At 36.6% G+C, this 69,585-nt stretch overlaps 9 protein-coding genes and 1 long non-coding RNA gene across 20 annotated transcripts in view; 7 read left to right on the top strand and 3 right to left on the bottom strand.

Annotated features, from left to right (window-relative positions):
- Positions 1-1,569, top strand: part of LOC135598396 (ATP synthase subunit beta, mitochondrial-like) — a 6,715-nt gene extending 5,146 nt beyond the window's left edge. For both annotated transcript variants that reach the window (XM_065092118.1, XM_065092119.1), the window contains exon 9: positions 1,087-1,569. In XM_065092118.1, the coding sequence (XP_064948190.1) occupies positions 1,087-1,200 (114 nt within the window). In that variant the 3' untranslated portion in view covers positions 1,201-1,569. The remainder of the gene's footprint in view (positions 1-1,086) is intronic.
- A 1,293-nt stretch (positions 1,570-2,862) lies between these two features.
- On the top strand, positions 2,863-12,831 carry LOC103987307 (uncharacterized). Its single transcript, XM_009405574.3, has 7 exons — positions 2,863-3,234; positions 3,913-4,041; positions 5,634-5,828; positions 9,995-10,091; positions 11,772-11,875; positions 12,199-12,250; positions 12,386-12,831. Exons 1-7 carry the CDS (start codon positions 2,990-2,992, stop codon positions 12,596-12,598), a joined length of 1,035 nt encoding a protein of 344 aa, XP_009403849.1. The 5' UTR covers positions 2,863-2,989; the 3' UTR covers positions 12,599-12,831.
- A 1,243-nt stretch (positions 12,832-14,074) lies between these two features.
- Positions 14,075-22,730, bottom strand: LOC103987316 (protein FAR1-RELATED SEQUENCE 5). Of its 3 annotated transcripts, XM_018829237.2 has the most exons (6): positions 22,588-22,730; positions 15,259-17,562; positions 15,037-15,191; positions 14,719-14,931; positions 14,563-14,626; positions 14,075-14,478 (listed from the first exon to the last, which is right to left on the bottom strand). In XM_018829237.2, the coding sequence occupies exons 2-6, from the start codon at positions 17,558-17,560 to the stop codon at positions 14,471-14,473; spliced, it is 2,742 nt and encodes a 913-aa protein (XP_018684782.1). In that variant the 5' UTR covers positions 17,561-17,562; positions 22,588-22,730; the 3' UTR covers positions 14,075-14,470. The 3 variants fall into 3 exon arrangements, with proteins under 3 accessions (XP_018684782.1, XP_009403859.1, XP_009403868.1); XM_009405584.3 differs by having other exon boundaries at positions 14,075-14,626; XM_009405593.3 differs by having other exon boundaries at positions 14,075-14,626; positions 15,037-15,170.
- Positions 22,731-23,014: 284 nt separating this feature from the next.
- Positions 23,015-30,825, top strand: LOC135598394 (heavy metal-associated isoprenylated plant protein 22-like). Of its 6 annotated transcripts, XM_065092114.1 has the most exons (5): positions 23,019-23,209; positions 27,779-27,925; positions 29,840-29,891; positions 30,064-30,139; positions 30,240-30,825. In XM_065092114.1, the coding sequence occupies exons 4-5, from the start codon at positions 30,085-30,087 to the stop codon at positions 30,626-30,628; spliced, it is 444 nt and encodes a 147-aa protein (XP_064948186.1). In that variant the 5' UTR covers positions 23,019-23,209; positions 27,779-27,925; positions 29,840-29,891; positions 30,064-30,084; the 3' UTR covers positions 30,629-30,825. The 6 variants fall into 6 exon arrangements, with proteins under 6 accessions (XP_064948188.1, XP_064948187.1, XP_064948186.1 ...); XM_065092116.1 differs by having other exon boundaries at positions 23,015-23,103; positions 29,840-30,139; XM_065092115.1 differs by having other exon boundaries at positions 23,018-23,126; positions 29,840-30,139.
- A 3,692-nt stretch (positions 30,826-34,517) lies between these two features.
- Positions 34,518-36,946, top strand: LOC135598000 (uncharacterized). The gene is made up of 2 exons (XR_010481467.1): positions 34,518-35,181; positions 36,736-36,946. It is a non-coding gene; the product is annotated as an uncharacterized LOC135598000 (long non-coding RNA).
- A 2,247-nt stretch (positions 36,947-39,193) lies between these two features.
- Positions 39,194-40,697, bottom strand: LOC135598393 (adenylate isopentenyltransferase-like). The gene has a single exon (XM_065092111.1). The coding sequence runs from the start codon at positions 40,484-40,486 to the stop codon at positions 39,323-39,325; it is 1,164 nt and encodes a 387-aa protein (XP_064948183.1). The 5' UTR covers positions 40,487-40,697; the 3' UTR covers positions 39,194-39,322.
- Positions 40,698-40,981: 284 nt separating this feature from the next.
- Positions 40,982-50,908, top strand: LOC103989547 (uncharacterized). Its single transcript, XM_018824642.2, has 8 exons — positions 40,982-45,406; positions 45,511-45,593; positions 46,355-46,519; positions 46,629-46,802; positions 46,873-46,943; positions 47,018-48,781; positions 49,955-50,084; positions 50,347-50,908. The coding sequence occupies exons 4-8, from the start codon at positions 46,658-46,660 to the stop codon at positions 50,781-50,783; spliced, it is 2,547 nt and encodes an 848-aa protein (XP_018680187.2). The 5' UTR covers positions 40,982-45,406; positions 45,511-45,593; positions 46,355-46,519; positions 46,629-46,657; the 3' UTR covers positions 50,784-50,908.
- A 619-nt stretch (positions 50,909-51,527) lies between these two features.
- LOC135597905 (uncharacterized) lies at positions 51,528-52,293 on the top strand. The gene is made up of 2 exons (XM_065091408.1): positions 51,528-51,766; positions 51,909-52,293. Exons 1-2 carry the CDS (start codon positions 51,528-51,530, stop codon positions 52,291-52,293), a joined length of 624 nt encoding a protein of 207 aa, XP_064947480.1.
- A 992-nt stretch (positions 52,294-53,285) lies between these two features.
- On the bottom strand, positions 53,286-60,934 carry LOC103987357 (uncharacterized). The gene is made up of 5 exons (XM_065092109.1): positions 60,750-60,934; positions 59,836-60,626; positions 57,622-57,730; positions 55,733-55,868; positions 53,286-53,780 (listed from the first exon to the last, which is right to left on the bottom strand). The coding sequence occupies exons 1-5, from the start codon at positions 60,894-60,896 to the stop codon at positions 53,662-53,664; spliced, it is 1,302 nt and encodes a 433-aa protein (XP_064948181.1). The 5' UTR covers positions 60,897-60,934; the 3' UTR covers positions 53,286-53,661.
- Positions 60,935-61,726: 792 nt separating this feature from the next.
- On the top strand, positions 61,727-68,609 carry LOC135583292 (uncharacterized). 3 transcript variants are annotated; one of them, XR_010481554.1, is made up of 8 exons: positions 61,727-61,985; positions 62,770-62,885; positions 62,968-63,063; positions 64,687-64,774; positions 66,168-66,231; positions 66,503-66,569; positions 66,659-66,755; positions 68,327-68,609. XR_010481554.1 is itself a non-coding variant. In XM_065092107.1 (8 exons), exons 2-8 carry the CDS (start codon positions 62,775-62,777, stop codon positions 68,375-68,377), a joined length of 567 nt encoding a protein of 188 aa, XP_064948179.1. In that variant the 5' UTR covers positions 61,727-61,985; positions 62,770-62,774; the 3' UTR covers positions 68,378-68,609. The 3 variants fall into 3 exon arrangements, 2 of the variants coding, with proteins under 2 accessions (XP_064948179.1, XP_064948180.1); XM_065092107.1 differs by having other exon boundaries at positions 66,666-66,755; XM_065092108.1 differs by having other exon boundaries at positions 61,735-61,867; positions 66,666-66,755.
- The last annotated feature ends 976 nt before the right edge of the window (positions 68,610-69,585 follow it).

The raw sequence follows: 69,585 nt of genomic DNA, 5'->3' as shown, positions 1-69,585 counted from the left end.
GTCAATGCGCACTTGGACAAGATGATAGACAATCATCAGGGTTTTGAAGGCATTCTTGAGGATAGTAACAGCCTATTGAGTTACACCTCAAAAAAAAAAAAAAAAAATCCAGTTTACAACAATCTTTGCAATCTACCAAAACGCAGCAGCTATTCCTTTCTGTTTAGCAATCTTTTTCACTCTAACAACCCAGTTTGATGACCTCTTATGAGATGTGGATAGCAGGTCAGCCTTTGAATGGTTAGTCATGCTATTTCAAGGGAAGGACAAACAATCACATCAACAGATGAGAATATATATATAGTAGATTACTTAATATATTTTTAGAATATTGATCATGTAATTCATAGAGCTCTATGGACAAGAAAATAACTGTGATCAAATCAGGAGATTTGATCAAACCCTATATGTATGAGATTCTGCAAGGCATGTAGTCTTATAAATAGGCTATTTTCCCAGAAAAAAGGTTAGAATATTATCACCTTTCTTCTATCTTATTCTTCCGCGGAAGGCCAGTTCTTCTCCTTGAATTTGAGAGTATCTTGATAGTAGGGTCATATTATTCCCCTTTTTGAGAATTGTATGTGCCTACTATCAATTAAAAATGCAAGTACGGGCAATTCACAGCAGGCTTCACCTCCTTGTTGTGAATTGTTGTATCACTGAATTTAATTGATTAGTTCTATACTTGATTGTTACTTCATGAAAGGTGGTTTTTAGTCCAACGTAAGGTTACTTCTTTAGGACATGCATGATCAGAGTTCGAGCTATGAAAAGTCTCTTCATATATAGATGTAAGCTGCATACATTGATTCTCCCTAACTACATTGGTGGAAGTCTTGTGTTTTAAAGTCACCCTATATTCAATTGTCACTTCATCTACAAATAAGAAGCATTTTCAATTTTACTGTAATGAAGCCCTTTGGCTTTTGTGATTTGTGTCACAAAATATGACATTCTTGTACCTTCAGCATCAGAATGTGTTGAACTGCCTGATTTACTGGATTCTATTGGATTTGATTTTTTCTGAAACTTCTTACCCTGTGCATATGTTGGTGACTTGTGCTCCTATATTATGATTGGCAGGGTGTTTTGGATGGCAAATATGATGATCTGCCTGAGCAGTCATTTTACATGGTTGGAGGTATTGAGGAAGTCATCGCAAAGGCCGAGAAGATTGCTAAGGAGTCTGCAGCATGATCTGAGTTTCTTCAGCATACTCAGATTTTTTTTTTTCTATATATTCAATAATATCAATGATGTAGCAGCAGCGACTGCTGCTTGCACTCAACAAATTTGCAATTTTTAGGTTTCGACTCATTCTTTATGCTTTATAGAGCTGGGGATTTATAGTTATTTTGAGAAGAGCACACATGATCCTTCCGGGATACATTTGGCCCAATAAAAAAGATGCAGAATTTGATCATGCATCTAAAACATGAACACCAAGCATGTTGGTGTTCGACCTATCTCTCATCAATTCTTGTAATGTGTCCAGTGGCTGTATCCTACCAACTTTGGTTGAAACATTTTTTTTCGTTTGATTTGTTATCTCATACTTGACCTCAATCCTTTTGGCGATGGAATGCTAGTATCTGCTTTGTGCTTCATTCAGTACATTTAGTGCAAGAATTTAAGTGATCTTATAGCTAATAATAATACTTTGGTATCTGTTACCACTTTGTGTGATGCCTCAAGAAACTGCTTATGCTTTAGTGAGTCTTTTCATGCTGCATATTCTTCTCCATTCATAACAGTTTCCTATGTTATATCCTTTTATTTCCTATTAGAATAATTGTGTTGTATATTCCTAGTAGAACAATTGACTTAAATTCTCTTGTTATCTCTGTTGTTGAGACACCTCCACCCTATCAGGACAACTTAGATACTGACACCATGGATATTTATGCTATTCTACATGATTTCTGATATTTCTGTTATTGCTATAATATTTGTTAATTTCAAGAGACTTGGTGTAGATATATTACATTCTTAGTTCATGGAGGTAAATATGCAACCAGCTTTAATATGAGCATATAACAACATTTATAGAGGCTCATAATTTCTTGATATCATCAACAATGTGCATTATTTCTGCCCATGCAGGTTGAAATATTTTATCCTAAGATATCTCGGATTTATCTTACATTAGAGTGGCTTATTTTTTAGTAAAGGATAAGTTTTGAAAATGGATTTTCATCTTCGTATCGATAGAACATTGTTACGATTAAAAAAACAAAATCTTTATTAGGTCAATTAAAACATCTTTTTCAGATTTATTGGATGAGATCTCCAATTCTTAGCATATAATAAGGTCGCTCACTCTTAATTACTATGTTGAGGAGGTTGATAAAAGATGCGATTATAGATTCCTTCATTTATAGTATTTTCTAAAGTTTCATATACAAAGCTAACCAAATTTTATGGACATCCTTTAAAACATCATTGAGTCCTACAAGTTTTTGAGAATAACAATTGTGGACAAATGTGAAAGTACACACCAACATTTACATCTCAAAAAATTAAGATGGATAAATTTAATATTTATCGATCCCATTGTTCAACCAAAATTAAGACATCATCACTCTTGAAGCCCTCAAAGTATATATAGTAAAGGGGATTAATCACCTAAAGAAAGATGGATCAATAGATGTCTCAATGAAGGATGATTACTTAAAATTATATTAAAGTGGATGTAAAACTAAATTAATCTTTTAAAAAATAAAAAAAATCATATGCACATAATTTGGGATTTAAGAGATCATTTGCAGTGAGAATGACTCCATTTTACTATTCTTACTATTTGTGTCGGCCTTTAAGCCCATCAAAGACATTTTAAATAAGCTGTCTTCCATATGTATTCCGCAAGCAGTCTTTTCGAGGGTGTGTAAGTTTTGGACGCAAACTCTTCCTCTCCTCTTCCTTAGGGTTTTCTTTTGTCTTCTTCTCTCCTCCATCGATCCGACGAGCGACAGCGATCCGCCGCTGGATGGCAGGAGTACGGTGGCCTCCGGAGGACTCCGACCTTCAGCCTCCGCGGGTACCCGCGGCCACCGCTGCTGCTGCGGCCGCTGCCGCGGCCGAGATGATATCGGACGATGACCGGTCGGTGGCGGCCGACTCGTGGTCCATCAAGAGCGAGTACGGTAGCACGCTTGACGACGAGCAGCGCCACGTCGACGCCGCCGAAGTGCTCCTTGGCTGCAACTTCCCTGCCGCCGCCTCCGATTACAGGTTCACCCGTTTCCCCTTTCTTGGTTTCTGTTTCGTGTTTTCTTGTAGTGCGATGGTAGTGGGATTGGCTTCAGTCGCGTCTTTGCGCTGCCGTGGTTCGTGAAAGCACTCATATTTGTTCCACTGTCGTGGTTCATCATAAATATTTGATCTTGGTTTTTATTGGGTGACCGACTGCTGTTTCGAAGCTTATGCCAATGAATTGTTCCATCGCCGTGCTGGTGCAAGACTGTGTAGTTCTTTCTACATTCTTCGAATATTAAGACTTCCCTTTCTTCATACCATCCTTTGACCGTTGACCTTCCGCCCTTCGTCCGAATAAAAAGAAAAACCTTGTTTTTTCTCTGGTATTCTGGAGCATGCTATTTGTATACATGCTTTTGATTGTTTTTAATTGTGTGCGCAGCATGGTGCTGTCACGTTCTATTTTAATATCTAAAAATTGATGTCTTGGGTTTTTGGAGGACATACAAAATTGTTACCTTCTGAGGTTTGTGTAGTCTGTACGCTATATAATTATTTTTCAGTGTTCAATATTCTATCTGGATTTGCTGTCAGATTCAAGAAGACATTTATTTAATTTCAAACTATACTTTGCAATTACATACATTATTTATGTGACTGATAATGTTAACTTACAGTTGCCAAATATGTTTGAAATGCCGTTTTTCTGTGCAGTTCTGATAAGGATGGTACAGATTCAAATGAGGTTGAGGCATCAGTATTAGGGTTACTGAGCTATTGGGATGCTTCTTATGCTGAGGATCTTGCTAATTTTCATGAACATGGCCATGCTGGTGAAATTTGGTAAGTGCACTGTGATTCAAATAATAGAATCAGTGTGATAATTAGTCCTCTGGTTTGCAGATTTTTTTGTATGTTTTTGTTAGTCACCTTTTATTGGGCACCACATTAAAATTGCTCCTTTGCTAAATGGGTGTCGGAGGATGATGGAAATAACCTCTTGGCTTGTAAGGACGAGGCTACAAGTATTGATACTGTTCTGTGCTGCTGTATTTACCTTTTTGTTTGGTTTATCATATATGAATGATAACCATCGGTTATATGAACTGTCCATGTACAATCTAACAAGATTTATTTTACTGGAATTTTCTGTTCTTTCTTTTTCGGGACCATAATATTTATATGCTATAACATGCATGCCAAAGTTCTAAACGAATTTTGATGTTGTTTCACTACTTATGTCATGACTTGGCTTTTGGGTGACTGATCCTTTAACTTGATAAGTTTTAACTAATGATTCAAAATGCTTAAGCCTAAGTCGATAATAATATGTTTACATAGTCTTATAAATTGATTCAAGTTTTCTACGTTCTACATGAGACTAAATTGGTTGTCACAATCTCCAACACTTATGGTTTGAAATATGCATAATATCCTCATCAAGGCCTAAACATAACTTATAATCATTGCGAGCATGTGAGACTCAGTTCAATGGTGGCTCTACATCGTGATATGTCTATAGCTCTATCCACATATTGCTTCTTCCTACGTAGGACACTCAATATGTGTCTTACTGGGTCCACTTTGATACCAATTATCACGATTTAATCGGATGGGATAATTAACTCATTTATTTAATAGGTTTAAAACATTGATCCAAAATTCATAATCTTAAGTCAAGGGTAGTATATTCATCTTGTCTTATAAGCCAATTGAATATCCTGCCATATTTGACCCAAAATACACTTGCCTTTTTTGCTATCTGGATAAGAGAAATTATTATTATTATTCTGGACATTGATGGTGATGATTAAATGGGGTTATGTGATCTATCAGTTACTACAGGTTCTTGTTAGAGACACAACAGATTGCACCCTTCTTTAGAATCTGTATACCATATGGTCTTCTATTATGTTATATCACCACAATTAATGGTGCTTGTTGGTTGAATCTAGTGTCAAGATTTGTTAGTAGTGGCTGTAGACTAGTGCAGTAGTGCTAACTATGATTCTGCATCGAGTATGACCTGTGTTATTAGTATGGTTGCCACATGGTCTACTGCTTGCCTGAAACTACAAACTGGACCTTGAAGTGCCTTATTCTGTATTATCTTTTTCACTTTTTTTGCACTATATATGCTGATAAATTCATGATTGTTTGATCAATTAAATAGTGAAGGAAGTTAATATGTAGACTTGAAGACCTCAGTTCTCAAAACCACAGGACAACCATATTTTGACACAGCTAAAGCTTGAAATTTTTGTAATCACTACTTGTTTTGTTCTCCTCAGTATAGTTGTAAAATTGCTTTAATCCTTAACTTCAATATTTATTACATAACCTTTGAGCTCAGTGCTCATCGCACAATTGTTTTTATTCTATATTGCCGTTGGTAATTGTATTGGAACTTGTTATGAATGTCATTATGCTGACAGGTTTGGGAATGAAGTTATGGAAACTGTTGCAGCTTGGACTAAGAATTTATGTGCAAATGTTTATCAGTCGCAGAAAGAAGATGATAACAACAACTGTACATCTGACTCTGGTAGGACCTCTGACCTGTCTGGTTGGAGTGTCCTTGATATTGGAACTGGGAACGGTCTGTTGCTGCAAGAGCTTGCAAAGCAAGGGTACTGTTCCATATTCTTGTCTCAACTAGCTTAATTCACACTGCATCACTTCATTCCAAAGTTAATGGATTGTTAGATTACAATTTAGTGGTTTATTATCAGTTAACATTTTTTCCATGTAGACCCCACTTTTCTGAGTTTTCTTTATACAACACAATAATAGTCTTTTTTGTTTTGAAATTATTCACTTTATGTTGTCTTATAGAAAGGTCATAAGATTTGTCAAGCTTCATATTTTCATATTTTCTAGGGAATATTGCCATATGATTAGCTTAATTTGTTTCCATCAATTAGGACAACTTTGATGCTATCCTACTTACCCATTTTGTACTTATTGCCTTTCTTTTCCATCCCAATGCTATGTTATAAGAAAAGGCTGAGGTACTGACTTGTGACCTGGGTTCCAGGATTTTGATCATGGATCATTTATGATCCAGAACATAAAATATCATTGTTTCAGCAGTCCTAACAAGGAATAGAAAGGGGAAAAAACAACATACACAAAGCCATTGTGTCATAAATTGTGCCATAAATCTATTTTCAATTTGAGGCCTGACAATTTGGCGGCCCACTATATAATGCGAAGCCATTATTAAACTCTAGTTACATTAGTACATTAAGAGAACATTTTTTTATTACTTTCTTGTACTGTAATAGGCAGTACGTATCGGTCCAGGCATGGGTTGGTATGTCGACCACCCTCGTTTCAAACGATTTGGTCCAATTCTATACAAATAATAGACAAAACAAAAATCACGATGGGGCTATCCAACTTGACATAAAATAGAAAAAAACCTAAAATAGAAATTAGGGTTCACGAATGTGAGCCCTCTCCTCGTGTTCAACACTAGTGGCGTCGTCGTTGCTTTGCTATCACATTGTCATTGCTTCGCCACTATCGCTGTTGCTGTTTTGTGATGCTGTTGCCAATGTCGTTGCCGTCGTGTTCTATACTCCTTGAGACACTCCCACCTCTTCTCCATTCTCACTTCTTCCTTCTCTATCACTTCTTCCTCCTCCACCACTTCCTCTTCTTCCTTCGTCCTTCCCCATATGTTCTTCGATTGCCTCCTCTTCACTCTCTTTTTCTCTCTCCGAAACATTGGTACATAACAGTGTACCGACACATGGTACATCGATATTGACTGGTTTGCACTGGTCTAATAGATCATCGAAATGGTGATCCTTGGTTCTATGTTTCTCCTAGACCTATACGTACCAGTCTGATGGCTTATTGGGTGGGCAACACAGACCATGACATATGCTTTCTGACACTACATATAGTCAAATCTTAGAAAAAGTTCGATGCTATGTGTTGGTGTACCATGCAGTGATTTCAATAGGCGCTCGCCTAGGTGCTCGGGCGAGGCGAGGCAAGGCCCGAGCGCCTCACTTCATTTCCAGGCGACTCGCTTCAAAGAGGCGTTGCCTGGGCGCTCGCCCGAGCCCAAGCACTGGGCGCTTCGAGCGAGCGCCCGGGTTAAACCAGGCGATCGAACTAGCATTTTAGGTCTGGTTCGGTGTCCGGTACTTTAGTTGGTTCGATCGAACAAACTAAAGCACCGATATCAACCTTCCTCTCGCGACTTCCCAACCCTAACCCTGCTTCCCAATCCCGCTCCTGCTGCTTGCTGTTGTCGCTGCCACTATCGTCGCTCCTGTTGCTGCTGCCACTGTTGCCACTCGTCGCTCCTGCTGTTGCTACCGTTGCTTGCTTCCACCGCTGCCACTGTCTTCGCTCGCCGCTCCCGCTCTCGCTGCCGCTGCTCGCTGCTACTGTTGTTGCTACCACTATTGTTGCTCGCCATTGCCGCTGCTCGCTGCTACTGCTGCCACTGCCATTGTCGTCGCTCCCCCTGCCGCTGCCACTACTCTCAGTCAATAGCCTCGATCTTCCTTTTATTCACACTCTTCTCACTTCGATAGTATACTGTTAACAGTATATTAACAGCATACTGCTAACCGTATACTAGTAATAGTATTTTTATTTATTATATTAATAATATATTATTTTGATTTTAATACTGTTAATTTTTATTTATTTGAAATTATTGTTATTGTTTTGAATTTTGAGATTTTTTGTTAATGTGATATTATGATTTTACAAGATTTTCTTAATTTAATATCATATTTTTATTTAAATAATTATATTATTATATTTTAGCGTCTCGCTTCGCTCAAGCGAGCGCCTAACGCCTCGGGCGTTTTTGGACCTTGGCGCCTTTTGACGCCTAGCGCTTTTTAAATCACTGGTACCATGTATCGCCACATCGGTAGGTATCAAGCCTATATTGGTCCAATGGGGGGATTGGCATAGGTCCGGTACTTGAAAGTTGAAACATCATACGATATATGCGTTATTTACAAATATCTTCATGGGCACAAGGAATGCTTAATTCAACTTTCTTCCTTAATTGTAATGCCTTATTCTTTCTTGAATACTTATTTGAATGGTAGAGTTGGATTCTTTCAGATTTGGTATCTCCTTTCTTGTTGGAGAAAAACTTTTCTTCTTAGGTCGCCATAGATGTTCTCTTTTACTTTTATTATCTTCAGAATCCATGAACTTATTTACCAAAGTTAAAGAATTTTCCTTCTAAGGGCGTCATAGACGTTCTTTTATACCTTTTATTTTCTTCAGAATCTATGAAATTTATCGAAGATAGCTTATATAGCTCTTTAGGGGGGAATGTTGCTAATATGATTACAGGATAGAGGGATAAGGCATATTTCTGGTTTTCAGAACACAAGGGCATTTGGTGGGGGGCATGAAATTATGCATGTTGGATTTTTGCATCTTTGGAATTCCAACTGGGAATGCAAGCATATAATGTAGTGACTGCAAGCTATATATTAAAGAGATGACTTTTTCATCATTACTAATTTAACATGTATGTCTTTGAATTGGTAACACATTGTTTCCTAAAACTTAGATATAAAGCCAACAAGCAAGAACTTTATGATAATAAGAAAACTCTTTACCAGGTGAGATGTTGATTTTTCATTGAACTTGGTGGGGAAAAAAAACTAATTGGGATGATATAGGAATTTAAGGAGCAAATGTATGTCCAGGATAGAAAAAGGGAAATTGGAAGAACAACAATATGAGATTGACTTTGAGGCTTGATGGCTTATAAGATAGAGAGGTCTCAGAAGTCTTTCATCAGTCTAAAGATACTCTAATTCTAATGATGGCTGAATTGTGATTTTAGTTAAAGAACATATTTCTTAAATGACAACGAAAGAACATACATCCATGACCCAGAAACATTATAAGGCTAAAAATGAAGAACCAATATTTAAGAGGTTTGTCACATTCTCTTGTCAAAATTCATGCAAGCCTTACGTTTGCTGTCTATTTCTTGTCATTCAGGCACCCCTAGTGGAATTTGTAATGCTCCATCCTCAAACCAGAACAACTCTAAACCTTAGGAAACAAAAGGGAAGCCCACCTATTTCTTTCTTCCTCCTGAGCTGCTGCCTGTTTTGGTACACCTAAATTTCAGTTCATACTGACTGGTCTACCACGTGACTTCATTGGATTGCTGGAACTCAGCATAGGCTGGAACTGGTAATCCTCTGTTACTATAACCATTAGCTGAATCATTTGAGGATTGAAAATTTAGATGAAATAATTGAATATCTTATGCCATAAGGTTAGATGAAAAACAGAACTGAGGATTGAAATTCTTTAGCATACTTCTTGTGACATGGTGTATATGTTTATTTGATAACTTAAAAACTAAAACGGCACTTGTTGGATGGAGAACAATTTGATGAAGCACACATCTCTTATAGTTACTAGGCATTGATTTATTTCAAGAGGATGATGCACATGTTGTTAATGTGACTGTTTGGCCTGCATGGGAGATTCTATTCGTGTTTTTCAACCTGAGATTGGGTTTCTTTGTTAGCAACCTGTATATCATACTTATCAGTAGTTATTGATAATAGTTAACAAGTAATGGATATCAATCATTTGTTCAGTTATGATGTATATAAATTGCCTGCCTTTTTCTGCCTGGGGAATGGTTTACTTGATTAGTATATTTTGTTAATAGGCTTTGGAAATTTGTGCCATCCATCTGTTCATGTTAGCAACAAATCAGATCTTGTGACTATTATTTGAGCCCATCTATTGTTAATATTATCTGTTGCATTTCCAGGTTCTCTAATTTAACCGGAACAGATTACAGTGAAGGAGCAATTGTCCTTGCACAGAACCTTGCTACCCGAAATGGTTATCCAAATATAAACTTCTTGGTATGCGATATAGTGAAAATATCCTTTGCATACTTTGGTATGATCATAACTAATGGTACTTGATATAATAGTTTGCTTCTTTGTTGTTTAAATTTACGTAAGTTCATGGTGGAGACATGTTGCAGCATTTTGTCTCTATTTTGTAATTTACCAGCTTTGATAAGTCAAAAGGTGTACATTTTTTGTTTCTAGAGCTTTCTATCTCAGTTTTATAATCTCTAACTAAGATTGTATGTTTAAACTTTTAGTTTTTTGATGTTTATATGTTCTTTCTGTTTAATCTGATGACCTTCTTTCTATTATATATATTCACAGGGAATTTTTTTATTTTATTTATTTGAGGTTATTTTGCCTGAAAACCAACCTTATACCTGTTCTACTGCATAGCTGAATATATGTATACATCGAAACAAAATAACCATCCTAGTTGTAGTGTTTTCTATAATTCTTGCATAACAGGTAAACATAATTCATTCATTTAAAGTATGCTCGTTTCCATCTAGGTTATTTTTGAGACCTACTGGAAACTTGGATACCGGTTAATTGTGGCAGGTACATAACCTGTGGCCAATAAAGGTTTTACATTTTCCGGACCTTGGCCTTCCAGATTTCTTGGAAGCCTCCGTTTCTTCCCAGAAGTTGATTTGAGTTTATTTCGGAGGTCTATGTTTGAAGGGAGCTACATCTATCTGCTTCGAACTTTGATCAGAAGCTCATGGGTTCATAAATGAAGTCCCAGCTGCTTATAGTTTTGAAGCTTGGATTAATTCTACATTTTGAACATACCAATAGCAACATCTCCAACAAATATGGTTTTAGGATCTGTGGTAGGTGCTATTTGTGAAACATCGTAACCAATATTGTAATATGTCAACTGAGACCAATCTGTACATACAATTGACTATTATTTTTTTCCTCTCTGGTATAAAGCTGAATGGGTCTCCATATGCAAATGCACCTGAACATAGAGGGGCATCAACAGGCCGCCCTATGTGGTAAACCAAGTCTGATTTAATTTAGATCCTTGATGTGTGGTGACAAGGATAATTTTGAATTATCTTAAGCATTAGTCAAATTTTGTATTTAGGGTTTGTGGTAAACCACCAGATGCATGTATAAAATTGTCATTAAGTTTGCTCTTCATGTTATTATTTATTATGGAGTTATGCCAAATGTATACTTTTCTTAAAGCAGCATGGCTTCATATGGGTTCCATACCAATTTAAGATGTATTACATCAGGCACTCCAAAAAGGGTAGCTTTGTTTGAACCAGTCATGTACAGTCGCATTGGAGATGTACAACATCTCAGTTTTGTATTAAAAATTTTAATTGAGTAAATTTCTCTTAATTAAAGCCACAACTATCTTTTTTCAACTTGAATAATGGACGTCGCATTGGCCATTTTTTAGCATGTACAATTACAAGTGACCTGGTTTTCTATTTTGTTTTATTGCTTAAAGTAACCTTATTTCAAATTGTTGAAAAACTCTAATATGCCAGCTCAATCAGATTCATATGGTTATGGCTTGCATCTCTGGTAATCTATGCTTATAGCAATCTTTTTGTCTAAATATCTGTTGAGGCAATGATAAGCTTGTTGATGATCATAGTCTTCTTTATTAACATCAGGTAGCAATTCTCTAAGGCACGTTTTGGAATTGTGGTGGTGTGCTTGTAGGTCGATGATGTTCTGGAGACGAAATTGGACAGAAAGTTTCAACTTGTAATGGACAAAGGGACTTTGGATGCCATAGGCTTGCATCCAGATGGCCCACTTAAAAGGTAAGATCATTGAATTTTAGCTTTGTTTTCTTTTCATCGACTGATTCAGTTTAATCCATACGATCTCATTTTTATGCTTTCAATCAGTCTCGATAAAGAACTAGATGGATGGATTCTTAGTGTTTGATGACTATTCCAACAGTATTGATTGTTTTAATGAATTTTGAACATTTCTAACTCTGACATTAGTTAGTGCTGTTTTAATGACTATTCCAACAGCATCTTTATTGTCTGTTCGTTATCATTCAAGTTAGAAATGATTAGACTGGTGAACGTGAAGCTACTAGTGCCGACATAACTTTGATTTATTTTTTTACTGTCAGGATAATGTATTGGGAGTCAGTATCAAACTTGGTTGCACCTGGCGGGTTACTGGTTAGTGCTAAACCCTTTTTTAGTCACTTGTTTCTCTCTTTCTTATCTTGAAGTAGCTTAGATAGTGAGCCTGAACAAAGATCGGGCTATGGTTGGCTTCACTAAGTTCACGGTGAAATTGACTAATGTATCCAGGTCATCACCTCATGTAATAACACAAAGGATGAGTTGTTGCAAGAGGTGGAAAACTTAAACCAGAAAAAGGCTAGCATACAAGAGTTGGACTCAGAATCAGGCAGCACGCCAGCAGTTTTACAATACATCGATCATGTCAGGACGTACCCGACCATCATGTTTGGTGGTGTGGAAGGATCTCGTGTTTGCTCCGTTGCATTTCGCAGAAGCTGAATCAGGACCTTTTTTAGTTTCCAAAACTATACTGTCAACGACTAATGTGATGAATTATGATAAACGAAGTGGTTCCCTGTACTTTGTTATGAATTTTTGTTTCCTGTTTCTTCTGTAATGTCTCTTTCTGTTTAGGGATTGGACGGTGGGTTATCTTTTGTTCCTAGATAAAGACCTCACGATATTACTTCTAGCATAAAAGAAATATTAATATCGTGCAAGAGTTCATGATCTTTAATCTTGTACAATAAATTGGTAAATAGCATAAAGCATAGATGTGGTGGTGATTGTTGATCGTTGCATTAATTCCTCATAAATTTGAGATCCATCTCAATGTATTGCTCCATAGATGCTACTGCATTGTATTTTTATTTGCTAGTAGTGATTTATTTGACGCACGTATGTATGCATGCATGCATGATTCATTGAATCTGGAACCCTGTGAAACATGTTGGTGCTGGAGTAATATAATTTATATATTATTTTAATGAATTTATTTTATTAATTTAAATATATATTTGTATATGTTGTCACATGATAATATTTAAATTAATAAATAAATATAACAAAATAAATACAGAAAAAAAGAGGAAGAAATCAGATTTATTCTTGAAGATGAAAAATCTTAGTTAAAGATTATGAAAGTTTATTAATCAAGAACATGATTTTTTTTGAATTAAAGTCAAATCAAGAATATGATATATTTTTTCAATCAAGTGAGAATATTACGTTCTTAATGGGAACATATTGTAGATTTGATATGATTATAATTTTTTTTTTATATTAAGTCTATAAAAATAGTTAAAATATTATAATATATCAATTAGGAACGAATCAACAAAGTGAATTTTTTTTCATCTTGTGTGTGAGTAGTGTGAGATCAAATTATTTTTTTGGATGAAATAATATCATCATCCACGTGGGATACGCATGGGTTATTTTCACCTGATGAAATAAATGATCATATCATGTAGACAGAGGTATGAACACTTATTAAGCCAAGCCAAAACAAGTTTGATAATTATCCAAAAAAATTTCTCTTATATTTAATTACCATCTATTTATTTTTCTATCATTAATTTAATCTTTTTATCATTAAAAAGAAATCTGTTAGCTACTCCTCCAACACCATCATGGTTAGCTTCTTCTTCGATTAGCATTTGGTGCAAATGGTTATGTCAAAGTTATTGACCTGTGCATATGAATTATGAATTATGCTGGGGCACATGCGATGTGACTTGGATGGTGTAGTTCATATCATATAGGGGAGGATGGAATATGAACACCTTCACAATAAGAATATCTACTACTACATACCATCGCCACCTTCACCACCTCTTCTCAAGTCTCTTTCTACATCTCCTTGGGCCACTAATACTAATCTCTCATCTCTTTTGACTTCAACATCTATATATCTCTTTAACACACACACACACACACATGAGCTTGTACAAATAAAATAACCTACATCATCTGTTGCTTGTGAGCTTGTACAAATAAAATAACCAGAACTGATTTACAAACTACCGATACAGTAAACCCTAAATACCAATCACCAGTACATCATCTGTAAGGTATTTATACTAATATATAACAGATGACTTCGATCAGCTTCAGATTAAAAAAACTAAAACAACATTCGATCCGGTAACCGACATGATCGAGGCATTGATGTTACAAACCAGGATCTTGGTGGTGGTAAAAACGGCCACAAAAAAAGGGGAAAAAGATAATGAGACTTGAAGATGCTATACAACAAAGTTACAAAGATTAGGGCTGCAGCATTCCCACATATCGTGGTCGTCATGCGCTGTCATGAGCCACATGAGGTGTCGATCAATCAGTTGAAATGTGCAGTACGCTCGCTCTGAATCAATTACCTGATGGTGGCCTTTTGTTAGTCAGTTCAAGATTCAACGTCAAGGGACACTATCAGTGTTGCATGTGCCCTGTTGTATCTGTACCTTTGTTAATGTCGAATGTGAGCTTGCGAGACAATGACTGATGCTGGCCAGGAACAGTAGAATGCTGTGATGAGCGTAGATGATCAGTAACTGTCAGCTCTTACCCAAGCAATTAAATAACAGAAGCATATATCTGAATTAACATCATTCTTATACCATTGGATGGTCGAGATGAAGTTGTGGCATAGCCATACTGGGAACGTTGCAAGGTTGAACCACCCAACTTACATAGTTGTTGGCTTGCCCTTGCAAAACTGGCATGGGGACACCAATTGAGCCTCTCGGGGTGCACCATGTTATATTACCGCTGTTTGCTCCTTGAGATGCAATTGCATGATCAAATAAACCTTGAGAAGGTGTAAATGGTTCCTATATTGCATCAGGGACAACAGACACAGTACAGGGTCACTAGAAAGCTCAAAACATGACTCAGGAAGATCACCAACTCAATCAAGAAAGAAAATTAGGACAAACCTGAGTAGGCATGATAGTGTCCTGAGGAAAAGGTGAGCAACCAGAAGGCTGCAGTGACATTGAATTGCCATAGGATGTGGTGCTCTCCCGATGAAATGATGCAACATGCGAGGGCTCATTAATCATCAACCGATCTGATGCATCATTAGTTTGCCCTATTCAACAAAATGAAGTGTAAATAGGATATGTCAAGTGACACAAGTTAAAATACTGATTACATACTTGCTTTTTCTTTAGTCTGTATTTTCTGGTAGATGGTTCCTGTGTTAACTGCATCATTACGGGATTGAAGCTTCTTCTTCTGTTTCGAATCTTGTCCGTCCCTTGCACGAGCTTTCTTGCTCCTTTTTCTCTTACTTCCTAGTTCGTCCTGTTGAATATTGTCAATGAGTATCACATCATCCTCGGTTTGTCTACTCAATGGAGCCATGTGCAGAACATGTTCAACTTCAGCTATCAACTTATCAAGTTCTTGGTCAAAAATCTGTAGAGCATCTTCAGAAAATGCACTTTTTACAGCAATAGTAATTGCCTTATGGCAAACCCGGGAATACTGCTGCGTCAGAAGATCTTGGCCATCACTTTTAGCTATCAAATGATGTTTCCCAGATACAATCTCGACATTTGCATATTTGCTCCACCTTTTCAGTATATACTGGGAAGGCAAGTGAAGGATGTTGTTATTGTTAAGGACCTTTAGTGCATGCATGCATAAGATGCCCATACTCTCAAACTTTCTACAGCTGCATGACACTGTTAAATTTGATGGTTTAAGTTCAACGATCCCAAAAGAGTGCTTTCCAGGAAGGGCAACTTTGAAGGTGTACACTGTGCCATCTATTCCTATTGGTTCGCAAAGACAAGAAAGTTGGCTCTTAAACTCATCTTCAAATTCATTGTACATGAGCCTCGTATACGATTCTGCTGCTTCATTTAGCATAGGCATGTCAACCAGCAAAACTGGTTTGGTTTGTCTTGATTTATAATCCTCATATAGTTCCTTCTCACGAAATCGGTTCAATGACTTGTGATACTGCTCTAAAAATTTTGAAAGAGGCAACTTCCTATTGAAGTGCTTCTTGAAGTGATTCTTCATGCTCTCACTCCACTGCATTGTTGTCATGAAAGCAGAAAATGAGTTCTTATTATAAACCAATGCCCATCTTTCTCGAGCTGCATACACATCTTCTAACCAGGAGTTACCAGCTAGATCATATTTGTGAATCAACCTAATCCATTTGGAGCAGAACTCCTCTTCAGAACCCTCTTCATGTATGCAGTCTTTAAAATCCTTCTGAAAGTTGGTGTCATTACTATAAACATGAGAAATATGTACAGTGGAGGTCTGAATTATATGCCATAAGCAAAAACGATGACATGTCTCAGGTAACGTCATACTAATTGCCCTTGATAATGCTGGACAATTGTCTGTCAAAATAGTTTGTGGTTGTAGTCCTGACATTGCAACCATGAAGGTTCTAAATAACCAAACAAATGATTCTGTGGTCTCATCTAACAAAATTGCAGCACCAAATAAAACAATTTGCCTATGATGATTGATACCAATGAATGGTGCAAATGGTACCTCACTCTTGTTTGGACGATAAGTTGTATCAAATAAGACCACATCACCAAAATAGGTGTAATCAATTATCGATCGAGAATCTGCCCAAAAGAAGTTGGTCACTTGCTCCCTATCATCAAGCTGTATAGCGTAGAAAAATGAGGGATCCTCTAGCTGCTTAGCTTTCAAGAATTCTAAAAGAACTTGAGCATCTCCCTTCTCAAGTTCTCTCATCCTGTTAGTGTGAAGATAGCTACTTTGATCCTTCAAGAGAAACCCAATGGATTCAGCATCATGAGCGTCTTCTGCAGGAAATTCAAGAGGTTGTGCTGGCTTTTCCACAGCATCACTTACTCCATCATGTTGTGATTGCACTATCCTCCTATGAGACCTTAACAAGTGTGCTTTGTGTGGTCGTACAAGTGGATGATTGTGCTCATAAATGATTTTACTTACAACCCATATACCATCACGACTCACCTTATATTCAATGCGGGCCATACAATTGGTTCTCACAACATCACGTGGTTTTTTCGTCACATGTGTAGAATGCCTCTGACGAGCACCTTCATTGCTACACAAGAAGACTCTGTTCCGTACAGTCCCATCTTTTCTTCGACCAAGGTGACCCTTTCGGACACTAAAACCTTTTCTTTGAGCATAATTGTTGTAAAACATATAAGCTTGGTCTTCGGAATGAAACACCATACCAACCTCTGGCTCCATTTGTGAATTTATAGTTGTCTTCTGAACAAGTGCTTTGTCCCCAATACCGGTATATCTTGTGCTAGGACCGACCTGGCCATCTTTTGAAGGTTGAGATTCCTTTCCCACATCCTCGATAGAAGCAGGCCCCTCTGTGATTGAATCTACCCCTGCATTGTCTTTGTCTTTCTCACTAAAAGAAGCTTCAATTGTTTCAACAGATTCACTATTCGAAGAAGAATTAGATAATTCCATTTCTGGAAGGAAAACAGCGAATTGGTGTAAAAGAAATGTCATAGTTAAACCACTAAAAGGATAAGAGATAATCAATGTTTTGATGAGTAAGCTAGTACCATATATCATTCAGAACTTGAGATTACATAATGTGCCTGACACTTGATGGTAAATATTTGAAGCACTTCAAGAATGTCTCATAATGTGTAACATCAATGTTAACCCGTAAGCTCAGCATGATACAAGAATCATATATGTAACTACTTGTCACTAAACAAATAAATATTCATGAATGTGATCACTACTTATGCTACTATCATTGGCAACAACATAGATCTATCTATGAGAAAGAAAAAGGAAAATATATATCCATCTAAATATCAAGATCACTTCTATATTAAATTTTTAGATTCCTTGTAATAATCAGATACTCAACCTACATAGCTCAAAAAGCCTTATAAGTTTCTCACAATTTTTGTCCTTCTAGTGTAGATAGTACTCCACGTTCACATAATGCTTCAAAAACCTCTTTGGTTAAATCATCCAAATTTAGGCCTGTTACTATTATCTTTCTCAAGGGTTTATAATTATTGAACTTTTGTGACCGTTACTTCAGCTATACCTTTATCCTTTTCTTTTCAATTTGCACTTTGTATGTTCTATTTAGTTATACTCGCAACACCCCTAGCTTCCAATGCTATCTCTCCATAACTCCAATTTAGAGTTTATCCAACTGATACAATTGAAGCAATATTAGCAAACGATATGTTCCCTGTGATGTCGACTTGAATATGCCAGTGCAAACAGGTCAAGATTCAAGATTGACCCTATGTGTAATCTGGGAGTGATAGGGAACTTATTGTTCTTGTACTAGTAATTGCTCCATTATATGCATTTTTTTATCACATCACTGTCTCAGTATTAAGTTCCTTACCAGGAATAATATGCAAGTATTTTGCCTTTTCTTCATGCTTTTCATCTTAGTTAGTAGAGAAATCACCCTACCAAACCTTCTTGGTTCAGAGCTAATTAACTTTCTAAGTATATATTTTATAGCGTTTTCTTTGCATAAGCACTCATCCCAAAGTCACACCATTGCAGTTCATTATCAAAATAGTTTTCATCCACTCATCATGCATCTTTTTTCTTGTTTCTGAACTTGTCAAATAAACTTAATCTCCTAAGCTGTTCGACATTTCAAAAAGAGGACATCATCTTCTACACCTTTACCTATTCAAGTCTATATTGAGGTACTTTTTCATTGTTTACCATATTTTTCATAAACCTACAATTTTCTTTCATGACATTATAACTCCAAATCCTGATTAGTCACAAGATTTTCAAGAATTTTTCTAAACATGGCAACTCCATGTTTCCCGACTCCAAGTCCTTTTTTTTTAAACCTTTTTAGTAACTTTATGCATCTCTTTCTCCCCATCTTAGGATACTACTGAAAGTCTGAAACTTCTCGCCATTCTTGTATTTCTATGAAACACAGCAAATTTAACTCTACTTCCTTGAAGATACACCGCAATCACTAGATTCCAAGAGATTTATTTCCTTTTACTGTAATACTTCCATTGCAATTGGTAACTTTCACCCAAATTCCACATTCCTTCCATTGCCATTCTATTTCTAAATTAAATTAAATATTTAATTTATTGAATTCCCTATTCATTTATATGATTAAAATTTATTTTTTAATTTCACTTTCTTATATAACAAAACAATTAATATATGCAGTGAAGCATTTTCTGGCTGAAATGACAAACTTTTGCATTAAACTCTATATACTCTCCAAATGAGAAAATATTTTTGTGTTGACAACTTGTTTTGCTCCTGTATGTATTTGGACCATGGAATCAAATAAATATCATTCCCAGCCCGAGGACTGGTACTGGACCATACATTCCGGTACTGGTTAATATCATCATCTTATTATTCCTTTTTGTGACACCAGACACTACAAGTTGGTGTACAACAATATACCGGTAATGTACCAGTACGATGAAGTACCAAAACTAGTACCCGACCAAAATTTAAATCCTTGATTTAGACATTTATTTCATTTCATGCATTGAATATGACAAAAATCTAAAATTACATCTGTATTTTGTTCTCTGTATATGTACCATGTACCCTCTCATATTCTCTAGAATCCATATTGCCACTTAAATCTGCTTCTGTTGAAAGACTTTCATTGGTTGGTTTGATTATCTCATCCAAACCTCTACAGAATTTCCAGTTGATAAAAGATAATCCTATTTGAGAAGTATAAGCACTTACAACAATAAATATATTTTTCCAAGAACAAATATCAGAAGCTATTCCAGTACAGATTCTCTTAACCTCTACATATTTTCTTAGCCCTTATTACAACAATGGTGGCTCATTCTGATATCTTTTTATAAAAGAGATCACATCTGTCAATTTCCATAGATATAGAAACATGCACCTGCCGATATTATATCTTTTAGGCAAAGTACATAAAATATCCTTCCATACATCTAGAATATGCATCTACCAGCATTATTTTCTTTAAGCAAAGGACGAAAAGGTATCCTTCCATTATAATGCTATTAACTACAATACTTCGAGGGGAACTCCTACATTTAAATTCCTTAGTCTAAACTTATGTTGTTGGACAAAATTCTTTAATCTCATTTCTCCAAAATAAGGCTAGAACCCTTGCTCATTTATGACTGTGTCAATGCCAATACAAATTGTCACTTTCAGGGGCATCTAAGCCCACTCCATTATTCTCTTTGAAGAATTCAGGTGCTGTACATGTGATGATGTACTGCATCCCAGAAATGACTCAATCACAATGTTTATTTCACAGAGATCTCTTTTATCATTGTTGTAGCAAAGCTTTATGCCAGCTGTTAGCTATTTGTCACAATCTTTCTCCTTCCTCTGATTTTAGGACAGATGTAACTTTATGTATGCATGGCCAAAGTTGCTTAAAATATTAACAAATTTGTTTGTTCACTCCTTTTCTAGAATAATCCAAAACATGGATTGCAGTTTCATTTGTAAAATGAAAGTTGAAGCAACTAAAATCCGTTTTCAGTGCAGGTTGACATGAATACAATATCAAGAGTTTCTATGCAATTTGTAGGAATTTTGATCAATAACACAGTTTTGGTCATTTCTTCTAAAACCAACAGATTTTGTCTAGTTCATAGAGAAACCAATCTATAAAGAATTAAGTGCACCATTGAGCTAGCCAAAAAGCTGCCTCACTCCCCATAGTGTCTCACGTATCTTGGAAGTTATTTCCTTCCTGATTAAATTTTCTCCCCAAGATCAAAGAAATTCATAAATTTTACTCAGCTCACTTTACGTTCTTGATGTTCTGTTTTAGTGAAGAGAGAGAGAGAGAGAGAGGTTTGAAGTATCAAATTTTGATTTTCCTCCTAAAACATTCTTTCCTGTGTTTGCTTTGTCGAATCTTTTGTGTTCATGAAAGTGAGATGAGCTCTTGGAGATACATACATTTCATTACTTTTCTAAATGATAAAGCTATAAGTGTCTGGATATAGTGTTACCTCAGTCATGGGGTAAGTTAAAGGAGTTCACGTGTGACAGATCCTTTAATATATGCTACACATGATAGCATCAATTTTGCACATATTAAAGGAAATGTTCCATGCAACTTATGTCAATATTGCAAGCAAACATGCTGCACAATGATCATGTTGGCAGGTCGCTATAAAATCCTTTCAGAAGACCCTTGTAATACTAATTCTTGAGATCCTAACTAGTTGTGATATGTTAGTTTTCAGTGTACACTTTCTAGTTTTCTTGCTTTTGCCATTTGTGATCTGCTTTTTTTTTTTTTTTTTTTTTTTTTCTAATTTATAGTTTTTGTTAGTTGTTTACCAAGCCCAAAACCAAAATCCTAGAAAATTAACCATTAGTGTTGAACCTGTCAAAGTGTTTCACACAAAACTATTAGTCACCTAACCAAATTCACTGAACATGTCCCGATAAAATCCCAGCTGTGTAATTACTACCAATATATGCAACATACATGTATAAGCAACTCTCTTGATTACAAAACCAGATATTGTAGCAAGTGATCACTCGATATAGGCAACCCATGAGTAGAACAATCAACTAACCAAAATATGCATGACTGTCGCTTACAAAATAAAGAGCTTGATAAATATTCATTGCTGAGAATACCCGACAAATGCCAAGATAAATTAAAACCACTTATAGACCTGTCATGACCATTGTCACCTTAAAAAGGTTCAGAGACTTAGGGGATTCACTAGGGTATTAACAAAAAGCAAGATCAAATCTTCCAGCAGAAAATCTAATAACTAATTTTATTCTTTGTCGAGATCAAAATGTGATACATACATAAATAAGAAGCCAAGAAATTGTTAGTTAGTTCCTAGCACAAAAAGAGGTAATACTAAGCCACTGAAGCTGTTTGCAGAAGTTAATGGCTAAGGATCCTAAACTTCAAGAAGACTACATATGAGGGAAAAAAGTAACTTCTGAGAAACAATCACAAGGAGTAACATAATGCAGTACTCCTGACAGCTAAGCTAATTACTGAGCAGATGAAACTAAACACTTGACAATGTAATGATAAACATCAAAGACCAATATCACAGTTTTATGGAAGCCAACTATAACTGATCCTCCTCGGTTAGGGAGTTCGAGAATTCAGAAACTTGTGTCAGCAAACCGTAAAAAGATAAAAAGGGGGTCTTACGACCAAGCAAAATCAGGTCTGATACTACTGTCTAGCATAATCTGTTTGTTGGCCATACAAGACACAATATAGGCGAATTGAAATTCTCATATTCTAATAAATGCAGGGAAAAGTTCGATCAAGTTCCAAGCAATCAGAGAAACGAACCAAAAATTGGGTAAGTAAGGATTATGAATCCAGACCTAACAGTTTAGGTATTGGAGAAGAAAAAGATAGCTTCTTTGACAATATAATCCAACGAGACAACCATCCTGGCGATTACGAGCATCCCTAAAATTGAGAAAATAAAAAAAATAGGGGAAAAACATCAAATCACCTAAAGCGTCGAACGGAGAACAGATTGAACACCGGAAACTTGAGGGGCCGATCGCCGGCGGATCAATTTAGGGTTCCCAGCGCCGGAGAAGGGGAGGGCGGAGCGAACTCCTAAGCGAGAGTCCGTATAGAACTATGCGTGAGGGTAACGAGGTCGATCGAAACCCTATCCTTTGATGCACATACATATCAGTATGGGATATCTCGAATCCACCGTCCATTTACTCCTCTCGTTGATTTGAGCCATTCGATTTAGCATCTTTCTTTTGTTCGACGATGTCGAACGCATATGGATGCGACCGCAGTACGTAAGTCCTCTTTGATGAAGAAGGCGGATTCCAATATCTGAATGATCCAGATCCGGATCCGAAATCCGAAATCCGTTAAAACATCTCTCGGCGTCGTTTTTGGCTTCGCGAAGAGTTGTGAGCGTAGTAGGTATCGCGGGGGCGGGGATCGCGAACAACGGCGGCGAGCCTCCGACCGCTCCATAGCCGGACCGATGGCGCGACGCACGGTTTAGCTGCTCCTTCAGTTTGAGTTGTGTTGTTTGAAACCCTTGGAATCTGCTCTTGCGAACATCTCTTGATGGTGCTTTCGAATTATTCGCTTCTGGTTTCCGGGTGGGCGTCGCATTTAATAGATGTCCACGATTGTTGTGTTAGTTGTTTCTTTTCGTGGTATTTGTGCATTGAATTCGTCTCTCAGTTATGTTGTGCCGATCGTTTCGATAGTGTGAAAACTCGGTGCTTTTTCCCGAGTAAGATGGATCCTGTTTTGTATGGGTTTCTTTTAGATCTTTGTGTTTCTTTGGAAGTTTCCTTAAAATTTCATGAATGTTAATGAATTATAAGTGCATAAGAGATCTGTGGCTTCTGTTCTTTCTCACGATGCTTGAAATGCAGATATGCAACTAACGGAATTTTCAGATGATTAGTTCAATGAGGAAAAAAGTGCAATTTTGCTAAACTTCGAAAGGTATCGACGTAAGATAGTTTTCTTGATACCCAGTTCAAACCATGGGTGTAGGATTCATCTTGAATCTGCTATGAACGCTTTCATGACAGTGTCACCAGATGGAAATGCCGTTAGGGACTAGGGAAACGGTGGGATAAGGTATATGTAAGTAAGAGGGGCAACATGCATATATATAGTATGCACAACATGTTTTCTTGGAGCATACCACTAAATTTTGGTTTCAACTAAATACTAAGGAATAAGGTTGAAGGAAATATATTATTCGAAGAAGATACTTGTGGAGGCTGTTTCAAAGATTCAATGTACGAATTAAGATCAATTCTTTGATTATGTTAAGCCAGAACTGGTATCTTATTGAATAGTTTTGTCGACCAGAAAACATTATGCAGAATTGAACTTTCTTAGAGGACTTGGTTAGAAGAACTGAAGAAGGACAAATAAACTCTAAAAGAAGGCTTGTATCAATCTGATTAAGAGTTTTCTTTTTTCTATTTTCACATTGGAAAAATTATGATGTAAAACTAAAAGTCTCCTTTCGCTGTTCTCTTCTCTGAATACAAGTTAAGGCAGCTTTTATGGATCGTCTCCATTTTTGGTTAAGAGGAAGCGTTTTAGTGCCTTTGTGGACCATCACATAACTTTGCCTACAATGATTTAAATAAAAATATCCCAAAGCATCCATGGAATATTTAATGGGTACAAGGTTGCATATGTATATACAAACAAGGAATGCCATTTTGTGTACTGGACCCGTAGACAAAGAAAAATAATGAAACAAACAAGTGGATTTTATGAAAGCACACTCAATTTACAAAATTGTAATTTTAGCAAAGGAAAACACATGTAGAGCAATTATACAAATACCATACTTGGGAGAGAGAGACACTGATGTTCTTTTCTATTAGCTCAGTTGATTGTTGAGGTTGTTCTGGTGACACTAGATCCTAGATAGTTGGGCATTGGTTGATTGTGTAAAGATAGGGATAGTACTGACATGTTTTATGACCTCTGGGGCTTTAAGGGTTATGCACCAAGTAGTTTAGATAGGATGGTAGGAAGAGAGTAGAATAAGAGAGAATATTTTAGATTAACTAGATGTCCTCTGATTTCACCTTGGTGGAAGAATATGGATTCACACTATTTACACAAATTTTAGGGAAAGCGAGCTTTTCATTTTGTTCTACAATATATCTGATTACCTTTTTTTCACCTTTTTTATAGAATCCTCAGGTGTAGGAAGAAAGAAATAAGAAAAATAAATGATAAGAGTTATATCCCTTTAGTCAAGACTAATCAATCATCCTATTTTCTTGGGAAGATGCACTTTTAAATTTGATTGGCATATAATCTACCCTATTCTACAAAATATTCGACCGACATTGATTTTCCTCTTTGCAGAGAATCTTCAATCAATCCTAAGTTCTTGTTCTCCTTTCATCTTTTATTATTATTATTATTTTTTCGCTGAGCAATTTAGTTAAGTGTTTTAGAGATAATTAGAACTTTTCAAGTGATTGCGGGTGGACTTCTCATGAAATGATTGCTATTTCATGACAGGGTGAATTTGAATGGTTAACTCAAGTGAAATTTCAAGTGGTTGTTATCAATGGTCACCTGAGTGGTCTTGTGATTAAATCATTAACCCAAGGGGTTTCTAGTTATTCTGAAATGAAGCATGGTGGAAATGAGATAATTTTTTTACTGGGTGTGCATTATTTCTAGTTATTCTGATATGAAGCAAGGTGGAAATGTGATAATTTTTTACTGGGTGTCATTACTGGTTTCATGCACTGAACATTCTTGGATTTAGGTGCTCTGTGCTTGTACACTTCACATTTGAATCCGTAACTTTCTGAACCATTTCCTGAAAGAAGGCAATTATTGCTCGTGAATATTGGAATGGCTCGCATGGTCAGAAGCTGAAGCTACCTTAGGGGTTCTTCCAAAATTTTGCATGAATATCCATGCCTTTATCTCTATTGTTTTTCTTTTTCAATTCGATAACTGGATTTTTTGTTTGGTCCAAATAATCTTGAAAACTAGATTGTGGGCAGATCTTCCCTGACAGCCCATGACTAGGAGTCCTGGGACCTTGTCCAGTGTTGAGCTCTCTTAACTTTTTAATTGTTAATTTTTAATTTTCTTTTGCACATCCTTGATTGAGATGTAGCAAGGATTGAGCTGGCTTCATACATGATCAATTATCTTTTTTCCTTCTGTATTCTTTTTAACTGCACAAAGTTTCTTCTGCATGAACTACTGCCTCTTCCATCTCTTCGAGTTTCAGATACTGTTCTTTTTCACTGGTTGTGTTCTGCTTTTGATTGCATGAGGACTTGATGTGTTAAGTTCTCTTTTTAAGATGCACCAATGTACCAATTTGTTGCTGATATCCGTAGAAGAAAAAGAAACAAGTCTTTTGTTGTGTGATCTTGACATCTTTTCGGCACTTCAAAAGTTTGAACATATATATTAGTAAGATAACAATTTGAGGCCATCATTTTTTTCATCTATTCGGTATGTCCAAGTGACTTTCTAGCATAAGGGCTCATCTATTTTGAAAATTTTACCTAAGCATCAGTTTGTCTGTGTTTTCTCTTACTTATGATCTGCATTCAAAGGGCTAATTATAGATTACTTCATGTAGTTAGACCTTTTTAGTATTTCGATCTCTAGATTAAAAAATTTACATTGGAATCTATATAGTTATGAAAGTGAAACATCTAACTCCACTTATCCTAACGCCATCGGTTTTATTCGACGGAAGTATGAAAAGATGGGTAAAAAGATAATTTCAACGTCTCAATTACGTTTTCGATGGTTGTGGACGACGACGTCGTTGGGGCTGTGGGTGACCGTTGTAGATGAGGAGAGAGAGCGATGGCGAGAGGCGAGACAAAGGGAGAGGAGGAAAAGGACAACGCAGATGTCGACACTTTGGATCTATATCGGCGTCGCTCGACAACTGCGTCGGCGCTAATGCAGATGCAAAGCAGTGAAAGGGCCACTTAGCATCTGCATCGACCCCGACGTAGATGCAGAGTGGCATTGATGCAGATGCCAAGTAGCCCTTCCGCCGCTCTGTATCTGCGTCAGCATCGACACAAATGCTAAGTGGCGCTGATGCAGATGCAGAGCGACGAAAGGGCCACTTGACATCTGCATTAGTGCTGATGTATATGTACAGTGACGCCGTCGTAGATGCAGAACGTTGACACCTATGTCGTCCTCTTCCTCCTCTCCTTTTACCTCACCTTTCGCCACCGCTCTCCCTCCTTATCCATAACAGCCACCCACGACCCCCAACGACATCGTCGTTCGTCTCCATCGAATTGTAATTGGGACGTTAAAATTATCTTTTTGCCCATTGTTTTTGTGCTTCTGTTAGTAAAACCGATAGCGTTAGGATAAATGGAGTTAGATGTTTCACTTTTATAATTATAAAGATTTCAATGTAAATTTTCTAAGTCTAAGGACCGGGACGTTAAAGATGTCTAACTACAAAGGTTAATATGTAATTAGCCCTCATTCAAAACAAAAGAAAAATAAACTCTTGCCTAAGATTATGTTCCTGGTGGAGAAATAAATGGCATGTAGCTTGGTAAAAAAAAAGTGATTAAAGTTTTGAACAATGTTTGACAGTGAGATTTCTCTATGGTGCTAATCTCTGACCTTTGAAATATGACTCTCGAAATGCATGTAAACAAAGCTGGAAGCCGCCCATTTAGGTTATTCTTGTAACATTTTCATCTAGCAAGAATATATTAGGAGTTCTGGAATGAGAGGTAAAGCAGAACACCTCATTCCTTCTTTGGTACTGACCTTTATGTTGAATGACTTGATCCGTGGAGAAGGCCAACGGTATCCTTCTCCAAGAGGTAGGCTTAATATTAGTAACATGTTTCCATCAGGGGCTTGTGAATGAATTCACATAAACAATCATTGTATCTGGTCTGACTTCATTTTTCTGTGGTGCATGTTTTTGACATGTTACTCTGGATATGCATTTCCTGTTCAATGCAGCAGCTGTGATCCATGATGTCCACATCAACTACCTAATGCTTAAAGGGCAGCTGGATGTCAAAAAATCAATTGCTTGCTAATCATATTCAAATGATCTTTTCGTGTCTTCTGAACTCATCCTTTGAAGGGACAATTAACACAAGGAAACTTGCATGAGTCACCAACCCAGCTGAACCTTTCTTCTTGTGCAGGGTGAGCTTTCTTCTCAAAGCTGTTTTCTGATGTTGTGGAAGCTGCAGCAGCCAAATGCCTGACAGCCAACCAGGTTTTGTAGCCTAATTAGTAGCCAGAGGACCACACAGAGAGTTATAACTGGCATCTGCAAGTGCAATTATTGGGTTAGTTTAATGCCTCATTTGATGTGAAAAGTACCCTGCCTGCTACTTGATTCAATTTGAGTCTTCATCAATACTTGTTCAGTTGCCTGAGCTGTAGTCATGCTGTTCATAAGTCAGAGAGAAGGATGTACAAGCAATCATCCATTTTTGCATATTTGAGGCATTTGAGTTAAAATTTTGATATTAGTAGCAGAATTACATGCATAATTGAAGCATCATCTTTTAATCATATTAGGTAGGTTCTTAATGTTGTTTTCACATAGTTGTGTATTATACAGTGAATTTGTAGATGTAGAAATTTCATACTTAGAATTAACTTTATATATATGTATAAAGAATATGGTTATGAGATATGGATTGAACATCGACTTGATTAAGTTGGATATTGGTGGAACAAGTGGATCAATCAGTTGGACTGTAAGATTAATAAAGTTTTCTAAAATTAACATATAATTAAATATTATGATAAAAAAAATAAAACATATGATAATATTATTGAGATAATAATGAATATATTTTATGATAAATGACTTAAATATCCATAAGAAAATTCAGATATCTTTGATGGTAGATAAAAAAATATTTTAATATTGAAGAGAGAAGAAAGGACAAGGAGAAAAATAATGGGAGATTGTAGGTCTAATCACCAAAGTTTCACAACAGTAACCTACTTGTGGAATCATAATCTTCATAGCTCTGGTTTGGCAACTGGTTTGGCAATCAACCTGTGGATCCCAAGTTAATGTGTTCATCCCAGACTGTGTTGAGCTTATCCTAGTTTGACTTGTGAATGTGGATTTAAATTACTACATTTTATGATAATATTAATGCACTACTACATTTTATATAATGAACAATATATTCTCTATAATAAATTTAAATTTGGATTACTATATTACGGTATCAGATTATATAATAGGATATCAATTTTTTAGTTGGTACCGGATGATGTAGGTCGATGTATCGCCCGATATAAAGATACCATCATACCATATCGACATGATAAATTATTGAAATAGGTATCTATTTTTTTCCTTGTTTAAACCAAATTAAAATGTATTATGTCAACATCATCGATAATAATAAAAGAATAAAGAGCAAAGGAGGGGGACTAATCTAGTAACTTGCAAGGTGCATGCAAAATGTGTGGCCTTCTCTTGTTTCAGTTGTATGAATTCAAGCCTATTTATAGCTGTGGTGTAGGAATTCAAGCCTCTTTCATTTGGTGCAATCATTCACTAATTTGCAACCACAGCTGCCAATGGCCACCAGACACTAATTCTCCACAAACAATGCATGGAAAGCCAAAAAAGAAAGAACCAAAAGAGCAAATGCAAACACATAGGAAGATTAGATTTATTGTTTAGATCAACCTAATATTCGTTTAATTATCAGAATGTAATCTTAATCTATTCATAAGGTTGGTATGAGTCTTCGGAATTAGTTTTCAGAAGCAATTTTGTTCTGCTTAACATCTAGAATTGATGAAGTGCTGTGTGCACAGTAAAATGATCTGTTGTTAGCATCTAATGCACACACATATATATATTTTTTGTATACAATGTAAGCCAAGAAAATATAATTTGGGGATATATAACAATTTTATAATTGATAGTTCACATTTTATGTGGGATTAATATAATCATAGTATCATAGTGAAACTAACAGTGCTTCAATATGTTACCTTATAGAATGTATATTTATTACATATACACTAGCTTTCAATGAAACCTTACACCCTTGTTCTTATAGTGGAACATTTGCATTGGCCTATATATAGTCTATTATTCTCACTACCTTCTCAGATAAATACATTGCTGTTGTCCCATCTCTCTCTCTCTCTCTCTCTCTCTCTGCGACTGAGGAGGAGGAAGAGACGATGGGTGCGTTTGATCACCTCTCGGATTTTTGCAGTGTCACAGAGACAAGGAGAGCATTGCAAATAAGGAAAAGGAAGCCGCTACAGGTGGAGAACACAGTACCATGGCAGCAAGCAGTTCTTTTCTGTATTCTAGTCTGCCTCAGGAGAAGAAGAGGATAGAATAAGCTCTTCTCTTTCGCTACTTGTTCAGTGTACTCCGACTTGTTCTCACCATCAGCTTCTTTGTTTTCTTGGCCTGTGTTGGGTCAATCATCAGACTGTCGATCTGAAGGTGAAGATGGACTGTGATGGCTGTGAAAGGAGAGTAAAGCACGCTGTGAGCTCAATCAGAGGTACAATCGACACACCTCACTTGATTTCCTATCGTTTCTTGGATCGTCAGTTGGAGATTTGTCCTTGGATCCTGCACTCATCTTTAGATCATGCTAAAAGCTTGCACAGAAGAGAGTGAACTCCATTCAATCGGATGTATATGGATCGCTGTTTCTGGTAGGAGCACTGACATACATCATCGAAACTGGTGGTCAGGTGTGACGAACGTGAACGTGAACCGAAAGCAGAGCAGGGTGACGGTCACCGGCCACATCGAGGCAAAGGAAGTGGTGAGGAAGATAAAGAGCACCGGAAAGAGGGCGGAGGCTTGGCCTTACGTCCCCTACAGCTTGGTTGCGTATCCTTACGTCGCCGGCGCCTACGACAAGAAGGCCCCAGCAGGCTTCGTTCGGAACGTGGCGCAGGCGGTGGCGAGCCCCAGTGCGCCGGAGGAGAAGATCTCGTCGCTCTTCAGCGAAGAGAACCCGAACGCATGCACTGTGATGTGAATGAACTCACGTACTGTTGTTATCTTCTTGGATTAGTATGCACGTAAATAGGGATGCAGGTATGTATATATCCATGCGTACGTATGTAGACCACATATCGTATCTCTGCATTAACTGTTAGGATGATTTGATGTGAGGAGAACCCATGCATGCATGTCTCTCTTCGTATTATAATAGTATGATCACCTTTTGCTATTTGTTGAAATGAAATTAATTGAAATATAAAATTAATTGAAATATTACATTTATGATTAAAAATTAAATCCATTTTAGATGTGCTTATTAGTATAATCTCGGGTTTACTCACTCACTACATTAATATAGAAAAATAAAAGATTTGAGTTTAATGTGTTAAGTATAATCCAATTCTTAATTGTTAAATTATACTATTACTTTATTTGAGTATTTGGTAACTTAAAAATATTAATAATTAAACTATCATGACAATCAAGAGGTCAATCGACTACGATAACCGAGTCAAATTTGAATTAGTAAGTAATTAGATCCACCCAAACATAAAACCATGATCCATAATTGTACCCAAAAAAATTATTATTGTGCCCAAAAAGTAATTAGTCATTCCATAATTGTACCCAAAAAAAATTATTATTTGACTAGCAGAATGAGCCTTAATTGGACTTCTTATCTTTCCTCAATTTTAATTCTTGATCACATGGATTCTTGTGTAAGTTATATACCAATGGATGTCAAGTCCACATCATTGAGGGAAGTGGATGTGAAGACATGGTTTCACTGGTGGGAAGTGACTGGAGGAAGAAGAAGAACTTGATGCATAGAGTGGCATCTCTCCCAACTAGTCTTCCTTGTGATGATGGCACTGTGTAATATTGATTTTGCCACCAGAGAGTTGCTGAAGGAATGATTTCAGACAAGCAAATGCCTGCTTTATTCTATATTCCTTTTTGCCAAAGTTGAACATTTCAAGTAAGTCTCTCTCTCTCTCTCTCTCTCTTTCTCTTATCTCAGGACATTCTGGATTTGTTATAGGAAGTCAAGATTTCTGGTCACTTCGGAAATTGGAGGAAGATATGCAAGAATTTGCCTTTATTTTGATCTTTCATTCCTGTCTGGGAGAGGAACTTAATCCGATTCTGAAAATTTCCATCTTTATAGCTTCAAGAAAATAGAAAGATACTTCCATCTCTAAAACCCTTCTAGTAGGAGCACACTTTTATTCCAATCATTTCCTAATAGTTCGATACTTATGGTTATCACATTTAAATTGGACAATAAAAATACCACAGGTTTCAATTCAATTTAATTTATTTTTTGGTTAAAGAGCATGAACAAAAAGAGAATGTTTAGACCAGTTAATATTCAAGAACTTGCAGTCAGAAGCTGGTCAGATCTGTTCAAGCAAGCAGAGTTTACATATCCAATATGATACAGAGAACCATTCCTTTGAGCAATGATTGTTTTCTTCATCTGTTCATGGGATCACAGTGCAAGCCTCACCAAAGGATCAGCTTCCTCAGCTGAAGAAGCTTGTCAGGAATAGAACAAATCAAACAGGAAGAGTTCATGCATGCTTCCAAAGTGTAATCAGTATCCTGTGATAATATATCACTGATCTTGTTTTCAAGAAGAACAAGAGTTGGATCAAAGGAATTCTTTTCTTCTTAAAAAATTCTCATCAAACATATTTTTTAAGACAATGATTGTTATAAAAATTATAATCATATTATTGTTATATAAAAATTTAAAATTAAGTAACAATAGATCAAATTTAAGATGTATATATTTTGATATGATTCAGAATATTTTTTTTTAATGTACATAATTTATGATTGTCGGATCCGAAGAAGACGGTAAGTAATAGAGAATAAATAGAGCCTTTTTTTTTTTTTTTTTTTTCTGATGTACATAATTTAGTATCTCTTTTGTATATAATCATTAGGATACTCTATTTATTTATAAGTAAGAATAGAAAAATTATAATAAGTAATTATGAAAGTTTTTCTCATCAATGTTATCCCCAATAAAAATAATCCAATCAAGATTATAATATACCTTATTCAATCAAATATGATTACATAATATAATATTCTTCCACTTAGTACATTAATTAATAAGATATAAATAAATATAAAATCATAGTAAATAAAATAAAAAATTATTTAAATATAAATTTTTAATTATATTTTAAAAAATTTAAAAAGTATTTTATATGACCATGAATCTTATAAACAAGTCAATAAGTCTAATAAATATAATAATAATATATTAATTTCGACTATCAGTATGAGTCATAGAGATTGTTTGTCATTAATATTATGTTTTCTTTTATATATCATGACATTATTATTATTTTCAGTATAGTTCATAATGACTTATGTAATTTGTTTGGTTAAGAAAATTTTATTATTATATTTAATCATTATATATATGATAATAAAAATAAATAATTTTAATTATGTAAACAAAAAATCAATTATGATACCAACTTAAATATGCATCATAATATTTTGTATGGATTACTCAAATTTTACTATCATAAAGCTTAATTAGTGACCTTGAAGCATATCATAAAATTAACATATATTTTTGATAATATAATTTACATTATATAATTCTTGAAAATTTACCCAGTAGCTAATATAAAGATAAATCTGTAGACTTCTCATTATTGAAGCAATTTGCGAATCAACATATGAAAATTATATCATTTCAAATTGATTTGATCGGGGGAATATAATCATTTGTCTTTTACATATATCTTATTATTTTATTTATAATAATCCAATAGTCAATTTATGGATAACTTTATATTTACTTAGTATTCCTTATGACAAAACTAATATATGCAGTGGTATAGATATAAGCATATAATTAACTTTCAACTATACATTAATAAGAAATATTTTTTATTTGATTCTTTTTTAGATTATTTTTAGAACATTTGTTTTGAATAAAATTTTCACATATTACTTGGTAATATATGTATTATTAGCTGAACAAAGTTGTATACTAAATCTCTCCAAGATTCAATCAATATATCGATTTTCGGATAATATTGACAATCTTTTAGATCTATATTTAAATATATTAATGTTAATAATATAAGCTATTTCATTCATATCAATCATTTTAAAATTTTTGATAAGAAATATATTAGTCTTATGCAATAAAGCAATATTATTATTAGTAAGCAAAGACCTTCAAATATAAATATTATTTTTATTGGCCTTCAAATATAAACATTGATCAATAATATATATATATATATATATATAATCTGAAGAAAGTAATGATGTCATGAAACTTTAAATACTATTGTTTAAAAGTTTGTTTAAGGTCATAAATAAATTTCTTAAGTTTATAATCTAAATTTTTTTATTTTTCTTTTCTACTAATCCTTATGTTTGTTCCATATAAATTTTCTCATTTTTATTTTTATTTAAAAAATTAATTTTCACATTTATATAATGTAACTTAAGATCATAATAAGTTACTAATGTTAGGATTATTCTTATGAATTTATTTAAAAATTAAAAAAAATATCTTGCTATAGTCGATATCATCTTTATGAGTAAAACATTTAGTCACAAGTATAACTTTATACCATTCAATATTATTCTTTGAGTCATATTTAATTTTAATGATCAATTTACAATCAACACTTTTATAATTATTTGATAACTTGATAATTTTTCAAACATTACTTTGATCTATTAATCTTAACTATTCTTTCATTATATCACATCACTTCATTTTCATTATATCACATCACTTCATAAGATCATTACTTTTAAAAGATTCTCTTAATTTCTATAATCATAAAAAATAATATCTTTTTTTTCTGATTTTTGTGCATGTATCATGTAATCGTAAAAAACAATAAATCTTCTTTCTCCTTGAGATTCTTTTCAAGGTTTTTGATTCTTGTATCACAATTTTTTACATATATCACATAATTATCAAACAGTACAAGTTGAAAGTAGTGCATACATGCTTTCGAGGTGTAATCAGTACACTGTAGATGATGTAATCATCAATCTTGTTCTTGAGCGCTAATGAGAAAGGCTGAGATCGACTGAATTCTCTTCCTCCCCCACTTTGTTCATCTCCTTCTGATCTCTTCTTTCTTCCTCTTTCAAAGCACTCGATGCTGTGTCCACCACGGTACCGGGTTTCTCCCAGCCCTTGAAGTCCTCCAACTTGAAGGTCGGTCGCCATAGCGGCGACGCAGCCTTCTTCTGCCGCTTGCTTTCATCTGTTCTGATGAGATCTCTCATGGCTCTGATGCTTCCAACCAACGAATAAAACTTCTCCATCTCTTGTTGTTGCTCATCTGCTTCAGTAGTAGTTGAGGTTGGAGTCGGTGATGTGGCTGGCGATGGCCTCTTTCTTCTGCCACTTCCTTTCTCCATTGCCTCGACTAAGAAATCTAAAGATCAGGGGAAGAAAGGGTTGTTGTTGGAATGCTCTATCTCTTCGTAGGACTAAGGATGGATAGTGGAAGCAGTGAACATATAAAAGAGAGGCCACTTCCAGAATTCCAAGCAAGTAGAAGCTCCGAAAAAGAAAGGCTGGTAGATTCCAGTGATGCCTTTTAATTTTCTTTTCTTTTAATTTATTTTTTATTTTAGAAAATAGCAATCGGAATCTCTTTCTACATCTTATGTACACATCAATATGCATTATTGAGGAGCTACAACATTGTGCTCTAAATTACAGCAGCCAAATACTATTCCTGAAGCTGCCAGTTTCTGTATTCATGTCATCATTGTTCTCATTTTAGTAGCATGTCAGTAATCAGATACAGATATGCAAAACATGTAGCCATGCTGAATTCATGGAGGTTATACATTCAAATACATCTGTCATACCTGAGTTTATTCCATATGGAATAAGATTATAAATTGAGAGAGAGAGAGAGAGAGAGAGAGAGTCAACACAAGGGTTCTTAGTGGGTCATTCTTTTTGCTATGGAGTGTGCTGTTCTTCAGTAGATTTAGGTAGGAGTTGTCATGTTGTTGGAAACATGATATATGCACTGTGATGTCATCCATCTGACAATCTCCTTCTCAAGGGAACACTCCATGATCCACTTGGTGGACCATTTAATCATTCAACACCACATCAAGAATATATATGTAATGTTATATATCAATATTGTTCTGGAACAACCAAGATTGATTAGTTTCCTTGCAGAGAGTTGACAGCCACAGCTAAGGCTCACATTTGATTGGCCACTTTCTACACTTGTCATTAAATCTACTATCCAATATATCTTATATCAGGTCTTGGCAAAATTTGTGATCCTCCTATGAATCAATTCTTATATTAGAATGCTTGCAGCCCTCAAACTAAAAAAGCTTTTCTTTCTGCATTATCATAAAACTAAACTAGATTAATTTAGCTTGAGGCTACTTCTAATGCTAGTGAGATGAGAAAGTTGGATATTATTAGCTCCAATTGTAATGCTAGAGCAGGAGCTGCTACATTAACATGCAGTAATATATAATTTTAGTTCATTGGACACTTAACTTTACTTGACTATCCTGTAAAAGAGGCTCACTGTTTCAGTCAATTCTTATTCCAAAGTTTTAAATTATAGTTGAAATAGTTATTTTTATTTTCACCTCTCTCCCAAAGCTACAGTGAACACATCAGAATATTTCAGCTCCAAAATTAATTCATTAAGAATTGAAAACCTCTTAAAATAATTTTTTTATATTAACATTCTTAGTTTTGATTACAAGATTAACTTTTCAAATATTGAGAAAACCTCATCCGACAAATTTAAGGTTTTAACTTGTCCGATGAATCTCGTCTTTGTCACTTATCCTTTTCTAAAAAAATAAAAAATAAAAAAATAAAGTTTTCCTACTTAAAAAATACTGCAACTAGAAAAAATAAAAATAAAGATAAAAAAGACTATACTTGCTAAGATAATGTAGTCTACCCTTATCCTTGTGTTAGATGTCATATCAGGATGGAGTCAGCTTTTCAGATTTATTGATGCGTGTTGCTTTTAATTACAATGATCAGTGACAGTAGATTTTGCAGTGTTCCTTTTCAACCTTTTTCCTTCCTCCAATCATCAAACCCAACTGAGTATTCTTCATTATCTCTTCCTGCAGGCTCTCAATTCTTTCCATGGATCTACCAAGTGCTGTGCTGCTTTCTACATGTAATGTGGACTTCTGGTGATTGGAACTTTTTGTCCAACAAGGTTGTATTCATTTCTTTCTTGGCTTCAATTTGTTCCTGTAGTTGGATGCCTGGTCCTTGTAAAGGGACCAGGTTAATAGTGCTATCGAAACCTCTATCTTATTAAAACTATCTAACCAAGCTTATTTTGGATTTGGCTGCCATCTAATGATGCTAATATGTAACTATGGATCATCTTAAACTAGCATGAAAGTGCAGTCTAGAACTCAGATTTTGTTGTTGATTCTACTCATAATTTTTAGCACAAGTTGTTTTCATAACGATTAAGGGATATCATAATAATATTATCGGAGTAACGGAGGAGAAGAAAAAAAAAGAAAAATAATATTATGCATCTTGTTGTTTCTAACCAAGATATAATTGCATAATTAATAAAAATGTAGGATCTTTTATTTTGATATCATGTTTGAATCAATCATTATCAATTCAATCTAATAATTGAATTGGTAAATTATATATATATATATATATTATTTTATTTTGATATTTCAAGATCTATGATTTTGTATTTAGATTCAAAAGACTTGTATTGTCCCTCTAATAAGGGATTGGATGTTGAATTTTTTTATTAGTGATAATTCTTTTGCTTGTGTGCTAAAAAAAATAGTTATTCAGATTTCATTATTTCAATCTTCCTCAGAGAGAAAAATGACTGGCTAGTGATGATCAACTTTCTCCCAACTTAACAAAGTAGAGCCTTAAAATCTCCATATCTTTGATTAACTTTAGCCCCCACCTACTAGGACTCCAAAATCACCTCTCTCTCTCTCTCTCTCTCTCTCTCTCAGTATGAAGTGATGACAGTGTTAAGTATGACTTGGTTCTCATGTTATCCAAACTTGATTATATGTATCTTGATATTAATTAGATATATTATGATGTATAACCATGATAATTGTTGTAATAATATCAGAACCATCTTTCAATTTCCTAATTTCAATTGACTTGATGCCATTGGTTATCAGTAGCAGAGATCATTCAATTTAGCATTAATGATAATAATCTATTTGGATTGAAATAACAGCTGATGATAAACCCATACAAACAACTGTTAGAAAGAACCTCACAGAAACCTCTCATGTCATTGCTGTTGTTATTTTGGATACAAAAAATCCTTTTTTTTTTTTTTTTGAAGGATTCAATATACTAAACTGAATGATACAACAAAGCTGAGATCAAAACCATGATGAACAAATTCAAACCATTGAAGATATTGTAATCAATGTAAGAGCAGTTGAAATCAAAGCCATGATTGACACTCAGTACTTGCAGATGATAACATGAGCAGAGTTGCAGTAGCAACCAAACAAGTCTCTTACAGTACAGTGAAAACAAAATAATTCAGACAATTATATCCTATCTGGTGCCACCTTGATACTTGAAACTTGTCAAGAACAACTCATCAAGCAAAACCTGTCCTATTAATTTCCAGAACATGTATCAATGTGCAGGCAGTCTCCAATGAGCACCAGCTGATTTGTTTCTGAACATACAAGAATGATTTGTATCTTAATGCTCCACATGATATCTTAAACCCATGGTCAAACCACAGTTCATAGCCTGAATTGCAGCTTAAACATCACAAACATGAGAACTACAAAAGCCCATCACAATATATGTGATAAGCATCATGGGCCACTGAATCTTCATAAGAAAATTATAGTGCTTCAGTCCAAGATACCCATTGGAGCAACCAAACTCATCAAAGGCAATGTTAATTCTTCTGAAATCCAATGCTCTTAGGTACAGAACATTAAACTAATGCAATTGATTCTATCACATTACAGTGTACAATAATACAAATCTGTTGTTATGAGAACCATTGATTGTCACATTGGGAAATTAAACTGAGGTTAGTGGGGCAGAAAAATATGGTGGCTGATTTGTCTGCAAACATCAGAACACATGGAATTCCTACTCTGCTTGTTCATGTTATGTCATTGCTGCAAATCCTGTAGGTAATCACTCATTGAGGATGGTTTTTCCATTGCATATGCTCTTTGATCTTGATGTCTTCAGAAAAAAACATTAATACAAATTGATGTTGGTCCTCTCAAAAAAAGATAAATATTTCTTTTTTTCTTTGACAAAAAAAGAAAAATAAGCTTTTACATTGGTAATTTATGCACTTAGTTCTTCCCATTATAATCACTTTCATCATCGATGCATATTTTAACACTACTCATTGTCTTTACTTTAATACTTTTATTAAAGGTATTTGGAATAGAGATACAGTAAGTATATTTAGCATAAAAAGATTAAGAGTATTTAAATCTTTATCTATAATTATTGGTTTCATTATCTTAATCATCAAAAGCTATGAGGTTGCAGATGAGCTTTAAATGAGTTCATCTCAAGGAAGGGATGTCGTCAACGCTACGTTCTACTCACCATTTCTTCCCTTCTCCGTTCTTTAAGAAAACCAATAAAACATAAAACATAAAACAAAAACGTACATAAATACATGAAAAGAAAGCCGGACAAAGGAAACAAAGCTCAACAAACTTTAATTGGCGGAAGTACTGCGCGCGTGCGAGTGCGGGCGAGGCGGTGGCGGCTGCGGCTGCGGCTGCGGCTGCGGCGGTGGTCCCAGTCGTCGTTCTCGAGGAACCTCTCCACCGCCGCCGCGCTGGGACCCGCCACGTCCCTCCGCCACGGCGCCGTCGTGGCGGCGGTGGGCCCCTCCCCAGCGAGCCGCGCCGCCACGGTGTTCGTCGCGTTCACCAGCCGCAGCGGCCACCCCAGCGCCGCCAGCCGCTCGATCTTCCTCACCTGCTCCTCCGCCAGCCGACGCGTGTTCGACTTGATGGCCGCCACCGCTGCTTCGTACGCAGCCGCCGTCCGCCCGCCCCGACCCGTGAAGTACCCCCGAAACTCCGGCACCCCGATCGCCTTCCCTAGCCCCGGGTGCCGCTCCGCCTTCCCCTCCGCGGCGAAGTACCGCTTCAGTTCCTCTACCATCCCCTCCCCCACCATCTCGTCCACCCGCCGGTCGAGGTGCTCCGCGAGCACCGCCGCCTCCACGTGCACCCACAGCAGGCAGCACCGGTATCGCAGCCCCTCCACCTCTGTCACCCTCCGCCACCGCGCCCCGGCCGGGCCGAACGGGTCGCGACGGGGGTCGTACCGGTCCGAGAGCAGAGCGTGAATGAAGGAGTTGGACCCGCCGGCCAAGACGGGGACCCGGCCGCGGGCGGAGATGTCGCCAATGGCGCGTTCCGCCAAGGCCCGGAACCCCACCGGCGGGAGCTCCCCAGCCGCGGGGTCGAGCTCCCCGAGCAAATGGTGCGGCACGCCGCGCCTCTCCACGACGGGGATCTTGTTGGTGGTGATGTCGAGGCCTCGGTACACCTGAATCTTATCGGAGTTGACGACCTCTCCGGAGAACATGACGGACAAATCCACGGACAGCTTCGACTTCCCGGTGCCGGTGGCACCCATGATCACCACCACTCTCTGCTCCTCCTCCTTCCCTTGTCCATGGCTGCTATTACCACTGTATCCATTGCCACAATACCAGTCATGAAGGTGGTGGCTTCGTTGTGGTCGCAGCTCCACAGTAGTCGTCACGGCACGCTGCTGCTTCACGATAACCGGCGGCCTCTGCAGGTGAGGAAGAATTATAGCTCTGCTGCCACCTCCGTTGAGTAGAATTCTCATACAGGCAAGTCTCACCTTCAAAGCTATCACTAATAGCTCTGCTGCCACCTCCGTTGAGTAGAATTCTCATACAGGCAAGTATCACCTTCAAAGCTATCACTAATAGCTCTGCTATTAAAGAAGGCTTCTCTCTCTATCTCTCGATCTCTCTCTCGCTCTCTCTCATTCAAATGCTAGCAAAACCAGGACAAAAGGAGAGATGATGATTCATTCATTCATTCAATCTGTTCTTGTTTTCTCTTCTCATGAGCCCTTTATACTGAGAAGCCACTGTCCTTGGTGTAGCAACACCAATCTTCTTCATTATTTTAATCAGGTAGTATTATTACTATATGCACCTAACAAACCATACTACATGCCCTCAGTTCTCAAAGATGGAAGATGAGAATGCCCAGGAAGACTTGGCAGGTGAAATTGACTGCACCTGTAGGGACAAGAAATGGGAGTGGAAGGTCATAGAGAACCTGAATCAGAACATGCATGCATGGTGCTTGGGGATCAATACCACACACAGGCTTGTCTACCTTTTTTCTCAATCTAATTGTCTCGTTTTATTATATTAAATTATGTACAAGATGCTCATATAGACCTGTCAATCATGCAATAATATATCAACCATCAATATATCTAAACAGAGATTGACTTATCAGAGACAAGCTTTACACCATTGCATCATCTATACATTAATTCTCTGATAATATTAAATGCATGATGCTAATTTTTGCAACTAGTCATGTGAAATGATGTTTTCATGACTAGTAATTATGAAAGGTAAAAGTCACTCCATTGTGCAAATGGATTCTGTGACTCCACTTCTTGATATGATACAAGCCCTTATTCCTTTAGATGGTGAACAAGATGCTTGAGACATATGCCCAGAGGGAATCCACATTGATTTGAGGAAGATGGAAGAAGATTGCATGTTGACCATAACCCCTTCTTTTGTCAAAGGACAAGAACTTAAAGTGGACAAGTAATGGTTGGCCTCCAAACAAGTTGTGTTGCTTTGTTGGAGTCACTACTACCCTTCATTGTAGATTCTATGCAAACAAGATAAAAAAAGTTCCAATCCAATAGGAAATTGCACAAATTTTGCACCTAGCACTATGAACAAAATAAGGATCATTTGAAGAGTTTGTGCTTTGTTAGTAATATGGTTTTGAGCAAGAAATGTAGAGCAAAATCTGATTGAGCAATCCATAAAACATAGAAGAAATGCTAAAGAAATTAGTGAAATGTACCATTGTTAATAATCAAATGTGCTTCTTTTATTCTTTAAATTAGAATTGCAACACTTTCTAGAAAATCCAATTATTTCATCAAATGATTTGTGTTAATTATCTGCTTTCTAATTAGAACTACAACACACTAACTTTTGCAAGTTTTATTGTCATTTGTCGCAAGATTTCCGGACTCAAGTCATCACAAATATTTAATATAAGATTTAATTATGAAATTTACATCAGTAATAATAAAATTCTAATCCAAAATGGCTTTGACATTTATTTGATGAAGGGATGTTTGTAGAAAGATTTATCAAGTACAATAGCATGCTTATGTGTAACATACACTTTGTCATGTGTCTTTCTTTGTTTGCACTTCATGCCAATTGTAAGCACAGTATGTTTAATACATTCCTGAGTGGTGACTGCTTAAGCCAAAATAATACTTGAAAACTTTTGCCATCCATCCTAGATTATTGGAGCTGATAGTGCCACATACTTTATTTAATGTGTGAATTGATGATAACTTATTTAAGATTATGAGCTAAGCTTGAATTGTATTGTGGACTATGGATAACATACAAATATTGTTGGTTGTCATTCTTATCTATTTACACAATGCATTCATATGTACTTCAATGTCAAGGGAAAGGAATCTTAGTCTAATTAAAATCAATCCATATGGAAGCATGTTGATTAATTAGGATCCTATCAATCAAATCCAAGCAACTTGCAACACTAGACCAAGGTCATCTGATATAGACTTCAACCTAAGTCATTATGATATCATTGGATTTGATATATACCTCAAGTTAAGTTATGTGATATAGACTTCATCTTTATAACAATGTCCTTTTTATTTTATTGGACATGCCGATGTTAGTAGTGCTCATAGCGGGTCAAGAGACATGCTTTTACAATCTTCTTCTTTATGCTGTTTCTCACATCCCATGATTCTTCTCGTTATGAAACATATACTCTAAAGATGATTGAATTTTAGTTTTCTAATATTTTGTTAGTCTACTAGCTTGAAAATTTATAACTTGAGTAATTCTGTACTGAAGTATTGTGTTGAACTTACAATTGAATTAAAAAAAAGGTTTATTCTTTGATGATTTGTTATAAGCCTTAGTAGTGATACTTGATCGTGAGTATTTTTCTTCAAACAAGACATATGTGCAATGTGCATATAGGTTAGAATAATACACAAAAGGAAGTGCAATTGTAATTGTTACTGTACCTATGCATGTTTGAGAAATGTATTACTAGAGTTTATAAATCACAACAAAAGTTCATACTTAGTCAAACAATCTAGTGAAAAAATTTCATTGCAGCAAACAAAACTACAAATATAGACATAATAAAGATCATAAAATCTTAGCGATGTTATCATTGTCGTTATGGATGCAGGGTATTACTATGCTTAATAAACCGCTGCAACTTAAAATTCCTAGTTAAAGAAAGCTATGATCATTGGAAACTATTGTTGTGTTACAAAAATTCTAGCCCAAGAATTACTGATTATTAACAGTAAAATCCTAGCCCAAGATATAAAATACTTCGATTAGAAATTACAATACTAGATGTCTATTTATGCAGTTGTCAGAATGATAGAAATGAGTTGAGTTAATTCTATTTGTGAATCATGGAAACTCAATATATTTCTATCCCTGTAAATTGTTTACTGTAGTGGGATAAGACTGCAATCTGAAAGGTCTATGAACACCTAATATTTGGCAACCCACAGCTAGCTTAGCCAATGTTAGGTTAATTATAAGAGTATGGACAAAATATATTTGCATATATATATGTATAATGCCAAGGACAGTAATTATCCAAAGAATGTCTTCTTCCTTAGCCACACAACTCACTCAAATCTAATAATGTTATTTTCACTAGGTGTCACAGTAAGCTCGTCATCCAGATTGTTGGCTTGTTCCTGAGTTGAAGGTTGGCAATTAAAATAGCTGCTAAGAGTGAATACAATACCTACAGATGTAGTGGTTAGGCTGGGGTTTATTATTCTTGCATGCACGTCCATGGCTGTGAGATGTTGGTCCTCACTTCATGGAAAATCATCACAGATGAATCCAATGTTCTTTGTGATGGGGTTAGGTTGGATTACTGCACTCCTGACAGTGATAGCATCAGCAACTTGAACTTGTTTTTGCTTGGATACCCTACCAAGACTTGGCTGCTTGCTTGCACTCAGCATGAGAGAGATGCATTAGTTTTGTTTCTTCAAGTCTGAGAAGATGCCCATGCAGCACAAGGAAAGGGCAGGAGACTTGAAAGTGATGAAAGAGGAAGGCTGCATGAACTCTTGGATCTGCACTCGTGTATGTGCATTAGTTTCTTCTGTCCAATAATTAAGATTGCATGCATCCACCAAATAAAACATGAATTCTCCTTGTTTCAGCTAAGCACTGTGTCTATGACACTAAACATATCTAAGATTCTGTAACACCAGCTGGCTGAGTGTATCCACCATGTCTTGCTAGGCTTACACTCCACAAGAAGAGTCTCTTTAAGATAATCTTAGGATTATGATGCAATGGGATTGAATGATTATGGTATGATAGAAGAAAAAGATACCGTACTTTGTATATTACATCCACCGCATTCATTGATGCAATTATACTTCGATAGAAGAAAATGATTGATAAGAATAATTAAGCCAATTTTTTGGGCTGGAGGAATGCAAAAGGTACTTTCAAATGCAAGGAAAAATAAAGCAGCAGTAGAGATATGATAGCTCGACTATAGAAAAACTAGATAAATTGGTATGTGAAAGTACATATAGAGCCAACCATAAGTAAAGTAAGTGAACTGTCATGGGCTTGTATTTGTCTTATGCCCATGTAAAGGCCTCACCTTCGGCAAGTTGGTGGATTCATAACTACAAATCAAATTATGAAAAGATTCAGCCATTTTGTGGGGAAAATAAATCGACCCTGATGAAATATAGATGCATGAAATTGAAAGCCAAATAGGAGATTCACTTGATAGAGTATGTTTGATCATCTCAGTTGCCATGTTACCATTAAATCAAATTGGAAAGGTCCATATCAAGTATATCTTCCCTAATCCCTCAACCATTACAGCTTAGTAAACTGTGGAGAACTGCAGTTTACTGGGAATGTCTCTTCCTAATTGCAGTGGCGCTGAACACTGGAGAAAACAAGCTCCCGTAGTAAAACCTTTTATTATCCATATTACCATATGGTTAAGATAGATGCATTGCATGCATCTATTTTAGCTGCAGCTTTTATCTATCTTAACATTCTATCTTAAATGGGTTTATCTATCTTAATATTCTATATACATTCTCTTTTCAGTGATAGCAACTTTCTATGTACATTGTTGCTTAATTATCTAATATTCAGATCCATAAAACATCATGAAGTTGGTTTGATAATTATCTAACAGCAGTTTTCACCTAGCAAAGTATATGATTCAAATAAATTGGGCTTTCCTTCACAACTGGCCTCAGCTCCTTGTTTGACCAATAGGCAGATTCTTCCCCAATACACACCTTTCAAAACCTCACAGTCTTGTCAAGTGGAGAGAACCTGGTTCTCCAAGCAGGGGACCTCTGCTACAATTCAAGGCATGCATGTGCAAGCCACAAGTGCCACCTCTCAAGCTCCTGCAATCCCCAGCAGTCAGCAGTAGAGAAGTTTGGACACATCTGCAGGTACATGACTGAAGTCTGAAGGTCTTGTTCAATTAATGCCTTCTCTTATTTTAACTTCAATCTTTGGAATCTTCACAACTTGAAACTGGAGTGTGTGATGGCAGCTATATATATTGTTTGAAGAACAAAAGAAGACAAGCAGGGTTTTGTTTTGCATTTCTTCTGTTGACAATGGAGGAGGAACCAGGTGACTACATGCCCAAGAATGCTGTCATGAACTTAAGCTGTGTTTGACTTGCTCCATGCATGTGCTGTTTCTTCATTATTACAAAGCTCAGGAATTCATTGCCCTTGTTTCCTGCATGCTTTTCTTAATGAACTCAACTATGAAACATACATTGACTGGTTCTTCTTTGGAATGGTTCAAGTGCTCTGACTCCACTGCTGAATCTGGTCCCACTAAAATCCCAACCTCAGTATAATGCAGATGAGGTCTAGGAATATTAACTTTTATTTTTAGGAACATCCTCAAAACAGTCAAGTCATGGGTTTCATATATTTTATTATTGTTGATCATATTCAAGTTGAACTGATTTGTCAGAGTTGAACTTTGTCCTTTGGCTATTTGGACTCACAAGCATTCTAATATATTTAAATCCACATTTTGAAGTGCTCCATCAATGGCAACTGGGTTTCTTGGTGTATGATCTCCCCTAATCTTATGTCTTCTCTGTAGTCTACTAATTGATCTTTAAGACTCACAAATGGCATGCCTCTTAACTTGCACCAAAAGATCATCCTCAGGATGTTGCTTCTGGTAACAAGTATATAGATAATACTGTCAACCACAAAGATCCAATCAAGACCTCCACTTGGTTAGAGCCTGCCCAGGAGGGGAGCTTTCTTGCAGCCGCTGGGCGCACTTTATGAGTCCTCTCACAATCTTTTTGCATTCTTTCTCGTATAACTCATCACTGGCATCTGTAACCAAAAGTTAGCCACCTGCAGAAAGAAGCCTGCAACACACTGCCAAACTTGTACCAGTGCAGTGCCAAAAGAGCCTACATATGCCCTCTGCCCCACTCCAGCTTTCAACAGTAGTGGACTACCCTATGCATCACATAGCATACAAAGGAGTACCGGAGGCAGTGAGCGCAGTGAGCGCAGTGAGTGGTAACTTGTCACCTTCATCTCACTTCCTTCTTATTGGAGTCATCTAAGTTTCACACACATGAGAGACAAGAACACATGTTTCTGCTTCATTTAATTGTTGGCTGTGCAGGGTCTTAATTGCTGAAGAGCTTCATAGAAATGAGGGAGGGTGGTTCGGCTTCGAACTTGGCGGTCGTTGAGCGGAAGGAGACGCGGAGGAAACCTGGCGGATGCATCGGCGTCTTCTTCCAGCTGTTTGACTGGAAGAAGAAGAAGCAGTTCCCCAAGAAACTGTTCCCTCCTGGTACTTGCATTTGCCACCCTTCCATTGTAGCTGTTCGTCTCTTCACCTGTTGCTTATTGTTCCATTGCAGTCACTGCTGCAAAGCGGGTGTTGAGGAGGATTGGTGGGCATGAGAAGCTGACTGTGGCCAAGCACTTGCTGGTACTTCTCCATCACATTGTTGTGCCCTGTTGTCACTGTTGTGAGTTTGCTTGAAATCTTTTGCTTGCATCAAGGTTCCACAAGAGAATAGTGGAGGCATTGCGGCGGTGAAGAGAGCGGAGACTGGCAGATCATGTTCTTCTCAAGATAGTCTAGCTACAGGAATGTGTACTCCCGGGTTGGTGGCCAGGTTGATGGGTCTCGAGTCCATGCCCGTTGCTCACCATGACAACACAAGACAAGCTTTGACTTCGGATTTCGACGACGTCCAGTGTCTGAAAGTTGGTTCAAGGCCTCAGAAGTTGCCGAAGACGGGGAGATTCTTGAAGAACCGGCGGCCTACCGGAAACGCCAGCCGGATCGGTTCAGACGCTTTGCAGCTCAACATGAGCTTGGAGCAGCAGCGCAAGCTCGCTCTGCTGTTGAAGAGCCAAAGGACGCCCTCGAAGAGGAAGAAAGCCCGGCTAGTGGAGGTTGCTACCAAGATCTTGGAACCGGGTTTGCAGTCCAGGAACCGGTTGAAATTTGGCGTCACCGGTGTGAGCATTTCGTCGAACATTGCAGAAGGTTCTGACGCTCCCTTCCTGTCAAAGAAACCTGATGAACCCTTGTGCTATGATTTCCTCCTCGGCTCCTGCACGAGCTGTGGCAACTTGGTGGAAGTGGTCGACTTGAGGTCAACTGACAATGCTGCACAAGGGCTTGATCATGGACATGGTGCTTTGGACTCCGACTATGGATCAGCATCATCATTACCATCATCATCTTGTGATACAGCTGTGCTGGGAAGTGAGAAAAGAGTAAGAACACTTCCAATTCGAGGGGAAGATATTAAGAGGAGTTCTTCACTGATTACTGCAAAAGGTCAGAGCAGAGCAGCACCGTTGGCTCTTGAAGCTAAGACTAATAGTGTTCACAGCAGGGATAGGAAATGCAGTGTAAGAAATGAACAGGATATGTGCAGGATGCATGAGAGTATTGCTCCCAAGCAGAACAATTGGAGGCTGAATCAGTCAACATTGTCAAATGAAAATTTGGTCTCAGGGTCTAGGCAGCATAGTCGGCAGTGCAACACAAGAGGCTCGAATGCGGTGATTGGGACGAAAAAGTTTGCTGCTGCCAATAAAAGCTTCGAGAGTCGGACGCTTGCCAATTGCAGAGCTAGAGCATCAAAGAAAAATGTAATGAAGCTGGGAAAATGTGATCTTGATCAGGATAACATGGTTCCTAAAGGAAGACCTATGAGTAATGGAGCCTTCATGAAGCAAAGAAATCTTAAAAAAGAGTTGGTGAAGTCCAAAATTTCAGGATCGATTGGTAACCACCTTAGAAATCGGACTAGCATTAGAAGTGATTCACAAGAAGATGCGAAAGCTGGTGGTGGCAGTAGAAAAAAGAACAGTACAAGTCCTTCGATGCTTAATTCACGAACACGGCAAGTATCAGGGTCTACATCCCATCAAAATAAGGTTGAGAGGAGCAAGGCCTTCAATGAGCTCACTGGTTGTACTTCTCCAAAGGAACTTGTATTAAGTCAAGAGAGTGAAAATTTGTCTTCACAAAATGAAATAGAAGAAGATGCATTGTTTGCTTATCTTGAAGATAAAATAACAGATCTGTCCTGTTTGGATGAGAACAACTTGCAGGCAGATCATTATTTTCCAGGAATATCTTCTCTTTCAATTCTAGAAAGGATGATATCTACACTACTGAATAGAGGGTCCCCATCTCTGAAGAATACTGATAGAGCGAAAAATAACTTACATTTATCTTGCATCGATTCTTCTGACGATGCCATCTTTGATGGACAAAGAGCAAAAACAACTGAAAAAGTTCAGGCAAGTTACAATTATTTGGATATTCAAGTTAATTTTCAGACTGGCATTAAGCTTTCAAATTTTCTGTTTTGTGCATTTGCATTACTTCATAATCACAAATGGTTCATAGACAAAAATTCAAACTAATTGCATTAAACAGTTGCAATTTGCTAGATCTTTGCTGAAAAATATGTACTACATGTCAACCAGAATCTGCAAGAATAAATTTATGCATTATATTTATTATTATATCTTCAATGATTTCATATTTCTCTGAATATGTAGCATATTGTGAATAATGTCTTATCAAATTTTGAGTTAACTTTACTTAATTATCTTTGTTTAAAAATTTTGTAGTCAGAGATTTTAGAAACACTGTGTTTAGAATAACAATAAACTTCACAAACTCTCTTTCTCTCTCTCAAAAGACATGTTTTTGTATTTGAGTGGACTGCAGCATCATAGATCCAGTAAATATAGAGAGATGCAACTTGCAAGAAGCCCTTAATTTTGAAACAACTAGTACACTATGTGCAGGAACTATATCACTCTTAGGAGGATTTTTCCTGATTCAGATAATTTTTTTTGATTTGTTCTGTCAAAAAATAAAGATCAGATTTCTATTCTAAGAAAAGGACCAACTATAACTTCTAAGTTCTGTACTGATGCATTTATGGGGCTTCAGGTTAGCTTTGAAGTTTTCAAGGACATGTCTCCAACAAAGGGAACAATATAATACAGAATAGACAAAAAAGAATATAAATAAATATGAACTAAGTAGTCAACATGGTTGAACTTCGCACATGCAGCTGTATGAAAGGAAATGTAGACTTTGTATACTGCTGAATTGAGAAAATTAGGAGCTCTAAGTGTCATATACTTGAATTTATGAAAGCATAGACAAGGTATATATACGCTATATATTATATAATGCACTTAATTTATCTAATGTAAAAATAAACTGAAACACAAGGTGTGCATTTCTCTGTTAAAGACTTTTGTCGGTGCAGTTTCAATTTGGAATCAAGAATTTCAAACTAAACTTCATACTTTGTTGACAGAAAAGGCCTTATTTTTCACATCATTATAAATGTTTCACATTGTTGTGTTTATCTTATGGTAGCAAAGTACTATCTGGATGTAGTGTCACAAAATTGTTCCTGAGATGCATCATTTTGGTTGTCTTTTCTTCAGGTAGGTGTAAAATCCAGAACAAGTGCTGTATGTTCAACTAGCTGTGACGATCATCCCAACCTTATGACAGCACTTGAAGTTTCTCTCCCCACTGACGGTTGCTTCTGCTGGGATCTCAGTTGTACATCAGGTGAAAATCTCTCTTACATCTGCTTTGGCTTCGATTTGTGTTAATGTATATTCTTTCCTAATTAACAATCTAACTCTGATGTATGGGTGTTAGTTTCCGACTGATTCGTATAATTTCAACGAAGCATGTGCATTATGATGCCAATTGATTGTTCATATTTGTTTTAGACTTGAACATACTTGTAGGAAATTCATCTTGTCTGCCCTCAGATTGTCATCGATCAAATGTCCTGATAGATTATTCTGCGTTCCATTTTCTCTAGGATGCAAACCTAACCATGAATCCTCAGAGAGATTCTGCAACAAAACACAAGAAAGAGAGCAAGAAAACAATGACTCTTCACTAACACTGCTTCTCTTGGAGGGGAATCCACTAAGACTACTACTCTTGGACTGCATGATGGAGTGTCTGGATTCATTATACAGCTGCTTCTACTATACTGGTTGCAATTCCTGGTTTACGTCTCAAATGTTTCTAAGCAAGAACAGGTTGGCAAAGTCGATCGAAGAGGAGATCACAAGGTGGCATCATATGGCCGGCAAGAGCCTGACTGAGCTTATCGAGCAGGACGTGCAACATCCGAGCTCAGATTGGCCATCATCCAAGCTTGGAGGATCAGCCGAGGTAAGTGAAGAAATCGAAGAAGACTTACTAGAGTTAATGATAAATGAATTGGTCATAGATTTTTGCCAATACTGAATACAGTCAGAATCCGATCACGTTCCAAATCATCATGTATTATCGGATGATGATGCATGCCGATGCGGCCAACATGCTGTATGTACGATATCACGGAAAAAATAATCTCATTTACCTAGAAAAAAGATGATCAGATGTTTGCTATGTCAATTCTAATAAAAGTTGAAGCAGGTCTTCTTTCTGGTGCTAAGAGTTACTCCTAGACAAGCTCGAACATATGATTTAGAACTGAAAGCTTGCATGTGTATTAGAATACTCCATTGTTTAATGGGTACATGGATTTCATTGAGGAAGCCATTTCTTCTGATAGGGAAGAAGAAAAACTAGCTTCTCATGGTTCAAGTTCATGTATATGAACAAAATATAAGTTAGTTTATAGTTCATGATCTGCACACATTATATAGTTCAGCTTCATCAGATGCTTCCCAAACCATGAATGCACATAGTAAAGGTTACAGTTGTAACTCTCACCCAAAATAAAGCATCAGTTATCACACTCTCCCTTCCCAATAAGTTGAGTTAAACTGTGATATTAGCACGAGAAATCTCTCTCTCTCTCTCTCTCTCTCTCTCTCTCTCTCTCTCTTGCTGTCTTGTGTGTGTTGGACATGGAAGGCACACGTCTTCCACACCATTGAATCCCTTAACCAGACCTCAGCTCGATTCCATTGCTTCCTCTAAATACCTTCTTCTTCCATGGTTGTAAGTAATCGAACTGGTTACAGATTAGGATAGACGGAAGAGATGATGGAAGGCTCAAAGATTGCGAGCAGCAACCGGAGGTGCTCCCGGGAGTGCACTGTCGGCATGGCATCTCTTCTTTGGTGTCTCTCCCTCTCCACCGTCATCATCGGGTCGCTCGTAAGCCTCCATTTTGCGAGATCCCGACCGGGTATCATTCGGCCTCCCTACTCCTTTTCTTCAGGCATCTGCACCAGCGACGAGGAGCTGACGCGGCGCACATCGGAGGTAACAAGTATAAAGTCAACCAGAGAAGACAAAAGATTCTGATGGTTGCCAAGAATTGAGAACTTGGTCAACGCTTCTATTATTGTAATAACCACATTACTCTCTTCCTTTTCTCTTTTAATAGGGACCTAAATTGACTTTTGTTTAATTTTCAAGATCAATCACCGCCTCCAGCCTCTGCTTCGTCGGCTCGTTCGACGACCCCAGCAAGGCCGGCCGCGGCCGCTACAGCCCGCGGATGCACCCCATCGTCACCCTCGCGGACCGCCGCTACTTCCCGGTGTTCCGGGAGCACTGCCGCCCTCCCTGCTACGTCGACGAGCACTACCTGCCCACGCTGGTGACTAAGCTCTTCCCGGGACTCAACTCCAACATGAGCCTCACATGGGTCGACTGGTCTCGGGGTGGCGCACACCCTGCGACCTACCGGCGCAGGGATGTCTCCGTGGGGCTGATGGAGAGGACAAGGAATGGCTACAGTAACAACACTACTGCAGATAGCTGGCGCTGCGAAGCATCTCAGGGACTTAAAAGTTGGTGAGGGTTTACTGGTTTCTTAGTTTGATGGGCTAATCAACTTGATTTAAATCCACTATTGCTGCAGATGCTTGATGTAGAAGCTGAAGCCGAAAGAACTCAGCTTCCAAGGCGCATTCGAGAGAGGTGATCGGAGGTTTCCAATTGGGGGTGGAGGGCTTCGGCGCCGAAGCCAAATAACATGAACGAGGAGTTCCAAGGAAATGAATGGAGCTACCTCCGGATCTGGTATCAGATTGGACCATAAATCAAACTTAGAAACTGATCATAGCCCATCCACGTACACAAGAACGCAGGCGATACAGGAAGATAGTTGATGTGGCAGCCTCGAAGGATCATATATTGGTGGAGCGAATGTGTGATCGGATCCGAGCTTGGTGGAGGGAGAATGAATAGTCAAATTATAGTTTGACTTTAATTTAATTTAATTATATTTTATTTAAAATGTGAGGGAGGACCAAAATAAAAGGAAGGCAGCACTCTCAGTAAATAGAATATTTAATAGGGTTTTAAAAGATTATTATGGTAAAATTAGGACATTTTCTTACATATTTGTCTCTCAAATCTTACAAAATTAGCATATTAATACCTTAGATTTAGTATGATTGTTCCAAATATTAATTAAATATGATGCTGTATACCAAATATATATAGTGTAATTAAAATAAGTTAGATAAACATATCAAATCATCTCTAATTATTTTTTAAAAATATATTACTATATATATATATATATATATATATATATATATATGATGCTCAAGTAAACTTAAGGTTGAAACATATCACTTGTACAATAATGTATTAACTAATCAGATGTAATCATCTCAAGTCAATTTTGCTAATACATATGAAGCTATATGTATTGACTAAATCTTATGCATTGGATTTATCCTTTTGTTTATGTATTTATTTATTTAAAAATGCACCAGCATGAGCATACAGAACATTTCTAAAGATAATAAATCAAAATAAGAACTTTGAGCAGCAGAGAAATTATAAAGAAAACAAAAAATTGGAATCAATATTTGAGTGACAAACTGAGCATCCTCAACATACAACCAATGGATGAATGTTAAATGATCTCCACATTGCTGTTGTGAAAGCCGAGGTTAAAACCATACATGCTTGATGTGGCTAACAACAGTTGCTTTTAGGCTCCAAACATCTATTTGTAGAGATCTCACACCACTAAAACTTTGAGAGAACAAGCCTCACTCATTTACCCATCCACATATACATGAAAACACTTGCCTGATAATAATTTCATTCCATGCAAGGAATACAAAATGAGAACAAGCCACACACCAATCGAACGAGCGTGAAATAGTACTGCCGTCCAAAGGAGGAATGCTTTTTTCGACATTCAAATTCATTTTGAAGAGGATGGGTTGACAAGAGAAAGAATGCACTGTGCGATATCAGATGCAGCATCAGGACGTGCAGCACTCGGTGCCCTCTCGGACATCTCAGCCATGAGACTTTCATTTCCTGCAAAATTCAGTATAAAACATTGTGAATTTTGCATGCCTCCCAAACGCAACATGACAAAGTATCTTAGTCAAGACCATAGTGAGTAATTATAGGTTCAGTTTTGAGTCAAATTATTCATGGATATAGCAAATAGAAGCAATGGATGTCGTACTCCTTTTTTCTTTAAATCTTTTGCAGCTTTTTCAACCACATGATTACCCTGAGGTAGCCCTAAATGTGTCATATCCAACTAGGAAATCCAGTTAGCAATGATGATTATGGAGCTTTTGGTGTCCTGTCCTATTTTACGTCAAATAATATATGTCTTAAACATGTTACAGGTTTGTTGGAAGACCATAATCATAGGCTGTTTACTGCTCTATAGTAGTGGTCTAAAGTTCACGAATTTGTGATCATGTACTGATTATTTTAGAATGTACTTCCTTTTGTCATATAAGGTATCTACTTTTGTTGCTTTTAGTGTATATTCTTCACTCCTAACTCCTACTTCCTCTTCTCCCTACAATTGTTCCTCTTTGACATGTGTCTCTTCCATGAGGTTGCAACGATGATAGTAAGGGCATAAGAATGCATTAAAAAGATTTTCTTCAGCTAAGAAAAGTAAACGAGCTTTTATTTATGAGAATATAGAGAGTTCTTGAAAAATCATGGGTAAATGACCCCTCCTATGTTGGATATCAGATACATAAATCATAAAATCCTTGCATGTATATCAATTTTCAACAGGATACCATAACAAATAGCTCATATACATATGAAATTCACAAAGAATTTCAACTATTGACAAATACCATATTGGTTTTGTTGCTATCAATGAAAAACATCTCCCTAGCTAACTAACTGCCACTGCAAGGATAAAATCATGCGGAGATCCATTAGTAGTCTTTCCATCAGTTAATTTCTGCATCCTTTGACTTCTCATGCATTTAGAAAACCCATAAGAAGCCTATAAAATCAGCAATTCCTGGCATAATTTGCTACTTCATCAAGATTTGATAGTTTAGATTTTTCAGCATAGTTTGATCAACAGTTGCAGGGACCAAGGCCAATCAGTCATAACTTTGAATCAAATGCTCGAGAACAATGATAGCAAAAAGTTTAACAAACACATAGAGAATCCTAGTACTAAAAATTACATCTTACAATCAGTGATAAATATCCATTCCTAATCCTACTCACTTAAGATACTTTATCTAAACTGATTTTCTACAAGAAAACTTTATCTGCAGCACTCTACAAGAAAAAATTATCTGCAGCACCAACGAAGCTCAAATTATACCATATCATGCTTCACATTTGTCCTTCCATATCAACTTAAAGTTGCTCTTCCAAATTTCTCTTACCATGACAATATTCCAATTTGACTTCTTTTTTTTTTATTGATACGGATATATAGACTTTGTTTGCTGTGGCAAGCATGCATAAGGACATGCTCTGGAAGCAGCAAATGCTTCAAGGGTATGTCCTTAACTCTTGACAAAAGTTTCCATATATACAGACGAAACATTGCCTACAAAAGAAACAGAATATATTGCAAAGGAAAAACAGAAAAGGACTATACTCATGAGATCTGGGGTCAGCTAAGATCTATTGTTCATGAGATCTAAAGTTTTACGCTGGATGTCAGTTACCTTTCACAACCCTCCACCTTTTTCATTCGAACTTGGGATTAGAGCTATGTGCATGTATTAGACTAATAAAACCCTAAACTTGACTATCCATAAATAGGACTTAAGAAAAAAAAGGACTGTAAAAATGGACTGTAATAGATGTATGACTATCAAAGGGTTTCTTCCAAGGGGTAATGAATCAACTTTTAGCACATAATCTGTAAAATGTCTATATGGTTCAAGATCTTTACCACATTAGAGCCATTATTACTAGTCGGCTTCAGATAAAAAATGAATCTACTACACTTGAATGAAGGTTGAGAAAAGGTCACTACATACCTAAAATATCATCAATTGCCTCTTCGAGACTACTAGAATCAAGCTCATCTTCTGTAAGGACCTTTGATCCTGCTATGTCTGCCATAATGTATGCATTCTTTGTTTGATGATCATCTGCAGCATTAGGTAATGGTATCTAGTACAAAGAAAAAGTGGATGAGAAAAAAATATTGAAGAAAAAAGAGTATACAGCTTTCAAATTTAACCTGCAACTACATAATCCAAAACTAAGTGCACCTTAGTACAAAAGCTTGTCTATGTAGGACCAAATGACATGCAACTAAGATGCTTGTGGATGAGCACATAATGGTATCATAGATTAATTCCATAGCCCATTTACAATATAATCATTGGAATGAGCTATTTAATTAGTATAGAACTGTGAAAAATAAATAAAATATGACCTAATGCATGAGGCTCAGGTTTAATAGAGGGTCAATGTGGAAATAGGTTTAAAATTGTGATTCAAAAATTAAATAAAGTTTTTTGACATTTTCCACAGGAAAAAATAGATCAACACATGTCACTTTTCTTAAGGTAAATACGAGGGCAGCAAGGTTGCACCTTGCAACTTGGGTGACCAGGTTTTAAATCATGGAAGCGAGCTCTTTACTTGTAGATGTAAGGCTCCATATATTGACCCACAAATTTCTTGTGCACTAGATTCACATTCACCCTAATGGCAAACACAAAAGCCTAAAGTCGAACATATACTGAAAGGTGTAAACACAGGTACAGTCTGCATCCACTGTCAAGAAACAGATGCACATTCAATGAGCATCTTAGTCTGTATTTCTACAAGTATTAACCTAAGATGAACGCATGAGTTCAGTAAAGCCAGTGGTGCAACAGAACTGGAAGGTCAACTAAAAATGTCACTAAGCTTACAACTTGAGTCAATGACGATGCAGGAACTCTTAAAAGACCATCCAGAATTATCAACGAAGGTGAGCACTCAGTTAACTAGACAATCCAAATCACCTAGGTAGTGAGTAGTGCCAATAAAACCAAGTTCTTCTGTTGTTTCAAAGTTGAGACGACTACCTATTGCAACTTGGCCATAAAAAGTCTAATGCTCATGGCAGGTTATAAAAGATTGTCTAATCACATAACTTCTACGTGGGTAAGGAGCCTCCTTGAAAGATTTTTATTTGGCACTTCCATTTGTCCCATAGATATGCTGCAACTTATATTAATGTTCGCTTTCCCCTTGCACCTGAGTAGTTTCCAAGTAATTGAATAAACAAAATTCTAAGGGGTGTACAACTCCCAACCATTATTCTTTCCCTTTTACTTATTTTTCTATGAGATCCAATAGAGTGTATATGTCATGTAACATTTCCCCTTAAATTTGCATCAAATGTTTTTTATATACATTGTCAGAGTATGAACTATGAAGAACCTCAATAATAGATAATTCACAGAGTTAGGATATGCACAACGTTTATTGTAATAGTCCACCTTAACTCAATATATCTTAAAGTCCAGGCTCAGAAGATCTAAAGATCTTTACAAGAAACAAAAAGAATGCTACATAAAAGCAATATATTTACCACATTGAAGCAAATAATTACAAAGTATAAATACTAAATTTATTAAAGAAGATACTAAGCTAGCCTTTCCTTGCTTCTTCTAAAAAATATCAAGTATTTACAAGTTTACAATTGTATGGATACTGGGATAACTTAAGGAGTATAAATGATATGCAGAAATTCCCCTTTGATAATTCTCAAAGACAACTTATACATAAATTTTTGTACTAGACTACTAGTATAATGTTACCAATAGTTGGAGCACAATGCAGAATATTACGTTTCCCAAATAAATTTTTTTGTTCATTTAAGCTCCATAAACTTCAATAGATTCCTAAGAAGTAGCATTCTCAATACCAGAATCGATGGCTTTCCGGTGGTCAAGATCTCAGTGCAAGTCATCGCCCCAGAACGAGAAACAACCACGTCAGCTGCAGCATAAGCCAAATCCATCTCATGCAGGAACCTTCATATATTAAAAGGAGACTCAGACACCAAAAACAAGCCAAACGAAAATATGCAATCAAAGCACACAAATCAAATTGTGAGAGTAATCTTGAAATATATTTCCTGAAACAAGTACAGAAAATTGTGTATGAGAGAACCGATTTCACTTTTATGTAAATCTCAACCACAATATACATCAGTGATGTTGATTCTTTCCTCTTTCCCCTATCAGGTATATCCATCCTTATCCTTCTTTGTGAAATTTGACACAGTAGAAATTGAGGGGTAAAAAAAAAAAGATGTGCTTCTTCATTGTTCTTTGGATGCTTTAGAAGAGTAAGATGCTGTCGAGGATGCCAGAAATTTGTATACCTTTTCTATTCTAGTTGTGGACAAATTCTACAAATATAAATTTATTGTGTGAGAGATTAAATGACTAACGTGAAGTTTTTGCTAGAAGAAGCAGCAATCAAGGTTTGTCAGATGGTGTTTTAGCAGTATAAAACACTGCAGGCCTCTTAGAAGAAATGCACATGAAATAATTAATGGAGTGTCGAGGAAAAAAGGACTCTTGTTTGATGGCTATGTTAAGTGTTTTCCAAAAATAAATCACAATGTAGAACAGTGTTTTTTGCATGGGAATTTTGTATGAGACCTCATGGATCAGAACCTAACTGAGACGTTCAATAGTAAAGAATCATGGCACCTGAATCTGATATTAGTTGTTGGAGGTACTTCTAATGGATTTGGTATCTAGATAAGCACCATGACTAAGGGAAGACCAATCACAAAGATTGTTTTGCCATAACAACAACATCGAGATGTACCTACCTTCTATTTTGGGATAGGTAATAGGTTAGATTGCTATAGTACTAAACTTAAAGGCCTTCTTGTTATAGTTAATTATTCTTTTTTGTAATATCCCATGTTCTAGTACTCAGGATTCTAGAAGTATTGCATGCATGACAAATGAAAATATATATTTGATGAATGGTTCCACATCCAATAACTCCCCAGTTTTGAGGAGCTGATGGGAACTTCAGTGGTCAGTTTTATGGAAAACAGTTCAGGACCAAATCAAAGTGGTGGCCAAAAGGATTTGCTCTACATGGAATAAGTGTATGTGTAAAGAAAACAGCAACAAAGATAAAGAATACAGAAATTGCAAGAAGGGATTTGAAAAACCTAAGAAGATATTAGGAAGAAATTGTGAGGAACCAAACAACAATAAAAAAATGATAATTTTTAGAATGTTATTGGCTAGAAGTTTCTGAGGAATCATTAAATTGAAATACACAGAGATGGAACACAAGTGATAGTGTCAAAAGTACATAGAGATGGACTAAAAAAAATTGCAAAACAATGCGTGAGGTATGAGAAACTTAGACAACCCAAAGGAATTGGTTACAAGTTTTAAGAAAGAAGAGAGAGCAAGATGACAAGATAAAGAATCCAAGAATGTGTGAGGTATTAGAAACTTAGACAACCCAAAGGAATTGGTTACAAGTTTTAAGAAAGAAGAGAGAGCAAGATGACAAGATAAAGACTCCAAGAATGTGTGGGGTATGAGAAACTTAGACAACCCAAAGGAATTGGTTACAAGTTTTAAGAAAGAAGAGAGAGCAAGTTGACAAGATAAAGACTCCAAGAAACTTGTGTCAGTTGTTTAGGAGAGCTGAAGAAAGAACAAATTTGACTTTTTGTAGGAGCAGATGACAGGATAGGGTCAGTTGAATAAGGCTTGCTGTCTTAATAATTTTATTAGCAAATGTAGCTGGTCAAAAGAAGAGTAATGTGTAGTCTATAATAGATATTCCGACATCTTAGTAATTAAAAAGCAGTGTGTGCTGAACATCCCAGTGGCTAGATCCATCGAACGCTTACCTTGATCAATAACTATCTTAACAAATTCAATTAAGGATCATCGTATCAATATATCATCATTATATGACTCCAAAGGAAAAAAATTTCGGCAAGCGTTTGCAGGTAAGCTTACACATTGAGTTAATCTTAGAAATTGAAGGTTCAAAAAATGCAATGAGCATCCAAGTGATTTAGATTGAAAATACGAGATCAAAACAACAATCTCAGTGTAACGAGCAAAGCAAGTAACCAAGAACTCACGGTGTAAGATGCAATCGTCGGTTCACCTTAACAAGACTCTCCATTTCGTTGAAGCCATCGGCTCCCGTTTGCCAAATGATGAGCCTGTTCTTGTGCTGCAGCAACATCTCGTAGTACATGTTGAGAACCGCTATATTGATAGCTTCCGCCCCACATGAGCCCCCTAGCACGAGCACGACCTGCGCTTTGTCCTCGCCGCTCTTCGGCCCCGCCTTGGGGAAGAAGTGCGACCGCGCCACCGCCTTGGAGACGTATCGCCGCAGCGCGACCCTCACCGGGTTTCCGTACACCAAGCACTTCTTACGGTCGAAATGCTTCACGCAGGCATTGAAGGCAACGAAGATCGTCTCCGCGCACGGCGCGGCCAGCCGGTTCACCAGCCCCGGGTGGCTGTTCTGCTCCTGGATGACGATCTTGATGCCGGACAAGGCGGCGGCGAGGCATACAGGCGCGGCGACGTACCCCCCGGTGCCCACGACGACGAGGGGCCGGAACTGGCGGAGGATCCGGGAGCTAGCGGCGACGGCGAGGATGAGGCGGAAGGGGAGGAGGAGGTTGGAGGGGGAGAGGAGGGGTCGGGAGGGGCGCGCCGGGGGAATGGTGGAGAGGGTGAAGCCGGCGGAGGGGACGGCGGCTGCCTCAAGGCCGGCGTCGGAGCCGATGAAGAGGATTTCGGCGTCGGGGCTGGCGTCCTTGATCGCCTCGGCGATCGCGATCGCCGGGTAGATGTGTCCCCCTGTGCCGCCGCCTGTGAAGACGACGCGCAGCGTGGCCGCCGGCGGCGATGCAGCCTGAAAGATGGACGAGGAGACCAAGTTAGTGATCTCAAATAGCTTCGGAAATGTAAAAAAAGTTCCCCTTTTTTTGGGAATAAGTAGAAGTTGTTGTTATTGAAGGAGGAGGAGGAGGAGTACCTGCCTTGAGGTATTGATGAGTGTGAATCTTGAGGTGGGAGGGAGAATGAGAGGACAAGGAAGGAGTGTGCGGGGAGAGGAAGTCTGCACTGGGAGAGTGGAGAAGAGAAGACCGGGACGATGGAAGAGGGATGAAGTGATGGCCATCAGGGAGAAGGACGAAGAGGAGGCCGAAGAAGACCAGTCTACTGTCTTAGTAAATTATGCACAGCGTTCAGTTTAAGACAGAAACAAGCTAAAAAAAATTAAATATTTTTTTAATATATTTTTATTAGTTTTAATAAAATAAGTATTATGATTTTTTATTGTTATTGTTTGTCTAATTATTAAAATATCATTTTTTTTATGTTAGTAATTGGTTTGATTGAGATTAGAAGTCTATTTTAATTATTTATAATATTTTTATTATAATAGTCAAAATATTATAATAAACTAATTTTTTATTTCTATTTAGGTGATATTAATCCTAAAATATCATAAATACTTATTTGAATGATAAATTAAGTGATTTCTAATGTATTTTAATTTAATTTAATTTATTTAGTAATTTTATTATTGTAATCAAAATATTACAATACGTCAAAAGATATCTTTGAGAGATAATTAAGATATTTTTTAATTAATAATATTATTTTAAAAATAAAGTACTTAAAATGTAAATATTTTATTTAAAATCTAAAAATAAATGATCGAGTCAGATTCAAATTCAGATTTAAACATGGTCAAATATTTTACGATGTTCATAAATCGATTCGTTTGTCCGATAAAATTCAAATGTGGTCTTTAATTAGACTTCGGATTCATGTTTGGCTTGGGATCAGATTCGCATGTTTACATACGCATTTAATTGACGGCGATATGATGGAAAGTGCTCATAATGCGACAATACTAATACACCCTTTACATCGCGACTTATGTTACGATGTGTCCGTAGTGGTTTTATTTCAGAAGCTGTACCGAATCATCGTCTTCCCTCCCTTTAACCTAATAATCCTCGTCTTCGTGCGTGTGCGAGGTGGCCGGATATCGTCTTCCCAGCGCGCGTGTGGAAGCCGGCCGCGGCGTTGTTGGGTAAGGCGAGCGGCCCTCCGGTGGTGCCTCCCTTCTCTCAGGCGGAGGTGCCTTCTTCTCGTTCCTCTCGCCCTACGTCTCCGTCTCCCAATCCCTCTTCCCCTCTCGGCGGTGCCAGCCCTTGCACCCCTCGCCTGGCTGTTCTCTCCTTCACCTCCCGCGACGGTACGTCCCTCCCAGTGGTACTGCCTCCTTACCCCCGCTCTCTGCTTCTCCCAAACAGAGTCGCCCCTCCTCTCTTTCTCTCCCCTCTACCCCACTCGCTCTCTCTCTCTTCCGGCCGCTCTCAACAGTCCCGACGGCCCTTCTGCTTCTTCCACTGCCCTCTGCCGTCCAGTCCGCAGCCCCTCTCTGCCGCTATTGGCCCCCCGCCTCTGCTGTTGTCAGGCCCCGCTCCCCTGCCTTCCTCTACATTCAGCCGATCTCCTCCTGTACTCCGCCCCTCCCCTGCCTCCTACCGAGTTGTTAATTACACTAATGTTATTTCTTATTAATAATAGTTAATTATTGTTAGTAATATCTTATTAAATGTGTTAATTATTGAATTTGTCACTGTTTGGAACTTGAATTGTCACTGCTAGACTTGTCAAAATTAAAAGGACTTTCGATGTTCATTCTTTTGTTATTATATTTGGACAATTTAATACGTTAATGTTTTATAGGTGATTAAATGAATGTAATTTGATGCTTTAGTGGTGATATTTTGATTATAAAATGATATAATATTCATATTGTCTAGTTTTCTTTCTCCTTAATCATATTTTTTTATGACTTTTATATTGAAGAGCAACTTCGCTCGAGCGAGCTTGGGTGATTTGGAGTCTTGGCACCTTTTAGTGCTTAGTGCCTTTGACCTTTTGACAGCACTGTTTCTCGTTGAAGTTTGATATACCAATGTTTGATATTTCAAATGATGATAACATTTTTTATGCTTGGTCTCATTTTGAAGGGAGCATGTTTTGTCTCAGCTTAATCGAGCATAATTTGCCTTTGCCTCCACACTTACTTAACCGTCCTCTTCTTGATGCAATTAAGGAAGAACTTGAGAGGTTGTTTTTGGACAAGGTGCAGTTGATATATTTCCTATGAGAATAATTTTTTATATGCTTGTATACCATTTATTTATGTTTTTGTTTCCACCCACCAGGTTCTCTCAAATTTGGGTCTTTGCATCTCTATCTATGACATTCGAACCATAGAAGGTGGCTTTGTCTTCCCTGGTGATGGTTCTTCCACATATAAGGTTTTATTAAGCGTTCTTACTTTATATGGTGCCATTGCATTAATTTCTGCAATGATTTTCTCATTGAAATTGATGAAATCTATCTTTTATATTCTGAGAGCAATTAGTCTTTTATTTCAAGATTTGAAACTGCAGGAGGCATTGCATCTTCAAAGAAATCTATTTATCATTTGAATTTAATTTTTCATGTGATATTATTGATCAGTTTTCTCTATTATTTTCATGCTCTTTCTTGGTTTCTTTAGTTTTGATTTTTTTGATCTTTTCACCACTTTCTAAGAGACTTTTACTTTCTCAGAAAAATTGTATAAGATCATTAATTAATAATAGCAATAGAAATTTTTTTACTGAATATATGTTACCAAGACTTCAGGTATTCTAAAGAAAGGTTTTTGAGCTTGCCCGTTCTTGGTTATTCCAAAAGACTTGGTTAGGTGCAGCTTTTTTTTTTATATAATCTTTTCACCACTCTCTAACAGGCTTTTACTGTATAAGATCATTAATAAAGAATAGCAGTTAAAAAATATTCTTCTGAAAATATGTTACCAAGACTTCAGGTGTGTGAACTTGCCCGTTCTTATTTATTCAAAGTATACTTGGTTAGTTGCTGCTTAATGATCATGTGGTCTTGGTCACTTAAGCATTTCCTTGACAATTTCAATAGTGTGAAGATCCATTTGTTGTTTTCATCTTCGTGTGATTTTTGACAGTTACAAAATGCAACAACTTATGATCCTTAAATTTGGTAAACTTTGATAGAATATTTAGGAGAAACAGGCTTTTTCTTATGTGGCCATGAACTTAATAGATATGCATTTGTGTCTGTCAAGAACTTTAATAGATATGAGGTCTTGCGAGAAGGATGATTTTTGTTGCAGAAGATGCATATATTTAGAAACAAGGTTTACAGATAAGAGACATACAATAAATCCAACCTTCTTTTGAGTTTTCTTTCCATGTTCTTCTAATGTTTTATTTGAAAAATCAGAAATATCTTAACAAGATGACTATATCTTACCAAAAATAGGTAAGAGGGGTAGGTCTCTTTAAAGAAATTTAATTGGTGGGATCCTACAAGAAAGATGATTTGTTAGGGAAGGTGCATTTGTTTAGAAACAAGGGTTAAAGATAAGAGACTTATAATAAGTCCATAATTCTTTTGATTTTTAGCATGTTTGTCTATTGTAATACATGGAAAAGCATAAATGACTAAAAGATGACTATGACAAATAATAGAGTGTAAACATCAGCATCTTATAAAGTGACTTTATTTCCCCAATGTAGTGGCTTTGTGATGCCTTCTCTGACTGGAACAATAAATATTATCTATGTTGGTGAGATGGAACCATTATTTCCACCCGACAAACGCTTGTTCTATGCTATTTCACGGGATGACAATTGAAGACCAAAGTGCTGCCACATCATTAGCTTTCACAAAACTTTATTTTGCTTAGGTCTGAGTACCCTGCATTTGGTTGGCAGGATGAAGGCCCTTCCAAACACATCATTTAAACTTCCAATTTAATGTATCTTTGGTGAATCACCCATCTAGCAAAACATGGTCTCTAGTTTCGACAGTTCTTACTTTAGTGTTAATACTAATCAGTTTGATGTTTTATATAGGTCGTGTTTAGGCTAATTATGTTCCGACCATATGTTGGGGAGATTCTTTGCGGAAAGCTTAAAGCATCTGATGCCAATGGTTTGCATTGTATGTTTAACAGCCTACAATCCTCATGTTTTGCCTTGTTTTCTGATATTTACTTGACAATTTTAACCATTCTATACCTTCTTTGCATGTGTAGACTTGTACATTGGGGATTTTTATTAGAATCTGATCTGAAGTATGATTTGTTCCTTTTATCGTTTTTGTCATCCTTGATTGTCAATTTATTTCAAGAAGATATATATATATATATATATATATATATATATATATATATATATATATATATATATATATATATATTACTTTTGTTTCCATCCTTTGTTTTGTTTTTGTACCAATGTGGTCAACATCTGTAAGTTTGCAGGAATTTCAGATTGCTACATCTCACACCAATTCCTTTTACCTCAGAAATATGCTTATTCTCAAAAAGAGTTGGTTTGAAAGAAACGGGCTGATATGATCAGTCTGAAACTGATGGGACATGTGACTACCTGTTCCTGTAACTTTTTGTCCACCATGCATTATTTACATCATGGGTTGTCATTAAACTGAAAAGTTGGTTAAAGTATGCCTAAAGCTTAACTTAAGGCTTTGCGATCATTTATTATAATCTTCTAAAGTTTGTGATCACATTCACATCTTCTAACAATGGCTTGTGTTGATATTGATTCCTAGTTGTTCCATAAATAATAAGAAGCTTAATCCAACTATGGAATATGTGAAAGTGGAAATCCTGTGATGCCTGGATTAGGTTATGTAAGCATGAAAATTTTGGTAAAGTTTGCATTTGACAATACCAGCACCTATGATTGAAACAAATAAAATCCTTGATACATTATAAATAACAAAAAGAATGTAAAAGTAGATTCTTCTTTGGTGTTAGAATCAGTAGCTATTGATCAGTTATAATTTACATATGTTAACAAGTTTAGTAAGTTAGCTGGCATTTCAAATTAATCAGTAAAGCATCATATGATTCAAGGACTTCTAAAATCAATTAGTTTAACTTGAAGATTAGGTTATGTAAGCATGAAAATTTTGGTAAACTTTGCATTTGACGATACCAGCACCTATGATTGAAACAGATAAAATCCTTGATACATTATAAATAACAAAAAACATGTAAAAGTATATTCTTCTTTGGTGTTAGAATCAATAGCTATTGATCAGTTATAATTTACGTATGTTAACAAGTTCAGTAAGGTTGCTGGCATTTCAAATTAATCAGTAAAGCATCATATCATTCAAGGACTTCTGAAATCAATTAGTTTAACTTCCATCAGATTAGAATAAAATGTGCCTAGCTCGTCAATATATGCATGCATATAAAACTGATATACAATCATGACCTCAATTTTTGAGACATCATTGCTGACAAAGCATTTCGAACTCCATTTTTTATTTTATTGCTTAATATGTTCTATATGTGTTGCAGTGTCTCTTGGGTTCTTTGATGACATAAAGGTTCCTGTGCACCTACTCCCACACAAAAGCAGAATGTAAGGTTCATTTGTTGTTTCAACATCATCTTGAACCATGGAAAGCAAGTCATTTTATTTTTGTCTGCAGTCATAACTTTCTGGTATTTGTCCTGATGAAAAGTTAAATTATTTATTTATGCAAGCCCCTCGTTCTTAGATTTCATGTCTGTCTGAACAAATTGATGATAAACAGTTTAAATTTAATTAGTTATACACAAGTACCAATATGGTCATTTGCGATAAACTATTTCATGGTTTACAAACTTTTGCCCTTTCATGGAGATGACAGGGGAGACGATGGCATATGGATATGGGAACATGAGTGTGGAGACTTACCTATGGATTTAGATGAAGAGGTATTTTGTCTAAAATTTTGAATTCTTGAGTCATGAAACCAAGACATCTGTTACATATGCCTTGAAAAACAGTTTGTCTTATAAAACAGCCTGCAGGTACATTTCCGGGTGACCAAAATTAATTATCCTCCCATTCCTGTGGAGCAAGATGCAAATGCAAGTCCCTTCTCGCCTATGGAGATTATTGTAAGTCCTTGCTGCATTTACTTAGACTAGTCTCTCCTTGTCTGATTTAGGGTGTCTTGTTCTAATTGCCGACATACTTTCATTTTAAGGATAATAAAATCATGAGCTTATAGTGGGTTCTGGTCACTGACTAAAACTATTTGTTAATGATATTTGCAACTTATAATTATGATAGTAGTCCTGCAAGAATGTCTTATGGGCTTGTGTATTTATCTTTGCCTGTCATGATGTGTTTCTTTTATTTGCTTAATATAAATTGCTGTACTGCTCTCAATCTACCTCTGGCATATCAGCTTTAAATTTTCTAGAATGGCTTGAAGCGGCCAGCACATGCTTGGCTAGATCAAATAGACATGAGATTTCAAAGGAGTATTCAGTGGCACTTCACTGTTTCATGATGCATGTCTAGCATAAAGTTTACTACATAAAATGATTGTTTCAAAGAGGATGCCATGTGGAAAAAGGTGATCACCTATTGACTATCGACCATCATTTGTTCATGTGTTCATGTTGCATGTCTTTCATCCCTCTTCTTCTCTCACTATTGTTTTAGTTCTTGTCATCATTAGTCGTCATATTTCTCTGCCACCTCCCCCCCAATTTACACACCATGGGCAATCATTGCCAACAGTTACTACTGTTCTCACTAGTAATAGCATATTTGCTGTTCTTTCAATCTTTCTGACGGTTGACTAAAGTTTTTCTTTATCTTAATTCTGCAATGTCAATTCAATTTATGGTTTGTTTTCTATGTTTTAACGTTCTAATTGGGATTTGTTTATGATTTCTACTGTAAAATGGTTCTCATTGTGGCTGCAGATGGTGTAAGTGTGAACATTTAGAGCTAGAAAAGATCTAGGATAGAAGTACAATTTTCTAATAAGAATAGAAGAAATGCTAAGAAATGTGTGAATCATCTGATGTAAATTAGGGCAGAATTTGTTTAATGGCAGATCATATTATATTTTGATGATATGGTTGATGTTGAAGATGCAGCTGATGATAATATAGTTTATGTTAACAAGATAAAAAAGGTCTAGAATAATACATAGGAAAGTCTGGAATGGGGCAAAAACAAGTTACTGAAACTTGTTACACCGAAAAAGATATTTCCTATTAACACCAAAAATTAGTTGAGCTATATCCACGAGGGAAAAAAGCAGAAACATACTTCTATTGAAGGCAAATGTGGTGATAGCTTGCTGGATAATATAAACATGTCTTTAAAGATTGGTGTGATTTGTGCTTGAATTTGTTGCTATTATCTACCAGCAGAAATAATTTGCTTGGCCTTTGATAGCACAATTTTTCTCCCTGATTATGTCAATCAAACAAATTGATATAGAAGATTGAGGGCTTTTTTCATCTTTCTGATACTAGAATAAGGACATGGCAAACATTTTTGTACATGTGGTAGAGACAAATTATTACCGGGTTACAAGTGGGTAAAAAAATCATGTCGTTTAAATTATAAATAGGAAGACAGAATTTTAGACCAAATACCTTTCCACAGTCTTGTAGGTAACTTCTAACTGCAATCATCTTATTCTGGAGCTCATCCCTTTTGACAGGGAGAGATCTATGGCGATGGTTTGGGACTTCTTTCTTGGTGGGCAGACTAAGTGCCGAAAAACACAAATTAAAGGACGATTAAGGCTACTCCGTTGCATCGGCAATGGCGGATCATCACGTCTACAAAGACCAAAGGTAGTTTTTTTTTTCTTTTTGGTAATGTTATTGTGAACATATTCAATATTCTCTCTCACACAGCTGGTTTTGAAAAGATTTCTCGAATGGAAATGATTGTGCCAGTGTATTAAATCTACAATTAACTTTGCTTGGCACTTTACCAGACATGATGATCTTAATGCTAAAGGGCTATACAAATATATGATCAAACATTCCAAGAAAATGATCCAAATTAGTTCTCTTTCTACTATTTCTATTGCTTATTTTGGTATAAGAAACAAGATAATATTTGTTTTTGGCAAATTTGCATGTAGAGAATAACTTGTATTATTTTCAAATCATAGATTTGGCACATCGGATATATTTTCAAATTATATATATTCAAGGTTATATATATTTTCAAGGTTAGGATGAAATAAAAATAAAATAGTTCATAAAAAGTGAAGTTATCTCTCGTAGTGTGAGGAGTTCAACCTTGAAGAAAGATGGTACAGATACGGACAATACATGTAATATTATATTTGATCAGGATCTGAACATCTTGATCTACGGATGATGTGGTAATTGAATTGAGCTGCTACAAAACTCGAACGATTGGTGGCCCTTTTATCTATGTGCCAGTTATCTTCTTAAGGGTTCGTCTATGAACATAGAGAACACCACAACAAAAGTAATCTTATACTCTTCACCATTAGAGGGGAATAATCTTACTTTTTTAATTATATTAAATCACGTTGGACTCAAATACGAAACCTATCGACTGTGCAATTAGATATTAACCACTGGGATGCATTTTGTTGTAGAATTGATTCGCGTAGGATCAGCAACTCGCGTGACAAACCACATCCAAGTTGGTGGCGAGAGTCAACGTTGCAAGAATTGGTCCTGAGTCAACTCATCAATTGAATCCATCCACAAGTATTCATAACTTTCATCCGGTCAAGAGGAGTGATCGACACACAAACCAACCCGAGTCCAATATTCTTGCTGTCCGTCCCTGAAACTTCACCTGGATGCATCCGAAATAAGAATCCGATGATGTTATTTCTAATTAGAACGTATGATCTGTTCTCTCAATGCGTTCCATGATGCAAATCAATAACAAAAACAACCTATTAATTACCAGTTCATGACGATGGCA

The sequence above is a fragment of the Musa acuminata genome, chromosome BXJ2-1 (genome assembly GCF_036884655.1).
Source record: "Musa acuminata AAA Group cultivar baxijiao chromosome BXJ2-1, Cavendish_Baxijiao_AAA, whole genome shotgun sequence".
Taxonomy (NCBI): Eukaryota; Viridiplantae; Streptophyta; class Magnoliopsida; order Zingiberales; family Musaceae; genus Musa; species Musa acuminata.
The sequence above is the reverse complement of the archived record's forward strand: the minus strand, read 5'-3'. Positions and strand labels throughout refer to the sequence as shown.

Bases quoted from the DNA above. Each gene is read 5' to 3' on its own strand.
- LOC103987307 (XM_009405574.3), top strand. From the start codon at position 2,990: ATGGCAGGAGTACGGTGGCCTCCGGAGGACTCCGACCTTCAGCCTCCG. The intron at 3,235-3,912 runs GTTCACCCGTTT...TTTTCTGTGCAG, and splicing joins GCCGCCGCCTCCGATTACAG to TTCTGATAAGGATGGTACAG. The intron at 12,251-12,385 runs GTTAGTGCTAAA...TAATGTATCCAG, and splicing joins TTGCACCTGGCGGGTTACTG to GTCATCACCTCATGTAATAA.
- LOC103987316 (XM_009405584.3), bottom strand. From the start codon at position 17,560: ATGGAATTATCTAATTCTTCTTCGAATAGTGAATCTGTTGAAACAATT. The intron at 15,192-15,258 runs GTATGTAATCAG...TTTGTTGAATAG, and splicing joins ACAGACTAAAGAAAAAGCAA to GGCAAACTAATGATGCATCA. The intron at 14,627-14,718 runs GTATAAGAATGA...CGCTCATCACAG, and splicing joins TTCATCTCGACCATCCAATG to CATTCTACTGTTCCTGGCCA.
- LOC135598394 (XM_065092112.1), top strand. From the start codon at position 29,805: ATGGGTGCGTTTGATCACCTCTCGGATTTTTGCAGTGTCACAGAGACA. The intron at 29,892-30,063 runs GTGGAGAACACA...GTCAATCATCAG, and splicing joins GGAAAAGGAAGCCGCTACAG to ACTGTCGATCTGAAGGTGAA. The intron at 30,140-30,239 runs GTACAATCGACA...TCATGCTAAAAG, and splicing joins CGCTGTGAGCTCAATCAGAG to CTTGCACAGAAGAGAGTGAA.
- LOC135598393 (XM_065092111.1), bottom strand. From the start codon at position 40,486: ATGAGAATTCTACTCAACGGAGGTGGCAGCAGAGCTATAATTCTTCCT.
- LOC103989547 (XM_018824642.2), top strand. From the start codon at position 46,658: ATGAGGGAGGGTGGTTCGGCTTCGAACTTGGCGGTCGTTGAGCGGAAG. The intron at 46,944-47,017 runs GTACTTCTCCAT...GCTTGCATCAAG, and splicing joins CTGTGGCCAAGCACTTGCTG to GTTCCACAAGAGAATAGTGG. The intron at 50,085-50,346 runs GTGAAAATCTCT...CATTTTCTCTAG, and splicing joins GGATCTCAGTTGTACATCAG to GATGCAAACCTAACCATGAA.
- LOC135597905 (XM_065091408.1), top strand. From the start codon at position 51,528: ATGATGGAAGGCTCAAAGATTGCGAGCAGCAACCGGAGGTGCTCCCGG. The intron at 51,767-51,908 runs GTCAACCAGAGA...TTAATTTTCAAG, and splicing joins TCGGAGGTAACAAGTATAAA to ATCAATCACCGCCTCCAGCC.
- LOC103987357 (XM_065092109.1), bottom strand. From the start codon at position 60,896: ATGGCCATCACTTCATCCCTCTTCCATCGTCCCGGTCTTCTCTTCTCC. The intron at 60,627-60,749 runs GTACTCCTCCTC...TCCATCTTTCAG, and splicing joins TCATCAATACCTCAAGGCAG to GCTGCATCGCCGCCGGCGGC. The intron at 57,731-59,835 runs GTGAGTTCTTGG...TAATATATGAAG, and splicing joins CGACGATTGCATCTTACACC to GTTCCTGCATGAGATGGATT.
- LOC135583292 (XM_065092107.1), top strand. From the start codon at position 62,775: ATGTTTTGTCTCAGCTTAATCGAGCATAATTTGCCTTTGCCTCCACAC. The intron at 62,886-62,967 runs GTGCAGTTGATA...TCCACCCACCAG, and splicing joins AGAGGTTGTTTTTGGACAAG to GTTCTCTCAAATTTGGGTCT. The intron at 66,232-66,502 runs GTAAGGTTCATT...TGGAGATGACAG, and splicing joins CTCCCACACAAAAGCAGAAT to GGGAGACGATGGCATATGGA.